Source organism: Struthio camelus, chromosome 1 (assembly GCF_040807025.1).
Source record: "Struthio camelus isolate bStrCam1 chromosome 1, bStrCam1.hap1, whole genome shotgun sequence".
Classification (NCBI taxonomy): Eukaryota; Metazoa; Chordata; class Aves; order Struthioniformes; family Struthionidae; genus Struthio; species Struthio camelus.
Genome location: NC_090942.1, coordinates 9893268 through 9965356, shown reverse-complemented (window position 1 = coordinate 9965356; position 72089 = coordinate 9893268). Strand labels below are relative to the sequence as shown.

At 36.5% G+C, this 72089-nt stretch overlaps 1 long non-coding RNA gene across 6 annotated transcripts; it reads left to right on the top strand.

The window, feature by feature from the left end:
- Positions 1 to 17604: 17604 nt before the first annotated feature.
- On the top strand, positions 17605 to 71378 carry LOC138062471 (uncharacterized). Of its 6 annotated transcripts, XR_011136501.1 has the most exons (12): positions 17605 to 18086; positions 26772 to 26825; positions 27662 to 27746; positions 37119 to 37189; positions 37825 to 37881; positions 42113 to 42278; positions 43041 to 43090; positions 56168 to 57354; positions 57562 to 57627; positions 65102 to 65233; positions 65476 to 65616; positions 68695 to 71378. It is a non-coding gene; the product is annotated as an uncharacterized lncRNA (long non-coding RNA). The 6 variants fall into 6 exon arrangements; XR_011136492.1 differs by having other exon boundaries at positions 26772 to 27746; XR_011136482.1 differs by lacking the exons at positions 17605 to 18086; positions 26772 to 26825; positions 27662 to 27746 and adding an exon at positions 33959 to 36587.
- The last annotated feature ends 711 nt before the right edge of the window (positions 71379 to 72089 follow it).

Below are 72089 nucleotides of genomic sequence, written 5' to 3'. Positions count from 1 at the left end.
CATTCAAAACTTACACACCTTTATATTCAGGCCATATAAGCAGAGGACATTTTGTCTTTAATATAGCAGCAGATAAGGTTACCCCAGCAGGATTACATATATATTATAAGATTTATGTGTTACTTATTTCTGGGTTCTATTTCAGAGTGTATGAAGCATAAAAACAAGAACAACAGTTTCTTGAAGGCTAGCATTTAAATTATAGACTTATTCAATAACCCATTATTGAGCTGACTTGTCAGGTAGGTTCTGCCCATAGGATTACACCTAACTGTGCAATTTCTCATTGGAGTTAAAGGCTGAGCAAAGGCTTGGAAAACAAATGCAGAATCAGAAGAGCATCAACAATACGCTCCGATGTTACCATAAAAGCATCAATCTTTAGTAGGATATAAAGCTCATTCAATAGCTTTGCTGACTATCCTTTGCTATGTATTTCATTTTATGGAGTGGGGCTTTTTTTTTTTTTTTTTTTTTAAATACAATACCATCCAAATGTCTCCATCAAGGTCAGAAATATTTTCTTTCTTTCTTTCAGGTAGCTGAATAGCCACAACTCATTTCCTTTCAAAAACAAAATGATACAAATACTTAACCATTATAATTTATGTGATATGAAACAAGAACAAAGCGTATCAAATTAGTCTAATTCATTGTTTGTAAACAGGGAACAGTGGAAATAAACAGCTCCTTTTTTGGCATTTAATACAATAGCATGGCAAAAACAAGAGCTGACAGATAATCAATGAGCAATAACCAACTAACCTAACCATTCATCTTCTTTATTAAAACAATTTCATAGTGTAGCCACTAAGATTAATGACAGAACTCCAATTCTCAGGTAGTGAGCAACTAAGTAAGATTCTATCATGACATTAAATCAAACCAATTTTGATTGAAAATCTGAAAAACTGCAAACCAAATAAAAATCTTCTGAATAAATAAAAACCTAAAGCCACTGAAGAATCACTTCTTAATTAAAAAAGTCAACTCATGTCTATAACTTTCACAGATTTCCTGGATGTGTGGAAAATGAAGAATTTGCATGTTTCTATCCTCTTCTAATTTGAAGAGAGAGAGAAGAGAGTAATACAGGATTATCTGGAACACTCTATTTGCTCTCCCAACTGGACTCCCCAGTTATTAAATGGAGCAAATGGACACATTATCAGTACATCATCCCAACTTATCATGAAGAAAGCTGAGATAAGTGTTACATGGAGGTCTTTCTCAAGAGTAACGTCTCTCAGATGCTCTTTTGGGTTCAGTATTTACTTAAATGCCAACTCTCCCACAGGTCTATTCATCTCACAGCTTAAAGCCAAGGCTCACAAATGCAAACCAACAAAATATGCACGCTTCAGCATGTTTGAACAACTGAAATTAAAAGCTCTATCAAATCATTGCTTCCCACCTGGGAGATATAAGTATAGCTTGCAAAGGCGATGCAACAGAACAACGGAAAGTCACTAACGTGGCTGTTCTCTAAGATACTCTGCTTTTGACCTTAAAATATGTCTGGCACAAACAAGTGAGTATATGCACTCATGTTGACAGCATCATCACAATAGTACGTAAATGCTCGTTTCTCCTCCTAGGGTCTAGGGCAATAAAAGAAAGAATTTTTTTGCCCAGAAGCTTATCATCATTGAGAAATGGTCAATTTGCTCTTGTATTATTTTTTTTTTTTAGTTAAAGTCTGTTTGTTTTCTTCTTCATCATTCCTGAGAATGACATAAGGATATAAAAGATTTCAAGTATTTATGTTATGTAAGAGATTTTTTTTTAAATCTTTTTGTGGCAATAACAAAGTTCTCCCACTAAGCTCAATAAAGATCCATAGATAGTATTTAAAGATAAAGTAGCTCTTCCAAGTATTGTGACGAAATTTGCATTTGAGAAGCTATGTTTTGTTGCGTAAAATTATCCTACGAGCTTCTGAAGGGTTCTTCAGCCCTTAATCTTTTAGTCTCCGATACTGTAAATCTCCACTGCTTACTGTTTATAGAAAATCTTTGGGGCTAAAAAGTCCACAAGTAATTCTAATGGTTCCAGAATAGAACCTGAGTTGCAATTAAGGGCATATACATTTTCACTGGAGTCTGTACCGAAGTCAGAGTCTTAAACTGATTCATGATTAAAGTTTGAAGTTGTACCCAAACCTAAAAAATACCTGACTCCCTATCTATGTCACCATGACCAAGCATGTTAGAAAGCCTATGACAAAAGCTGTTCTTGAGATAGATCTGATTTTAAAAGTAGATTTTAGGCTGACAAGTCACGAAATAACAATTTCCTAGAAACTAAATCGGTTGTTATGCTTATTTTGACCCAAAGATTTTAAACTCTAGTCTGAATATACAACTAAATATAACCTCTTTGCCCTGGCTAACTATTGAGATTTTTTTCTTCCCTAAGCAAAAGCAAGGACCTGAAGAGGTCCCTATTCTTTTTCCTGTACCTCTGTTTTGCTGAAGGCAAAGCTGTCAAGCAATGATGTAAAATGGTTGCATTTGACAGACTGAATGTCAGTGTCAAAATATGGACCTTGACCTGGACTTGCAATGGGAGGCTCATTACAAGCACACTTAGCTAGCCTTTCAATCTTTAGTATCGTTTGGCATGATTCATAGTTCAAATCAGAATAAGTAAATATACCCCTACCAATTTCCCATGAGTCGTTCCATGGGGCTGAAGCGTTAAACTGTGCAGTTTGGACAGCTCTGTTTTGAGTTTGTTCAGTATTTGTTTAACCTGTACTGCCAGAAACACTATAAATCCATCTCATTCAATTTCATGTGTCCTTTTTCATTTACTAAGCCTTCTAAAGGTCAATACAGACACACTCCTCCCTGAAAAGATTGCCCTTTCTTACACTGCACATCCAGGATGGGAGATGAGATGAGATGTGGGAACAGCAAAAGGCACCAGGAAATCCAGCTTGGAAGAACAGCCAAGACTAACACACCTGCTAAAGTATGTGTTCCGGTTATTTTTCAGTAGCACATTCACTGCAAATACAAAAAATATGTTTCACATCGTCCTTGTTAACGAAGTGGACATGTTACATTGCATCACAGGAAATGATAGCTAAGACAATTAAAATCAAACTGGACAGGAAATCAGTTAAACCTACTCTCTGCAATAATATCATTTCAGTAGATGGTTAGTCCTAAAGGGCAGCCGAGCAATCACTTTGCTGCGAAACCGTGGGCTGTAATTAATTTGCATATAACAAAGCTGACTATGGACACCTGCATTTTGGATTAATAGTGTCAGTCACAGATTCTGTATGATCCAGCTTCACTAACTAGTCTTCTGAACCCCAACCAGACATTGAATATTGTTTCTTAATGAGAACAAGACTCCCCTATGGAAACCTTTTGTGCTAGTGTTTACATCTCAGTAGGATACCTACTGGATGTAAAGGTCAAATACTACCTGTGTTTCAAAATCCTGACAGCAAAGCTGGGCAATGTTTGCAATTGGACCATCTGTGAGCCTAAAGTCCTAGGAGCCCTGAAAAGTCAACCAAGGAAACTGACTGTTTTTCACTGATACCTACTAGCTAAAAAGCTGATGGAAATGTCTTTTATTAGTGAACAATCAACTAGTTTTAGAAATTTTAAACTTCTGAGTCTTTCTTGGATTAAAAATAAAACACCCCCCCCCCACACACACACAAAACAAGCAATCAAAACTTTCCAAGAATGAAAAATCCAGAACTACCACCAAAGGCAATCTTTGACTGTTTCCCTAATTATATTTTAAGTTAGTGTAACTAAAGAGAGAATCAGTCCCTTGGATTATGACATAAACATCACTTTCAAATGTACAGCATTAGCAAATTAGAAGTCATCAGCTGGATTTGCCCAGAAACTGGATTTGCCCAATAGAAGTTCTCCTCCCCCTTCCCCCCCTTTCAGAACAGCTTTAGACAGAAGTCTCATTTGTATAAATGGATGAAGAGTAACGTAACATTATGTTTGGTTAAAAATTACCTTGTCATAGTATTTAGAGATTTGTTCTGAATTACTTTGCAGTAAATCAAGCAATTCCATTTTGGAAACCAAAGCAACCTTCAAATGAGATGAAGTATACGTGCTTACTGCCAAAACTAGCTTGCAGGAATAATTCTTTAGTATTAGTTCATTTTTCACAAGTCACTGCTTACTATACAGCAGTCCTTACTATACTAGATACTAGCGTCTTTTATTCCAAAATGCTGGACTATTTTGACTTCTGATTTCACATGCATTTTTAATGACAAACTTCCCTAAACTACAATTTTTTCTGTTATCCAGCTGAATTGAAATCAGAAATAATAATAATCCCAAAAAACATTGATTTTCACAAAAGGCCTTTATTTGGTGTGGCTCTTCTAGCAGAAAGAATGATATTTGCAGCCCCAGAATTTTTGGTAGGATAGTGTAGCTACAGAGTTGTCAAGCTCAGTACTTACAGAACTTCATGATAACTCACATTTACTCTTTAATAGAAAAAGAAAGAAGAGAAGCAAACCTGAACTGATTTCTAGAAAGTGGAAACTACTAAAGTTTACTTTTCTGACTAATTTTAAACATCCTCTCACCGTTTCTTCACTATGCTTTCACCCAAGTTGTCTTTAATTCTTCAGCAGTGTCAGACAAGTGTCTTAACTCCTTTCTGCCTCAATTATTCCTATCCAAAATAATGATTAATAGCTTTGTCTTTCATATCTACTTAAATGGATCTAATTAAATGTAATCTCTCAGATAGAGAATCCACATCTTTGTGAGCATAAAGAGTAAAAGGATTCTAATCAAAACTGTGTTCCCATAAGAGAAATAAAAAGCAACAGCAACAACATGGATAACATTTTAAGATAAATTATTTTTTAATGAACTACATATGACATATATTTTGGGGGTCCTGAGAAGGCTCTTTTGCCTACTACAGATTATGTAAATGCATAGAATAATGAATAATGTGAAAATATAGATGACACTCACTATTTAATGGGAAACACTGAAGTGGAATGCTCCCCCACTATTCAGATATGTCTATTTAAGAAAAGGGGATATTAAGAAATATTACAGTTTTGATAACTGCTGATGTTTAAACAAATAGCACATAGCTGTACAATGAAACAACAAGATAACATAGAACTTTATAGAAGAAATACCATTATGTCTGAAAATTAACTCACACATAATTTTTCTGACATTTACGTAGCTGAAATCACTTTCTTAATACCACACAAGTAGCATTTGTAACTGTGGAAACATGGAAGGCAGTTGTCAGACAGTTTTGACCTCTGCTTGAGCTCAGAAAGTTTTCTTCCTATTCAGTCCTGTTAAAAACAAAGCCACATCATATCTACAAGGAAAGCAGTGAGCTGGTATGCACGCTCAAAAGAACGATTCTTGGGGTCCTGGAAAGGAGCCTGACCCTCAGCAAATGCCTTCTTTTCCAGTCTGTTCAAACACGCATCCTGAAAACTTGATAACAGGATAATGCTTGATAAGATGCTTGCATGAGTGATCAGTGAAGAGAGTTAGGCATGTAAATAGCTATCATGCTACACAGATTTCCTCAGACTTTCTTTTAGAAATTCCTTTGCTGTGATGAAAAGTTGGATTTAGCTCCAGTAAAGCTGGGGATACCCTGGTCTTTTCCATCCCAAATGGACATTTAACTCACAGGAAGCAACTCCATTTACTACTAGGTAGAAACAAGCTCTCAGCGGGATGAGGGGGAGACGGAATAGGCTCCAAAACCATCTGTCATAATATTGTGTGGGGGAAAAAAAAAAAAAAAAGGCTTTAGTTAATAGAAATGACAAAAGCAATAGAGCAATTCTTGGCATCCTTGTAGGCCAATTTCTATTTTGCCTGATTCTGGGAAACCCCCAAGTCAAAATAAAAGCTGAAACAAATCTCAGTAGGGCCTCAAAATTTGGTGCACTACTATAGGAATGAGTAAGATATTTCCTAACTGGTAGTCTTTATCCATATCATGCCCAGTGGCCTTTTTGTATAAGACAAAAAGCATCAATACATTACAATTAGTCTATTATGTACATTAAATTTATAATTTCAGTCTAGGAAAAAGAGACAGAAGATGAAGAATGAAGCCATCACCATCCTCTCCAGAAGAATGAACAGGGCAGTTTAAAGGAACCCTGGAAGGTGCGACAGTCGCGTCAGACACCTGCTTTAGTCCTGGCACAGAAGAGGTGGGGAAGTTAGGAGGGACATCCAGGAAATGGCTGTGACATGGAAAGCCCAAGCTGGCTGCTAGAACATAAACAGGCCCTCAGTGCTGCTTAAATTGAAGCTGGAGGTTACTGTTTGCTCTGGAAACACTGATGGAACAGAAAGGGACAGAGGGGGCATAGAGCCATGGTCATCTTTGCACTTCCAAGACCTGGAAACTGCTTCACTTGGCATTACAGCGTAAAATCTCACCCAGGCAGATTGGAGGGAGGGAATATAGAAAGGGAACTGCGTAAAAAAAGAAATTCATTCATCCAGTTTATCAAGCAGTACCTGATGAGAAGGCATCATCTAAAGGCAGAGGAGTATTTGTTAACGCAGTTTCGACACTGGAAAGCTTTGCAGGAATCCACACACGCAAAATACCATTTAACCCCCAAGTAAATAAAAAAAAAAATTAAAAAACCTGCCTTAGATAATACTTCAGGTCAAAAATAGCACATAAAAGCTGCTTAGTGGGTTTGTCTTTAATGAACACAATTAAAGTAGTCATTAAAATACATTTAGATATGTTCAGAAATTAATGCCATAAAGTATTCACACACAGACAATAGTGGAACTATAATTATGTCTCTTCCAGTCTGTCTGTGTAACTATTTTTACCATATGACCTTCAAAATTATTTTTCTTAACAATCAGAAGTTTTGCTTTTAATAGTTACATTCCCAACTCATATTATTATGCCAAGACTTTCCAATAGTTGAAAGGCTAAATACCCAGTATTCAATTCAAACGCTTTTAGTTCTTTTTCTAGAATGCTGTACATATGAAGAAAATTAAGTAAGGCACTGCTTTCAGTTTCTACACTGGTTGGTTGGGAAAGTTAAAATAGCCCATCATTTCACAACCGGTCTACTATTTCCTTCCCAGTGTTCTCCCTAATATTGGATGGCTTGCTATGAATATCTTTTTCAGTAAGCAGAATTACCTCAGAAGGCCACATGGACACAGAGACACGCGTGAGAATCCAACACAAAGCTTCCCATACAAGGAATAGATTGAAGATTGTGCAGTATTTGACATGCATGTTCAATACTGCCCATGCTGGACTTCAGAAATTTTTGGCATAATGGAAAGAGCTGCTGAAATTAAGCGTAATGATTACGTTGATAGGATCTCATATTGTTAAATGTTAATTATTTACTACAATAAATCTTATTAAAACCTAGCATTCGTTGATACAGAGTAGTGGTCTTGCAGATGATCTAGGGGCACATATTTTCTACTAGTGCTTAGTTATATACCTCATCACTGGCAAAGAGCTCTCTAACATCAGTTTTTGTCGGTTGCAGCAGACATGTAACATTAAACTGTTTTTCTTTGACAACAAGGCTTTACTACAATCGTAACTGGATTTAGCTAAGATGGAAAGTAATCAAGCTACTGTAACAGATTCAGAACTGTCCACAGAATGTAAGTATTAACATCCACCATACCACTGAAAAAACCTCTTTCGCTTTATCCTTACTTCATCCAATTCCTTTTTGCTTGTCTTGGTGAGAATTTTCCATGTTCTGTACGGATCACTTAAGAGGAAACGTTGAATTCAACTCAAGTCTGGAACCAGAATCTCTGTTCTTGAAATGTAGGAAGGGAAATAAACGCATTGCCGCAGGCGAGCATGAGCCTATCTCTTTGGCATTAAGCACCTTCCCTGTGTCATTAGGGTACAGACTGTGTAACCACCTGACAGTCCGTGAGCATGGGGCATGCTACTGCCTCTATTACGGCAGCACTGCTAAGGTTAATTTATTTGTGACTACAGTATGTCTAAAAAATGAAGAGGCCACTGTAGTTAATACAGAGCAAGAACTGCCAAATGATTTTGCATTGGAAGCCGAGGAGGAAATTTTTGTGTTTTATGGTGGCAGTGGAATTAAATATAAGGTATGAAGTTGACTATTCTGTTGTTTACATGATTGCTAGTGGCATGCTGCTGTAAAAATATATAGTGAACAAAACAATCATACAACGTTACACAGGATTTCAGTGAAATTCTGTGATAAAAGGACGTTTCTTCAGGGACAATACATTTAATAAATACTCTTGGAGATATGGAAAAAATCTAAGATTACCAAATTTCAAGTCTGTGTTTACTATGCTCGCACTTCAACAGTGGTCAAACCAGACCCATAGAGTATGTAAGAATACCTATAATTTGCAGCTAAAATGCCAACTCAAAAATATGTAGCCTTATGGCTAAACAGAAGTGTTTTTTTGAATATCAGAACATATACTGTCCTATTTTATAAAAGGCTGAAAGTACTATAAGAAGTTACATACCAAACAAAGGCCAATTCCAGAGCAGGCATCTTACTTGAGAACCAAAAATACTGCATAGCTCTCAGTATTTCTATCTACCCATTTTTCTTTTGTCATCTTTCCATGTGCATTTGACTTTCCCTGAGGCCTTAAACATCTGGCAAGATTCATAAAAGCTTTAATGAGTCAGAAAAAAGTCAAAAGACATTTGCAACTTGTAAAAGCATCCTCTTGATTCAAATTGATGGCATCTTTGTAGTCAATCTGCTAACTGGCTTGTATTCAACAACAGACTGACTATTTATTTAGACAGAATTCCCACTGTGGATTTTGTTATTCCAGCAATAATAGGAATGTGCCACTGTGTCTAATGTTAAATATATACATCTATATATTACAAATATATAATGCAGACACTTTTTTAACTTTTTTGCTGCACAGACAGACACTAGATTAGATCTTCAGCTGAAGTAAACTGTCATATCTCTGCTGATTTCTATGAGGATCTTCCCTGAAGACTTACTGTAATGAAAACTCATAAAAATGTCACTGATTTAAGTGAAGTTACTCTCAATGGCATACCAGCTTGACTGATCAGAACACATTATGGATTTTCTGTCTTTCTGTGGAAGCTTAAATTGCATTAACTATAAGTAACTTCCACATAATTTGGGGAATTAGGCTATTTATAATTTCTTTGCAAAATAAATGGCATTTTTACTGCTTTTTTGAGAGATGATAGAGCTTGTGAAGAAATAAATATGGAACCAGGGACTTCAAATCACAATACCCACAGCCTTTCACATCGGGGGAGGAATGACGATTGACTGGGCACCCTTCAGTCTGGAACTTCACATTTTCGTGCCCGCAAAACATTAATTTTGAAGCCATTTTGGGGTGCAGTTTCTCACTTTTTTTAAATGTTGTTGGAGTTTGCAGTTAACCTTTACTGGACCCCCACAGACTGCCTAGCCCAGATCACGATTCCCCCCAGTGTCCATTTAAACTCATTGGTGAGGGCAGGACGCGTGTTGCGAGGGTCCCTGGCTGTCCATCCAGGGAACTTTCCAGAAGGGAGGTGGAAACCAGGCTCAGCATGACTACACCCACAATTAGGCCTTGGCTATAAAAGTTGGCTGCTGGCGCTATGGGTGGGGGCTTCTGGAGTTGTTGGTGGTAACAGAAGAGAAGAACCAAGAAGGAGCGGGGCTGCGGGACAGCCATCGTTGAAAGCGAAACCACCGGGTAGGAGGAGCAGTGCTCCTTCAGTGCCTCCCCCCACCACTCCCTCCTGGTACGGGACGCCGGACCAGCACAAGCCCACCAGAGTCCACCGCTCCTGAGCAACTGCACAAGGTGGTGCGAGTTAACCACGACAGGCTTTGTTCCTGGGGATCGGCATACCCCATCGGTGTGGCCGGATCGTGGATACGGGTTGTACCCAAACGTGGCTTTATACCGAGGACCAGCACACCCTGCCCCAGTGTGGCTAGGTCAGGTCTACGGGCTTTGTTCCCGGGGATCGGCACGCCTGCCCAGCGTGGCCTGATCAGGGCAATCCCCACCCTGCCCTGCACAACTTCTCTTTTTTTATAAATGCGTCGATATTATTTATAATTTTATTTACTGTAGAACCGCATTTGCCTTGTTGTTATCTTTCCTGGAAGCTTCCAAATACCATTGCATATAGTTACTGTATGTTTGTCTTGATTGTTAACCACTGTATATAGTTACTGTATATTTGTATTGACTGTTTAACTGAAATTAGTAAAGTTACACTATTTGTAAATCCATTGATCCGAGTATTGTAACCCTATACCGCCTAAATGAAGCCAATTCTTTCATATTTGGCAAGTCCTGAGAGGAATAATCAGTTTTCCAAGATTCGCTTTAATTGGTGTGGGCACTCCTCTGCTATGGACCGGGACAAATGTGATAGAAATATAATTAATTTCTATGATACAAACATCATTTAAAATTCAAGCACATGAAACTATGCGATGGCAGGTCAGGCGTCCGTCCATTTGGATTCTTTAAACTGAACACAAATCCTTCTGCCAGGTGAACTATATTTCTAAAACAGCAGTAAATCATATAATCTTCTGTATTACACCAGAAGCTACTAGAAAGAGAATTTTAAATTGTAAAGGATATACTTTCACAAGTTAATAACAACACCTATTTTTGTATGTATAATTATCATAACTTTTTCAAATGTAATTATAGCTAGTGACACTCTTCACTGATTAAATCTATGTAACTAAAGTCACTTCCACATAACTAACATTATTTTGTTTATCAGTTTTCCTCTGTGTTATGATAAATAGATTTCTGTTAGGTAATATCTTAGGTAGCTGTGATCATATTACACTTCCAAAGAGTTCACAAGATCTGAAGATTTATAGGAACAGAAGATAAATATGAATATAGGCCTACAGTGAGAAGAATTTTTTTTTTAAAAAAAAAAATGATGCCAGAAAGAAAGTATTGAATGATAAATAGACTACCAGCATTTATAAAGAAATACAAAAATAAAACATAGGTAGCTTAGAACTCCCTGTAGTAATTTTGTCAAACCCACACCAAAGCCACCATCTACTAAAATATTTATACTTAAAGAGGAGGCATAGAAAGCAGACTGATGGACTAAATTCAATAAATCATAACTCAATTCCTATATAAAATAACAATTTGGAGTTTAATTTTTGTCCTGAGAATAACTCTGTTCAGTGTGGAAGGGTGAAGTCAGGTACATGAAAAACTTACGCAAAGCAAGAAACACAGAACAGTACTTTTTTACTTTCTTCTTCACTTATGTGAAATCAAGAACTGAAAATGCTATTTATATAATTATCATTTATCTTTAATGCCTTTAATTGTAGGTGTTATTTATTCATACTTTATTAGTCTAAGAACTGGGTGGAGACAAATGGGGAATAAGGCCGTTTTTAAAGGGGAAAGTACTTGATTATTTCTGAAAACCGTGAGGCTGACGGTGAACTAGGTGTGCATTCCTACAGCTCAAAGGGTGGTGGACAGGACTCCTCCTCCAAGCCAGCAGAATATTTCAGTTTCTTGCCCAGTCTTTTTTATGTAGGGCCAAAAGCTGCATCTAAAAATCTATATTGATGGTACTCTTTTCTTAAGAACTGGTACAAGGTAAGAGGCAGAAAAGAACGGAAGAGAAAAACTGAATAAATAATGTGACTCTGAAGCACTACTGGTTTGGAGGGAGCAGGGAGAGGGCATGTGCATAAGATTTTACGATACATGGAAATAGCTTTCCATTATCCTCATCAGCTCTCCCTAGAGAACAATTTTCTTATTTCTAAAGCACTTTTAATGGATTTTTAAAAAATCATTTATTAAATTTCAATGTAGCTTTTTTTCCTCTCCAATAAAATATTTTATAAGTTTAGTAAGTCCGTGGACTGTATTTATCATCCAATATATGCACACCATGGTTGCATTAAGGCGCTATACTGTACCCAAATTTTACAGATACTGGTGAGCTGATGTACATGCTGTCACGTGCTATTACTAATTCATTTGGAGGAAACTGGAGCCTGTGGGCTTTGATTCAGAATTCCCTTTTCAATACTTAGCAAATTCTCTTTCCAGTCATGCAGCGCACATTTTTTTGATTTAAAAAGATGTTTTCAGAGGTAGGTCACTGTGTTCGTGTCCCATTTGCACAAGTTAAAATGTTCAGCTGGGACCTAAACACTGAAAATTGTTAAGCATCTAAAGCAAAATGTTGAGAACTCTTAAATTCCTACTCTATCAAGTTAGATTAAATGGCAAACAGCACTCAAGTAATCAAACCTCTGATTTCAAATTACCTATTAAAGAATAAAAAGTCCCCAGAAACCATTTCTGCATTCCTTTTCATCCAATTTTCACTTGAAATTCAAAAGTAAATGACTTATTTGTTATAACAAACTGAGGCGGAGGCTGAACCAGAAGATCCACTCTTAAATGTCAATCATCGTCTATATAGACATGAATTATGCAGTGAACTTAACCTGATCCCATGCAAGGAGGGGACCTAAAACATTGCAATATTAATATCATGTTGCCCCTTGTGCTGCAATATACTAGAACTGACATAAAACAGCTTGGAACAAACTCGTATTAGACGTTAACAATTTGCCATGCAGGTTAGATTCTTTTCAGATAAACTCAGAGTTAAAACATCCCATTTACTTGGTACCTTGTTTCCCAGAAAAGGAAGTTAGGAAAAAAAACACAGAAATCCAATCTGTATAACATTAGGGGAGCCTGAAGAAATTCCTCTTTCCCCCAAGTGTGTTCTCCAGTTTTATATGTCTGAAAAAGGGATGCATACATTTGTGGTGAAAGGGTTCAAGATCCCTCAGTGAAAAATAGGAGTGGGGAGCAAGGATACACAGCACAATCCTCTGTGAAGGTTTGCCTGTTCTTGAAAATGAATATATTTAAAACCTAATGTCTCACGTATTTTAATGTTATGAAGACATTTCCATCCATGTTACGAATTCAAACTCAGACACTAGATGTAATAACTCTATTTTTAACTCCTCCCCACAGAACTACTATTCTTCACAGCTTTATCCACTGTAAAAGTCCCCTGTCTTCATAAACCATAGATAATTTATTGCTTAGCTCCCCTTGTCCCTCATTCTGCCCTTGACTAAGATGTATTCTCTTTTCTCTGCAGAGGAAACAAGGAGGGAATATTTTGATTTTGAAAGAAGAAGTGAGCATTGTTGTTCCATTGCTTCAGATAACTACTTCAAACTCTTTGAAAGACAACTCTTCAGTCATTTATAAAACTCTATGGTTCCAGTGAGAAATGATAAAGTAGAGAGGATCTCTGTATATACATTGTCCTGACACTCATTTAATTTAATTTCCATTATTGCTCTTCTCTGTACTCTGAACAACTGCCATTTTAATGACCAAAAATCTTGAGCCATGATTCCAACAGCCTTGTTGGGAGCTGGATCAGATATGCAATGTGTTAATGTATGGGACCAGCACATGGTCTATAATTAAGTAGGGATACTTAACAGAGTCTAGTTGGAGGCCTGTAGCTAGTGGTGCCCTCCAGGGGTCAGTACTGGGTCCAGTCTTGTTTGATGTATTCATCAATGACCTGGAGGAAGGCACAGAGGGCACCCTCAGCAAGTTTGCTGATGATACAAAACTGGGGGGAGTGGCTGACACACCAGAAGACTGTGCTGCCATTCAGAGGGACCTGGACAGGCTGGAGAGGTGGGCGGAGAGGAACCTCCTGAAGTTCAACACAGGCAAGTGCAGGGTCCTGCACCTAGGGAGAAATAACCTCATGCAGCAGTACAGGCTGGCGGTTGACCTGCTGGAAAGCAGCTCTGCTGAGAAGGACCTGGCAGTCCTGGTGGACAACAAATTAAGCATGAGCCAGCAATGTGCCCCTGTGGCCAAGAAGGCCAATGGGATGCTGGGGTGCATGAGGCAGAGTGTTGCCAGCAGGTGGAGGGAGGTGATCCTGCCCCTCTCCTCAGCCCTGGGGAGGCCTCACCTGGAGTACTGTGTCCAGTGCTGGGCTCCCCAGAACAAGAGAGACATGGCACTCCTGGAGAGAGTCCAGCAGAGGGCTACGAAGATGATGAGGGGACTGGAGCATCTCTCCTCTGAAGAGAGGCTGAGGGAGCTGGGCCTGTTCAGTCTGGAGAAGAGAAGACTGAGAGGCGATCTCATTCATGTGTACAAGTATGTGAAGGGAGGGTGTCGAGAGGATGGGGCCAGTCTCTTCTCAGTGGTGCCCGGCAACAGGACAAGAGGCAACGGGCACAAACTGAACCACAGGAAGTTCCATCTGAACCTGAGGACAAACTTCTTTCCTGTGAGGGTGACAGAGCACTGGAAGGGGTTGCCCAGAGAGGTCGTGGAGTCTCCTTCGCTGAAGATATTCAAAACCCATCTGGATGTGACCCTGGGCAATATGCTCTAGAGGACCCTGTTGGAGCAGGGGTGTTGGACTAGATGATCTCCAGAGGTCCCTTCCAACCTTGGCCGTTCTATGATTCTGTGATCAGTGTAAAAGCAACTTTTAATAGCTATTTGTTCTTGCATTGAACACAAATGACACTTGAGTCTACAGTTGACTATTTGCAGTCATGGTGTACAAGTAAGGAGAGGATGGGAGAAAATACAGGTCCTTCCAAAAAGAGAAAAAATGGAGATAATCCCCTAACTGATTATATTAGTTTTTGAGTAAACTATTTTAAGATTTATCATCTAGTCTTCTCAAATAAAAGCAAAGATCATGAGAACCTTTCCATCAGTTCCAAAGGGATTTTCACCAAAATTCTGGGGCTGTTTCCCCTGGGATCAGGGCCACTTCTTATATAGTAAATATTTTTAGCTCTGTTTTCAGTGATAATCGACCATTTCGCAGAACCAAGTCTTCTTGTCCCTTTCTGTTTCAAATTACATTACAAAGGAAACTAGCCACCACTGAGATGGAGTTACTTCTACGAGAGATAGCAAAAACAGTCTTCTCTAGTACAAATTTGTTGAAAAACACAAGAAAAAACCTGCATACAGTCCAAAGAAAGGGCTGAAATGCAAGATGAAATTCCTCTAATGCAACTCAACCTCTCTTCTTACATTCTTTTATTCAGCCTTTTCTTCCTCTCTCATTACTTTTTCTCACTTTTTCACCTCAAACTTTCTCTATTTTCTCGCAGCAAGGAGTAGTTAAAATATTCTACCATTTATTAGACTTTTGTGTTATTTGTGATTAAGATGACTACAGAGGCCACTGGAAGAAACAATGATATCTATTAGAGTGTTGGTGATACTTTTAAGACACTAGGCTTACCTACTAGAACTATCGAGTTTGTTTTTAAGTCACCATTTCCAGCAGGCTAAACCAGAGTGAACTGACTCAAAAGAGGAAACTATTTGGTTCGCCTGAATTCCACTTCATTTGAGCTAACTGCTCAGGCAATAATCTAATAGTTTGTCAAAACGTAGTGCTCTAAGTCTAAGAATAGCACTGTATGTTTTATATCAGTGATAAAACAATGAATTATTAGAATGACATTAGAAATAGACTACTTCATGACAGAACACATAAATACAAAAATTAAGAGAAATTAAGATTTTTTTTTCTGTATATATGCTGGCCAGACTGCTATGTTAAATATCAGCAAAATCACTCCAAGTTATTAAAGAAACAGGCCAAAATCAGAACTGAATTGGCTTGCAAGTGTTAATGAAAAATCCAAATGAAGCCCCCAGTTTGCGTTACCATATCTTCTTATCCATTGCTCATGCATAACGGTATATTCCTATTATCACTCAGATGAGGTGATTTAGCTTCTTTATTTCTTTTAGGGTGTTTTTTATATTTGTTATATTTCAATTTTATGTTCCATATCATCTCTCACCAGCATCTTATCCCCCACATCACCAAAAACAATTTGGAAAAGCTTTTGTTTCCTTTAACTGTCTAGACCATTGCTGAAGGAAAACCTGATAAAACACCTGGCTTTCCATGTTCAGTGCTAGCTTGGACTAAACCCTATTTGGAAAACACAATGTGAAAATCCACGGATGACAAAGCATGCTACAAGTTAGCAGACATTTACTGGAACTATTTAAAAATGGAGCAGAGCTCTTGTTTAAAAAAAACAACCAAACAAAAGGAAACAGAGACCATACTGCCAGGTCACTTTCTTTCCCCCTGAATTAGAAAAGTGAAAGTATTATTATTCAGAAGAAAAAAACCCACAAGGACTAATTACAATGATTCTTCGTACATCAAAAAAAAAAATCTGGAGGAACTGTGAGAAAATGAAGAAGATGCAAGAACTGCTACAGGACCAATGCTCTACCAGTGTTTTCTATTCTCACAAATATAGGTAACCATGTTATAGGGTAAATATAGTTAATCATGTTGTAGAATAAGCTGCCTTTTCTTTTATTCCAAAATCAGAACCTTGGTCCTCAAACAGCTCAGGAACTGAGCACTATTTCTCTAAGCCCACTTCCAATAAATTTTAAGAGAAGGGTTATCAAGAAGGATAAGAAAAGAAGGGAAGGTAGTAAAATAACTAATATCAAGAAGGAATTAATCACTATGTTGTATATTTATACAATGGCACTAGATGAAAGGAACTAGATTCAATGTGGCTGACAAATTTATCTGTCTTGGTAGCATTGACTCCAAACCAGCAGCAAAAGATGATGAAATATTTCTCTGTGTTTCTAAAGAAAGTTCATCATTTGGTCATTTCCAAACGTTTGTAGTTTGCGGGGTACGACACTGCTCTAACTAGATCCTGCTCTTCTGTAGTTATCCCAGTCTCACAGTTTTATCAGTATTATCAATGCAAGACCCTTGCTATAAGCTTGTGCGACTCTGTAAAAAGCACAGATGCTCTTTGCAGAAATCACCTCTGTATTACCCTGAAAAATGTTTTGCTTGCAGTGGGGTAGATAAAAAGCCAGGATGGAAAACTTCAGGGTTCCTGTGCAGCTCTTTATGGCCAGCTTGTGTATAGCAAACAAGCACCTTTAGGCCAATAAAAGCAGTTTTAGAGTACTCTGAGATCCTTCTGTAAAGTTTTGCAGAACACTATCAGTAATGAGAGAAAATGACTTTCGACTGGAAAAACAAAACCAAAACTAAAAAAAGCTAGAGGCAAATTGGTTACAGCATATTTTAAAGAGTGTAACCAAACCAGAAATAGAAGAGAAGTGAAAAATTATAAATTGCTATTTTCCAGTCAGCCGAAATTCATAAGGCTATCTTCTAACAATGTATGTTTCTCACAAATTTAGTGACAATAAGAGTACATAGATATATTAACATGAAAAATAATGATTATTGCCTATAACAGACAAGCTAGCAATTGCATTCTGATGACACCATTAACTTCTTTTTTTTAGAATATAGAAAAGGTAATCATAATATGACTACAAATGCTATTTTTGTTATGTTACTACACAACAGAAGTGGGAGGATGGCATAACAGTTAGGTGTAAAGGGAACTAATTAACTCACATCTCACATATTGCTGTTAATTAGTGTACTTTTTTTCTCTGTCTCTCTCTGTCCGGTTTACCCATCTACTGCATTGCTACAAAACCACACCTTTAGAATTAGGCTTATTGGAGGTTCTAAGTTCACTGCTGCATTTTTTTGTGTACCCTTATGGTATGAACAGAGCTTAAGTGCTATAATCTTTTTATCACTCTTCTGGCAGGCCATATCTAGTTTATCCCCTTTACCCAGGAATCACTGTCCAGCTGGTGGAATATATGGACCGTGCCAGCTGCCTGCAATTTTAATGCGATTTGTCAGAAATGAGGAACTTAGTCATTAATTATTTTGTGAGGAGTTTCACTGTTGCTCCACAAGAAGACTGAGTATTTGTGAGTTTAGTATCTCCAGGGAGCACACACAGACCACTTTCCCAGGACAGCTGTGTGCAAGGCAGCTCCAAGCACATGCATTTCAAAATCACCTGCTGTACCACTTTCACCCATTAAGAATCCTGCATCCACTTGGTCTTGCAACCTCTGGGATTCAAGGTAAGAACAGTACGGGATTTCACATGGAGCACGGATAGTACGTTTTGACACGTTTTAGGGTTTTCCCCCCCCCCCCTCCTCCTGAGAAGGTATTTAGGTCTGCATTGTTCCAAGGTTCAGATGTGTAATTGGTTTTGAGTGTGGCTTGTTTGAATTAGTAATGACTCTGGTAGAAAGGCTTTGGGGTCTGCTGAACAAACAGCTGCAACAAGCTACTTGGTTCCATTACAAGTAAGAACATGAACTGTCAGAATACTTAAAAAACCACAGAGGATATAGAGAACTATTTGTTCATATACCAGACTAGTCTAGCAAGATACAACACAAAAATAATGAAAATAATGTTTTTAGAGGCTAGCAGGAAAATAGTGGTTATTTTCATTTGTTTGCCTGCAACCCTTAATTGCATCTTAAAATATAAGGAAAAATGGATTTGTACTTACTCTCTACTCCATTTTACAGAATGAATTCCTTGGCTCAGGCTTCTGGTTTTGTTTATTTGTTTGTTTTTCATCTTTAGTTATAATATTTATCTCTACTACAAAAAAAAAAAAAAGAGAAAGGGGTCATAGGGCTTGGAAACCTTATTTAAAAGTCTCCTATTTAGGATCCCATTAAAATAAACAAAAATAAAACCTCCTCCCCTCTGAGAGCTTTAAACAAGGAGCCAGATACCAAGCAACAGGTGAGCAGATGGCCAAACAGAGGAAGGAAGTGGGAGGACAGCTAGTTATGGAGACAGGTGTTGCTTCATAAATTGTAAAAGAGAGCTCACTAGTAAGAAGATAGGATCAAGTGAGGACTATCCTTTGTTCTATATTTCAGCTGAATAATTAAAAAAAAAAAAAACTTCCCCAGGACATTCAAAGATAATATGCCTTAAATGTTGGACCATAGAATTAGCATATGTGGTCCTGTCATTCCTGTTGAGGGAATCTCATTTGCCTAGATTCATTTACATTTCAGCTGTGTCAGCTCTTTCCAATGAAGCCATATATTATCAAAAAGTCCCAACTGTTTCTCTTATCCCCTAAACAATTAACAAATATATTTTAAACATCCACTAGCTGGCTTTAGCAAATATATAAGTGTCAAATACTGGCTTTTTTGATAGTAAAAAGTGCTCTCTTAGTACTATCTAACTGATTGACAAGCCTATCTTTTATATTTCACTGAATACTCGGTTGTGGTAGCTATTTGGATGGTCTATTTTCAGAAGTGGAAAATGTTCTTGATATGCCTTAATCTTCGAAAGACTGTTTTATCCTACTGCATAATTTGGGTTCAAGGGAAGTTACATGTTGTGTTTAACCTTTATTTGTATATTTTGTTGAAAGCTAGTTCAGATTAATTCTAAATGGAGAGCCTGTAAAATAACAATTAAGTTAAAAAATTATGTAGCACTCGAGTCAGGAACTTTCCCTAGCTGTTGCTCTTAAAAGATAAAAATCTCATGACCCAAGTTCCCTCTTACTTTTTTGTTGCATAGCGTGGAATCAGTTACTCAAGTCTAAATTGTTAATCCCCCAAATTAATAAACAGAATAAACTGTACTGCAATTAAAATGTTTACAAGGTCTCCCACTTTGCAAGCAGAAATGTTATTTTTGGCTGGGGTATTCTCTGTGCGTAAGTAGATATGTTTACAGAAACAATGTAGAGAATGAAAACAGAAGTGTTAATTCAATTCTTTTTGAAAGGCTGTAGGGAAGCATGCCCTGCAAACGACCGCGTGATATATTCCTGTTCCTGCCAGTCCTATTTGTTTCAGCCCCGTGCTGTAGGTTTACAGAAACGCTAACAGGCCTGCCTGATCAATAACCTCTGTGGATTTCTGGGCAGCAGCATCAATTATTGAGCTGTTCCCCAGTGCAAAACAGCTGCTGATATGATGATTTATTAAGCAGCATGGCTGCCCTGCTTGAAGACAAAAGGCCTTATTCTTCTCTCATTTTCCCATACGTGAAACCCGAAGAATTTCATTGACTTCAAAGGAGCGACTCCTGTTTTCCTGAAGCATGAGGCAGATCTGAATCAAGCTGGAGTTCTGTATGTTGACAGGTTAAAGAAAAGTGTATCCATTACACAGTTAGTGTTCAGAACAGAGCAGATTTGACCACTCGTGAGCTTCTTGCTGGGATAAGTTGTTTATTAAAGGAAGAGAGATGTCAAAAAGTGAGCAGATGAGAATATCAATAATATTTCTTCATTAATCATCTGGAAGGTCAGTCCTTAACAACAGACACTATTGTCTCTTTTTTTTCTTTTCCTTTTTTTTTTTTTTTTCAATCTACTGCAACCAGCTAAACTGGAATACTCTTGAGGAGACGGTAACTTAATCAGGAGTAACAAGAGTCCCTATGAGGCAGGTGTTTCCTCCTGCTTCTGTTTTTAAATTGTGACAGATGATTTATGCAAATCAAATGACAAAACTAAAACTGACATGTGAGAAAGAAGTTTTAATTTAAGAGTTAAAAACTGTCTCAGTTTTCCATTCATGGCAAAGCTGGGAAAGGAATTCCTTAAGTCTGGTCCAGCCATTTTTTCCACTAAACCATATTGTCTCTCATATAATACATTTAATGCAGTTCCAAAAAGGGAGGATGAATTACAGCCTTATCCGAAACGCAGCAATAGAAAGGTGATTAAGATTAGAATTTCAGAGTTTCCACATTTTAACAGACTTGAACAAAATTGAATCGATCTACATTAATGAAGAATACTGTCCACTGGGAAAGCGCGGATGAAATACTTTGAAGTTTTGGACTACACTTTTCTTTAGTTTCTTGAATAGTATTCAACAAGAAAAGTAAAAGTAATTTGATTTCCAGATAAGATCAATTTCTTGCGCTACGTATTGATGGGAAATTTGTGTATGTAATTTCCTAGTATAAAATTAGTAAGTATTATCACTCTCAAAGCTGGAAGAAAACATTTGCCCCTGCAAACTAGCAGTGAAAAATATTTTAGGGTTATAAATAGAATCTTATCCTTTAAAAAGTACTTTTGTACTTCAGTGTGTTACACTGGGTACAAACACCCTCTTTACATCTTTTGCAAAGATGATATTGATTTAGCTGCTGCAAGACTTCGTTAATTCCCTGTGATAAAATACAGTGCTGAGTAATATAATCAGGCTATTACCGATGGCAATGGTAATCATGACAAAACAGGAAAAAAAAATCTCTGAACAGTAACACTACTACTGAATATTGCAGAGCAAAAAAAGCCAAATGACACTGCTATATGAATGAGTTCAGAACAGAGGGTTAAACCCAAATACGGGGAACAGGGGATGTGAAGAACAAAGTCTTCAGCAAAAAAAGTTTTTGCAGGACCAAGAGAAGCAGGTGGAGACTCTAACAGGTGGAAAACTGGTGGTTAGTGAAAAACTGAATTTTACTACAAAATATCTAGGGACTAAGAAATCTGTCAGGCCATATGTGGTGAGAACCAATTTTATTCAGATCTAGGATAAGCAGGGTTAAACGGAGACAGGTCAGGTAAACTGATTTTCCAGAGGCTTTATCTACTCTGGGATAAAAATTCTGTATGTACTTGTTTTATCCAGTGCATAACTTGCTATTCTAAAACAGGTTCTGTGTGGTCTCTGTGTCTGTGCTGTAAGACTCCCATACTCTGGAACACCAAAGCAGAAGAACAACTATATTCCCTAAAGTTGCATCATTTCACATTAATAAGGAAGAGAAGCAGGCAGTCACAGTCATCCAGGCACAGAATAAATCGCAATTGTATGAATATAGTTACTATTAATTGATGAATGTCAAAGAAGTGTACATATGAAGGTTGCAGTCTCATATCTGCTTAGAAAGAGCAGTAGAGAACGAGATATCCAGAATACACTGTCCTAGCACAGACAAGTCTCATCTTCTGTCTGCCTGATTTGAAGCATACATCTAAACTCTGTTCTCACACATTACAAATGCATATGCTGAATCATGAATGCTCTTCTACTTCTATTTTCAAAATCAGACAAATTGATATCCCTTGTTTAATTAAGGATGATCTAATTATGCAAAGTAGTTGTATGAGTAGTTATCACAGGATTCTACCCTAAAGGAGCTTATAATTTGCACAGAGAAGGGAGAAACAGAGTCAAGGAATAAATGCCAGTATAAGAGGGCAACTTCTGGTAGTTCTTTACTTCTCATCTGATATTTTGTTGTCGGGCCTTGGCAGTTGAAGGAAAGATTTGACAAAGATGGTGCTAACTCAAAGAAAATGCATGTGCAAATTTCCAGCCAGCTATTGAGCTTATTTGATGTGAGTCACAGTCCAATGTATCAATACTAGATGTACTAGCACACAGGTGGAAGTAGAAGCTAAAAGGCCAAACAACACTCTGAACTTTCCCAGCATATCACAATTACAAAACCACATGTGTTAAACACTGTGGCTGGGTGCAAAACCACAAAAAAACACAAAGCAAAATAAACCAGTGCACTTAAATGATTTTTAATTGGTGTTCTGTAATTTCCCTTGGATTCCATGGCAAGCAGGTCAAGAGAGTGTTTCAGAATTGGTTTGAACACAAAAAATCCTTTGCTGACTACTGAAATTAGCAGTGTAAGTGTTGAGTAAAACCTGTTAACCAGGCAATATTTTTAATGACAATGTTCCACTGCAGACAATTTCAATTATTATCATGTCTCTGTATAGATTTGGGTCATTATTGGAGAATTCTGTATACCGTTCAATGGAAAAAAGGTTATAATAATAATATAAAAACTACAGATATTCAAAGAATGATGATGAAGCAATAAAAAAACAATAATTTTGTGCCAGTAGTAGAGATACTGGAAGAAACTCATCTGCTCTAACTTAGGTGCCTAAAAATTAAATGCTGAAGTGTGTGTGAGGTAGCCCTCCCAGGTTCCTATTATAGTCAGTGGTGATAAATGAGAACCTGCAAAGGGCAGCTCATCTAATCCTAAGAGAAATGTCTAGAATAGGCCAGAGAAACCCTATTCTGTCTGTTGCATATCTCTTCTTTGACTTTAATGGGACTGTAGGAGGACTATCTCAAATTTACCCAAATTTGTGCTGTAGAAAGTGCCAGATAACACTGTGTGTTATAGCCTATTTTTTGCCTGATCTTTACTCACAAATTGGATCTATTTGATAAATATATGTGAAAAATGGGATGTCTCCTTCTTCTTCCTTTGGAAATAAAGACTAAGGTGTTCCTTCATTCTTCTAAGGGAAAGGTCTACAAGTCCATTAAGACTGAATGCTGATAAAGGCTATATGGAATAGTGAGACATTAGTATCTTCTTTCACTGCTGTTACATATCAGCATAAAGGCCCGAGGTCACATGGAAAGTCTGAAATAACATTGGAAAAGGACTTGACCTTGTCTTGACCATCCTCCCAACACCAAACCTCTGTGAGAAGAGAACAAAGCTAATCTACTGAAGCTATGGGAGCTGCATCTGGATGACTGTACATCAAAACTGTTCTAAAATCTGCATAGGCTTTCTCTTACTAGCAATAAAAACACAAAGAAGTCGTATACAGAAGCTGGATAAGATTAAACAATTTAGCAGCGACAGTCATCCCCTCCCCGTAGGCACAGAGCAGGAATCACTATCTCATTGGCCTTCTGCAATTTCCCTTTCTCTGGCAGCAATGATCTTACATTAGATTTTTCAGAATAGCTTGTATAATTTTAAATCATAAACCCAGTATGAGCATAAGATCCCTCCTTTTTAGTATCATTTGTCTTATTTGATAATACCTCTGAAGGTGTGTTTTCAGCAATAAAACCCTGGGGCTCTTTTCATCCATGTTTTGTACTGACATATTTCCTCTGATTTGACTAGAACTGCCCCTGACTTGTGTCTCGGTTTAAATGAGATCACAGTCAGTCTCACTGTTCTACAAAAATGCAATGTTAAACACACAAGTCACTGAACTAAAAACAACTAATGACAAGATCTGTGTGGAAGAGGAAATTACAGTCTTCATGATTAAAGATTTATACAGGCAGCAAGAACACAGCCTCTGCTGTAAAAGATAAATGCAAAATGTGGTTTAGGGTCTTACATTGCTTTTGGAATCTAACCCGAGAATGAACTTTTATCTCTTGCCACCCCCAAAACATTTTTTTTCAACCACTTTCTGGGAATGTTAGGAGATGTCTCCTTTTTAATCCATGAGTGATCACATTTCCTTCTGAGAGTGTAAATGCTTTATTTCACTAAGGATGTATGCTATTTATAACGAGGAAAGGACCGATGCCATACAGATATTCTCTGACACATTTCCCTCCTCCAGTTTTTCTCTGGTTAAAAGTTAGCCTCTGCTTTTTTATTAAGCACCCAAAAAAGGAAATAAAAGCATGAACTGCTAGATCAAAGAAACTGCAGGGAGTATAGACCCAGAAACTGAGCCTGCACAGCATAGTTATAAACAGATCAAGTAAATAGTAATGGGAGAGAGGTAGGAGAAAAGTAGAGTCCAGTGGGGATTCACTCTCTTATGCTGTGTAGCGGGGACCGTGCAAGACCTTCTTGGGTTCCTGAAGCCCTGGCACCCACGCAGAGCGCTCCCCACTTCCAGCCATGGATGTAACAGCGAAGAGCTGCCGGAGGTTCATCTCGGCACAGCACTGGCAGAAGTTCAAGAAAAGACTTTTGGACACCAGCTTGCTTCCTGCACAGTATATTTCTTTGCCTGATCATGTAACTAAACTTGTCCTAACATTCCTATTGTAATAATCACATTAAAAAAAAAAAAAAAAGCTGTATTTATAACCACTATTCCATTCACATGTATTACTGTTTTCCACTATTCTTGTCTTTTAGATGGTAAAATCTTTGAGGCGAGGACTGTCTCTTATATGTTTGAGAAATACCTCTTTGGACCTCACTGTGAAAAATAAGCAGCACAGTAAAAGCAACTGATTTCCAAAATTTGAATCTCAATGTGTAAGGAAGAAAAAGTGTAACAAGTGACAGTGGCTGCGGCTAAAGGTGTGAAGTTTGCGAAGAGAGAGCAAGAAGCACGTGTTTGATGTGGCTTTGACCTGTCTTAGACAGCTCTTATTTCAGACCCTCAGTTCTGAAGCACGCAGGGTAGGAAAGAAGATGTATGTTTACTCAATGTTTTAACTCTACGGGCAGGACCAGCCTTTAGGAGGAATTTGGCTTCATCATTTGTATCTGTGCAGCAGGCTTATTCCCCAAGCATGGTAGGGCTACGCTTCTGTCTCTCGTGCTACAAAATACTTCCTTTCCAGGGGTAACATTTCTCTTACCCAAGTACAAGTCTATCTAAGAAGGATCATCTACACATTATTATTCTTTTTCCCCTCAGAAAGTGAGAGACTGTAAAATTGCTTGTGTGACTTTCAAAACTTATTGTGTTCTTCTGAGCAATGGATTAAGCACTGGCACTATCAATAGCAAGAGATCAGAAGGTGCAGTCTCATTTATATGAAACTTTACACCAATAGATGTGACTCTTGGCACTTTTCTCTAGCAGTAAATTTCATCTCAGCTAAGAGTGCAGCTGTTCTGCAAAGGATGGAACTGCTAGTGTAAACAGTTAAATTCTGTTTAACTGCTTAGTTTTTTAGCTGTATACGATACTTTCTTGCAGATATAAACATAAAAGGAGATATACTTGCCTGATGTTTGCAAAAAAAAAAAAAAGAAAAAGAAAAATTTTATATGATATCTGTTGCCAAAGCATGCAGAAATCTCATGTATCACTATGGAAGGGTAAGAAACAGACTGTTTCTAGAGCAATAAAAGTTTATTTTATGTTCCATTCTCTTTAACAATGACTGCTATTACTTCAAATCTCTGTTGGAAATAAAAAGGGGCACAAAATAATTTCCTTCAAATGTGCACATCCAGCACACAGCTTTTTACATCAAACATGCATAAACGTTGCTTAGAAGTATTTTCAGCTACCTTCCAATGATGGCAAAAAATTACAGGCAGACTGGATGTGGATCAGAGCTGAGAGTAAGGAAATACTATAGTCTTGTAAAAATCAGTATCTGCACACAGAAACTGTTCTCTACAAAGAGCAGCCTGGGGGAAAAAATATCCCTATGAACCTTTTTTTGTGCTAAGCGGCACCTTTGAGAATCGAATTTATAGCAGGATCTGCTATGTCAACATTAGAGTATCAGAAACTGGGAGGGTCCTGTTTGTAATACAGAGTCCACGAAATAATGGGTGCAAGCTGTCTACAAGCAAACTTTGTTTCAGAAAAAGGTAGAAACATGCAAGTCCTGTTCTATGCTTTGCTGAGTGCATTTACCTTGTGGGAAGCATTAGAGACATTTAAATAAATGGTGAGCAATTTTTGTCAGCAGAGTTAATTCTACGCAAGCTGCTACCTCACTCTTTATGAATCTTCATCTTTAGAGAACCAAGAATATCAAATCAAATGTAAATAAATATAAATATAATATATTTATAGATAGATGTATTATTAGGGGCATGTTAACATGGAAAGGCTCTGATCCTATATGATTTTATGTCCCAAATTAACCCCCTTGAAAGGGAAGGACAGGAAACATAAGATCATCCCTTCGAAACAACAGCTTTTTCTTTTTTTATATAAACAATATGGGATTGTATTCCGATAATTTAATTGTATGTTAATGTTTTAATTAAGTACACTTCTTTATATATACCTCTATTTTTAGGACACTCAGCATGACGGTGGGTCTGCACAGAATATATAAGCACATGCTAAAAAGGTAAGTATGCCAGGCAGGCCCATTCCCAGAATAAATCCTGATTTTATTCATGTCTATTTTGGACAGTTATCCTCCTCATTTCTAGAATTAGGAGTGTTAAGTAACCTATGTGTATCTTCAGGAAATATATTTCGAATAGTAGCTTGAAAGACAACCCTTATTTAACTCTGTGATTATTCTCCACTCATTTCTCTAATTTGCACATCTGCCAAGATTATGTTTGTTAAGTAATCTGTGAGTAGCAGGTTCACTGAGACCAGGTGTCTCCACACATACATGTTTTTCAGTCCATGATAAGGTCACTCATGTCTCGGATTTTGAAACTTCCTCATTCCCTCAAGGCTGATTTTCTCAGTCTAGGAATTTAGAATACGTCTAAGTTACCATTAAGACTTGAAGGCTTAAACATACTTACAATAATCTGAAGTTACCAAGTTGGTTCTTGATCTAGCAACATGTAAATCGAATTGAGTTCTGCCTAACCAAAGGATAGGTTATTAATGGAAGAGCAGAAAATATTTATCCTGTACGTTCCCTTCACTTGTCTCATGAAAACCCTTTGGTATCTTTACATATTTTATAATGACAAAGTGATCTTCTGTAATTACCTATGGTTGAGTTCTAGCTATAACCATCTCACTCATTTTTCTTTGCAACATATTTTAGAGTAACTTTATCCGAAAAAATGCTTTACCTGTAGCAGACAAACTACTTAGTAGACTACACCGCACCTTTGGAAGAACATATTACAGCATATTTACATGTTTATCTTCTGACATCTCTTTAAATTTACTGGGTATGTTGTTTGAATGTAATCACTGAACTGTTACTGGTAGAAATCAGCACTGAATTTGATCCTCCTCACAAGAGCTACAAGGCAGTCATGTTGTGTTCTTATGAAGTTCTTCTGCACTCTCCAAGGTACGTTAACATTGAGGGGGCACCATTATGTTCGCTTGAATTTATTCCATAGATAAGGCAATGATTTCTTCCTTATGTTTTGTTTATCTTAGCCTCCAATCTTGCCTCTAATGTTGAACGATCTTTTCCAGAGGGCAACTGGTAGGGTCTTTTCTTAGACTCCATGCATCTTTATGTATGTAAGTTATAAAGTGCATACTCGCATTCGGTAATGCATAAAAGTAGCATAAACTAATCAGTTTTACACTTTTATAAATATGTACAGCAATAAAAAGCAACTTTACAACTGATGCAAAATAGTGCAACCCAATTTAGTTTTCTTTACAGAGAGAAAAGGTGACAATTATCTTCCATTATTCCCATATTCCTTGACAGGGTGAAGCATTCATATATTATGCATGTTTTCTGAACAGGGTTAGTAACACAAGACTGAAATTGGTCTTGGCCATTAAGTTCATTCTGCTAGTGCAAGCAAAAATCATATACAATTCCTTTCATGCATACATCATGGTCATTTGCTCTTTAGCTAGTTAAAGAATAGGACGTAGCTCAAGATACTGAGAGTTATCAGTAAGCACAAATCAGTGCACCACAACTGGATTTAAATTCCTGGTAACAAGCACATTCATTACACAGAGACAGACTATACTAAAACACAAGATATCACTGAGTTTTTATTTGAAAATTTGAATTTAAAGAATTTCCGTCAAAATCTGGAGTAGCTATGGACTTGAACCACTATGTTATTAGTAAAGAATTTAAATTCTGTGAAAAATTAAAAATATAGTATTTTTTTCGGAAAATCTGAAGTTGAAATCTCAATATCAGAATGATTTTAAAAGAAGATTATTCAATATCAGTGCAAACAATACCGATGGTTTAATAACGTAGGATAGTACTAAATAAAAATACTTTTGGCAGATGAAAAGAAGAAAAAGGCTGCCTGAGTTCCTGTCAACCATTTGCTCTGGCAATTAAATCTGAGGTTCTGGCAGAATTTCTGGCATGGTAAAAGCTACAATACTTTCCTAGGAACAGCCAAAATGTCTGAATTCAACTAAAAAGCCAGTCTGATTTCACTGGTTGGGGAAATGCAAAGATTTCTTCATGAATCTGTTCATTGTTTGTATTTGATCACAAATTAGCGCCGATTAGCTTTTCCATTATGATCAATGCTAGTTGTTATTCTCATCCTACTTTTAAAAGGAAACAAAACCAAAAAAGCATTTTTGTTCTCCTTGTATGTCATGTTTAAAATGAATTCATTAGCAGCTGTCAGCCCCCAAGGAAGAGTGTCAGCACTGATGAAGACAACATCTAAAGGTTCGTCTTACCTTCATTTATCTCTTGTCCCCCGAAGGTATGAATGCATTAAAAAAAGAAGCTCCAAGGTATTGACTGCTTTTGTCTTTTGTTTAAACGTTTGTAGAAAGTAGCTGTTCAGGCACGAATATTGGCTGCAAGTGTCAATGACACCTGTTTTGTTATATAAAAAGGAACAATGAGGGAAAGAGTTACAAGTCTATACTTTACGCTACTGTTTCTATGAAATATTACTTCCCAACAATAACAGTGATCTGATTTATTATGTCTGCAGCATAATGTTCATTTCTTTGTTATGTAATATTGCAGAAAAATGCTCTTTCTTCAAATGGTGTTTCAGCACAAAATGAGGCTAAACAGATCTCTTATGGGAGATGAGTGTTTATGCAAGACTTCTGAAATCATGAAACAGTTATTGTGGATACAGATTACTTTGTACCACAGTTCTCAGCCATTAGTGCCTGAATATACCGTATATACTTGACCAACCTGCTCGATTACCTCTGTACCCACTATGTACTGAAAGTTAAGACATATTAAAATGACATTTTAGATTCAAAAGCAAGCTATGCTGATATTAAAGCAGAAACAACTTGCAGTAAAACTGGAGCCATTTAAAGGCCAGTACTAGAGCTTGGCACATATTCCTGGATTCACGGAGCAATTAGGTATTAAGCCTTTGAACACAAAAGTGGCTTAAACTCAGACTGCTGGTTCGTGGCTCATCATGTGGATGCCTAAGTTTTATATTCAGTAAATGTAGAAAATTACATGCTTTTAGGATACAGCTCACAATAGTTAGCAGCCTGAATGGGAGGTGGCGCTTAAGAATGACTAGACAAGCAGCAAGCAGCACATTAAATTCCTTCATGTTAAGGAAAGTGCCATCCTTCCAGCAAACATCTAAGCATTCGTAGCTAAGCAACTTGGCAGAGGTTTCTGGAAATCACTTTGTTACAGTTAGATATCAAAATTTTACTTACGTATAAATTCTACCCAAGGGAAATTTAGGCTCTTAAGCCTTCTCGGTAAGCCCAGGGCTCAGGATCAAATGCTTTGCTTGCTATCTTATACTACTTCCATTAATATTAATTTAACATTTAACCCAAGTAGCATTCATTTGAAGATTGAGGCAACAGTTTCCCACTCTTTCAGTGCAGTTGCTAGTGTTCTTACAGAGATTTTTGCTATCAAATTACTATTTCCAGTACAATAAAGAGAATAGCTTCCAGTAGCTTCAGTGGAGTCAGAGTTTCATGCACCGCAAATTTTGCTTAGGTAAGAATTGAGAAGTTAATGGAGGATTCTGTCCTCACAGGTGAAGCCAAGGGCTCCGTAAATTCAGGTAAAACCTATTTTGCCATCCACCTGCATTTTAGCTGAAAAGTAGGGTTTGGGCATAATATGTCACATTTTAAATCGTATTCATATTATATAGGTATGCACAACATACTTGCTAAGCACATTTCAATAAAGTGTAGTGTTTAAGATCTCTGTCTATGTTTTTTTTTTTGCTGCAATGGGATTTAGTGTTCCCCCTACTGGAGCTGCTGCTTTTGCAGGCACCTAAACGAGAGCACTGATGACTGAAGCTCTTTGAAAAAGCAGGGGAAAATTAACAAATTAGTAATTGCAATATTTTTTAAACTTGTTGAAAAAGTAATTTTGTTTAGGAGATAATTTTTTTTTGAAAATATCTTTTGCCACTTTTATTTTCAAAATATTTCAATATAAAACTTTACAAATCTTAATTTAATGATTTACATTTTGGTACAATGAACACTATTGCAGTCAAGCTACATTTGCATGTATAAATATCACATTTTCCACTAAAAATAGTAATCCTATTGTATTATTTATTTGTTATTTCTCTAATGGTATAGCTTTGCCTTTGTTTTATTAGAGGGATTTTAGATGAGGAAGTCATTTAAACATGCTACTGTTCTTTACTTTTGGAACCAAATTATTATGTTTATTATTAAATTTGCATTGAAAGTATTAGGAAAATTCTTACAACTTCAAAGGATGTGACTTCTGCAAATTATAGTAATACAATTTGTATTTTTGTCTATTTTATATATGTTAAACTGAATGTGATAATAGCAAAATAAAAATGGAGCAGGAAGAATCATTCAAGCATTATGACAATGAAGGTCATTGGGAAGGGAAAGCTCCTTATGCCAATTTATTTTATATCAGCTGAAATTTGCTGCTTATTCATGGCTATATTCTGGAGTATTCATTAAGTCTGAGTAGATGCTTTTATCAAATGTAACCTAATTGGCCTCAAAAGATTAGTAGCTTCCCTTGTACTATCATGGAAGATAGTATTACTCAGTATGAATACAGATGAAAGAACGAGGCATCCTATAGTCAGATCTAAAATTGCCAGGAAGGAAAAGAAAAGAAAAAGCACACGTATATGGATGCTATTTAGCTCGTTGCTATGAAAAGTTTGCAAAGAGTTGCAGGTCAAGGTGGTTTTTTGACATAGCAATTTCCACCTCTGCTTAAAACAATGGAAATCACTGTAACTGGTTAGTAAGAAATACAGACAAATGCACCTTGTAACGTAAAAGAACCCTTCATCGGCCTTTTATAATCCTGGACATGCATCTGTATGTAATTACAAAAATGATACCTAACTTTGAACTTCAAATCCCGTGAGAAGCACTGGCTCTTCTAGGTGCCAAAACAAAAAAAAAGGATGTCAAACATATGTTGGCACAAATACACCCTTTCCTCTCTTTGTGAATCTAACTCTCCATTTTGTCAGGGCATCTGGAGACAAGGGGGGAAAAAAGCGCATGCCGAAGCCAAAGTTAAAACGCTACAGCTCCGGTTTCATCAGCACCACGTAATTTTACTTACACCCTCTCCTCTTTTTTTTTTTTTTAAGATCTGCTGATTGCATACCTAAATTTAAATGTGTCCAAACAACCTTATCCTACATTTTTGCTAATTTACGACACTTTGTCCTAGACAGATATGTTTTATAAGTATTTATTTGATACTCTGCAAAACAGGTGAATCTTGTAGGGGGAGAAAAGGGGAAATAAGAGTGCTTTTCCCCCTTTGTTTTGATCCCAGTTTGTGTTTCACACATTTTACTTAATTCTGTAAATGGAAATCTGTCTGTCCTGTCTGTTCATTTGAAGACATCTCTATCAGCAGGGTAGGATCACTTTCAAGGGGATTTGGAAGCTGTCCATTCTGTTTGGCTGACCCTGTTGTATGCCCAGTGTACCAGAAAAGACACTCTCCGTATTCCTGAGCAGATTAATCTTAATCTGTCCCTTTTTATGTTATCCAAAACTCTCCGGAGGAAGGGAAACATTAAATAAATCTTCTCTCCAGATAGGAGCGTGTAACTTGCACACAAAATTGCACATTTGCAATTAAGTTTCTAGAAATCTCCCTATTCTTCTCCCTCTCACCCAATACTTTCAAGGGGATTATGGCTGCCTTTGAAATAACATTTGTGAGGGTGGAGTACAATGTATGTTGAAGTTAATGCTGTTCCAGCCTGAAGGATCTCTGTCTTTTTTATCACCTTCCCTAGAAAATGTCCTGACATAACGGGCTTTCTTTCGGTATCATTAGTTTGGGTATCATTAACAGGTGGCCAGTATTCAGCACATATTTTTAAAATATAACCCCTCTGCAAAGGTTGAGGATCACAAGAAAAGTGCTACAGAGGGCTACATTTAAAATGACGCTTGTAAGTGAAACCCTGCTCTGGGGAACATTTAAGGAAAACCGACAGTCCTAGGCAACAGTCATTAAGATGCTGCTTTAGAAATTGAACAAAAAAAAAAAAAGCACAGTCACAGAGCTGATTGTAATGCACACAAAAAAGCACCTCAAAAAAGCAGAACTGGCTACAGAGATATAGAAAACTGCAATGATTTTGCTTTTATCCTACAAGATTTAAATTCTGAAACTTATTTTTCTTGCTATCTTGCAAGATAGACATCATCTTTTGTTTTTCCTTTGCTCCGTATCCATACAAGAGGACTTAATTAATATTGCACCGTTTTTTACTGTTTTTTTTTAAATATGTTCTGTTTTCATATTACATATACTTACTGCTCACATGCTAATACCTGTGGCTTAAATAACAATTATTACCAGATGACATAATGACTTCTATTTAAACTGATATCTCGTTAACTTGACATACGCATTGCATCTCCATTGCACCGGAACCTAGATGGTGCTTTATAAAGCACACCTTTTATATATGCATCAGCTATTGAGCTAAACAGAGAGACTGCCTGCTTGTTTGGTTACAATGGATAGTTGCACAGCGCTTAAAAATAACATGTTAATTGTTTGACAGACTTTCTTAATGACACATATAGAAATCTTAGTAAACTTCATTAAACTCACACAGTCTCTGTGCGCATTTCTATGGAGAAGACTGGGACGGCATTGATCCCGACCCTCTTTCCCCCCAAATAGAATTAAAGAGTTTTAGCCTTCTTGATAGAAACAGTAAAACCTTTACAGTTTTGAGGCTTTTCCGACTACCGTATGCAACCAGAAAAAAAGCAGGATAGTATGCTCATTGAACTAGACTTTTTAATGTACTGTATTGGGAAGATCTGGATAGGCTGATGAAGCTGGTGTCTATCATATAGAAGATGAAGTATAAGGTTCTCTTGTATAATTGACCATGCCTTGCAAAAATATCTGGAAAAAAAATGTTTTCTTCTAATTACTATGATTACAACTCATTCTTTTTTGATTTTCAGCTGCAATTAAATATGTCTGAGAGTTTCACTGGCTGTGTGTTCTCTAGCGTGGGCGTTTTAGAGACTTCCTGTGACACAGTGTGCTGGCGTTACGGTATCGGGAGGGGTGGGAGGGAATGCCTTTGAACTTCCTTCTCTCTTGTTTGACCTGAACACCTGCATCCTGGATGGTATCTCTCCAAGTTCGTCATGACAGTTCAATAGGAAATGGCAATCATAACAGATTCACTGAAGTCCTGCACACCAAAAGGAAATAAGGGCAGGTCTCACATGAGCAATATCTCTTCATGCAGTGGTCTTCACAAGAGAAAATTGTAATACTGTGAGCAAGAGAATGTATACTATTAGCGCAATTTTAACAAAAAGCAATGCGCCATCTCTGTGAGTTGTGTTTTGCAAATGCTTATAATTTACTTTAAGAATATAGCTATGTATAACCATTTTTATATATGCTATTTATAGCTATATACTTTTTGACTTAAGCCCTATATAACTCTAAAACTATAGTGCCTTATGCATGTGGGACATGCCGTTAACTGCAGAATAAGTTATCTTTCAGTATGTCTGATTCCTGGTTTCTTACTTTTCTGAAGTTGGAAAGTACGCATAAGATTGCTAAGATTGATAAAAAAATTGCACAGGTAGTTAAACTACTCTATAGCATCAGGAAGTGAGCATGAAGAGGTCAAGGAGAAAATACAGGACAGATGGATAATAATACTGACTTTCGCCCAAGGGGGCAAATATAAATTTGGATGTATGTGCTGAGTGAACTGTAGAGACAGAACATTTGTCTGTCCTGGCAGTCTGAAATTTGCTGGAAATATAACCACATGTCTAGCCAGGGAAACTTCAAGGTGAATGGCACAGTAAATGACACCTGCCAAGATCTTCAATCATTCCCTGCAGATTCAAAGTTCCACCGCACTGGTTTGATGTTGTATTTGCTTTCACGGACTTGGTTTTACTGATCGTATACTGCCCTTATACATTATAACTGTCCACTGCTTTTTGAAGACTGTAGAGCGCTTCTAGTTTATTAAGCAATAATTCACTGTTCAAATGTTACAAAATTATCAGATCATTAAAACAAGATGAATGTGTTTTTAGGATGATATCTGAGAAAGGAAGATAGAGAAACAAAGGATGAGTATTTATTTCATGCTAAATTAAGCAAGAAGCAATATCCCTAATATTTCTAAGGTTAGGTAGCTGATACTCAGTCTGGTAAAACTTAAACATCACCAAAAGGACAAACATTAGCAATCCCCTAAAAGGAAAAAAGAAAGCCAATGACATTTAGAACTTGTTGTTTTACTTAATAAAATCTCTACATTGTAAAAAACCATACATAGTATGTTTAAACAAAAAGCTAGCAAAGAACAGTAGCAGTTTTATTATTTATTTATATATTCGTTCTGCCCCAAATCCTTAATTATGTGTGATGCTTGAGATAAAAATGCTTGAAGCTCCTCAGTTATACCGCTCTGACTCCATTTAATCTTTAGTCCAACCTTAGTCCCCCAAGAAAAGACTTTTTGCAGACCTCCTTGTGCTAATTATAACCCTTCAGAAGTATTGCCATATGTCCAGGCTAGCCCAAGCAAAGCAAAAAAACCAACAGAACAGTGAATGTTAAAGTTCAGTAGGATGATATGGCTGAATTAATCCTGTGTCTTCTTGCTGCCAGATAGGCACAATTCTACTTTCCCCATTTTGCCCATGTTTCCATGCCTAAACTGCTCATATTTTTAAACACTTTTCTGTGCATGTTTTGCATACACAAAATTGAAATCTGCCTTAGAAATTTGTACTTTAGTTTGTGATTATTGTATTCAATTGATTTATGATCTACTGAGTCAAGTTCACTTTTCCAAAGATGCCGTAAAAGTGCCGTGTGGCTGAAGTCCCACGCACGCGCTGATAATAGATAATAAAAAGGCTGTATATAACGTGAGGTGATTCTCTCCATACAGGCAAGCCTTAATGACAAAGGGGTAGATTCGTACTTTTAAGATATGTTTTCACTGAAAAGTTTGCGTAAAGTAAGAGGAGGTGTGACTGAAGAGTAAACTGGCTACTCTGCACTCATTCCTGATGGGACCACTTTTGATGAATATGAATAAGAATTAAGATATTCTACCCTGAATGCATATTCTGTGCAAATGAAGGCCTTCCACACAAAATGACCAGAAATAATCCCTTCTGAAAGTCGAGGCTGATGTCAGGTGTTTTCTTAATTATTTTAGTTACTGTTCTTTTTGAAAATATTTAGATTTAGAGTTATTTTAGAAAAAAAAAAGTTCATTGGGAAAAAAAGAACTTTTATACACTCTCTGCTTCTCTGCTCTTCACAGGGTTCAAATTCAGCTCTGCTCAGATCTCCTCCTCAGCAGCTTATGGCCTTCTAAATAACAAGTTCTGAAGAAGTTCTGAAGGCACAAAACCCAATGGAGGAGAGAAAACGTACTTCCCAGTCTTTGTTTCAGGGAACTTATGAAGCTGCGTTTGATGTGTTAAACACTAAAAAGTTTAAAAAGCAGTGATAGTATTAGACAATATTTATTGGAGGTTTTTTTTAAGAAACTACTTTTACAGTCAAAGCAGATAAAAACAAATAGCTCATGTAATAAACATGTTAAAATACAGTAAGTTTTTATCTTACATCAAAAACAAGAAAAAAGAAAGCCTGATCAAAAGCAAAGGGCAAACTTAAATGGAGAAGAAAGCTACAGAATGAACTACAGAACTGCATCAGGATGTAAGCAGCTACTCACTTTATAGCTTTTAAACACATTTTCTTTGTTCACCTAAAATCATTTTAGCTTTATAGGTTATGGTATGCCACGTTTGCTTATCCTCAAATTATTTACTAACAAAGGTACATGCAGGCACAAAACTAATCATATTTACAGGTAAGAGCTCAATGGAAAGCCTTGGAAGTTGCTTCCGAAACCCTCTTAAAGCTCTTCCCTGTTTACATCTTTCCATTCAACTACTGGGAAAATGCAAACTATGCCCCTCTTAAGCTTTTGCTAATGAATTAGACAAGCTGTCTGCAATTCACTCTATGTGCTTCTGGAGTTTTATCTAAAGTATTGAAATCCAAAAATGTGCTTTTCTGCTGCCTCCCAGTTCTTATGATGCTTTGTAGGTGAGCAAACCAGCAATGTCTGATCAAGGCACTTGACTCTGTCTTGCCACTCATGGTTATACTGTACATTTGCTTACCCCACTGGGAGTTTTGTGACTACCTTCCCAGTATCAGTTCTTTATCTGTCTTTTCCTGCAGACTGTAATTTCTAGAAGCTTCTCAGAGATGCACGATTCTACAGACTCTCTACAAACTTGTTCAAATCTCAGGTCAGTTCTTGAAATCTTATACATTTTCTGTATATCTGGCAATGTATTTCATTCAGAATGAATTATTTTCATCACAAGAATTAAAGATGACAATACAAAAGCTCAAAGTATACTCCTGAATAATACAGAGTTGGACATTTTAAGTAACTGAAATAAACAGGCTTTATGAATATACTCCACAGAAAACATATATGCATTTGATAACAAACTCAAGTGTAAATAGCCACTGAGAATTTTTATTAACAAATCTACTTCACAGAATAGATCGACAATCTCTAGCACACTCCCACTGTACTACAGCACTTAAAATAGTAATGGAACACTGATTAAATTTACAAAAAAAAAAAAAAATTGTCGTAACAGCAAATGAAGCGAAAGACTAGTCCTAAAGAGTGTAAAGCTAGCAGTGGTTATATTACTATTACAAGTAAAAAATATATTCCGAAGATATTATTAGTGTGATTTACATCTAATTGCAGCTGCTGAGGTCATCTTGTAGTTTGAAAAGCTGCACTGAACTGGTGAGATAAAAGGCAGCATGCTGTCACACTAAGGGAGTTAAAACAAGTAAAATGTTTTTTTTTAAAAAAAGTGAAAGTAAAAATTTTTTTTAAGTAAAAAATTTTTCATTTTAGGACTTCCAAACAAGGCAAGTATTTCCTGGAAGAGATCACAACCAGCAGTCACTAGAGGTAGGAGAAAAAACATAAAAGTATAATGTGTTCAAAGTTTCATTGTTCGTAAACACAAAGAAGCTACTACTAGGGTGTTCCTGTTTTCTTGACATTTTAGAGTCAGACATGGACTGTCAAGTGTTAGTTGTGCATTAAACGTTTTAAGTATTAAGAATGTGTAAAAAGCATCTGGAATCAATAACTTCACCTCTTGCACTAAAGAGATGTTTTTTGTGTTATCAACGGTTGATGTATTGTTAAGCACTGAAATTACTACTTATTCTTGAACAGTTTTTATAGTTTAAAGAAAATTCTACCCAACGTGAATACCAAGTGTGCACATTTTATATCTCTCTCTATATAAATTAGTATCAATCAATCAATCTATCCACATGCTTTCAGGCAGTGGGAGGGAAAAAATACCATAAAAAGACAAGTTTTTTCCTTAATATGTTACACCACAGAGCCATAAACCACAACATAAACTAGGGCTGAAGGGACCTCTAGATGCGCTCTAATCCAAACACCCCAAATAGGGCTAACATCACAGGTAGATCAGGTTAGTCCAGCCCTTGTCTACTTGACTTTTGAATATCTCCAAAGACAGAGATTCCACAGCCTCTCTGGGCAACCTGTTCCCATGTTTGACTGTCCTCCTTGTTTATTTTTTCCCTCTATATCCCACTGGAATTTCAGTTGAAGTCAGCAAGCAGATCCTTGCTTTTGCCTTCTCTTTACCATGCGGAACAAATGCATCTCCTTCACTCTCTGCTGCGTTAAGTGCTGCAGCCCTCTACCCGCACCGTCTTGGGGCTATCTGCTGGTTCCACTGGGAAAGGGAGCATTTTACCCAGCCGCACGTCGGGGTAACTCGAAATCCAGTAAAACTGAAACACAGGTATTCCAGGGCAAGTGAATGACAGGCAGTTCTTTTACCATGGTCCCATCAGCATGTTTGCTAGGAGTATTGCAAGACAGCATCACTGCACATACATTTTAATCTTTATGTGTGTGTAAATATAAATGCATGTATGTATATTTATGTGCACACACACATTAAAGTTCATATTCCTGTGTTATACACATACACATGTACGAAACGAGGGCTTTATTTTCATCCTAAACTGCAGAGGTAGTCTTTCCATGGGAGGAGATGGGAATAGTATGATGTTTAATAAAGAAAGAAAAGTTCAGGAAGAATCACCCTTTAACTGACAAAGCTTTCCACATGTCTTCACTGGTGATGCTCCTGAACCTGAATTTTAATTCAATGTCAAAACACTGCTGTGCCCCTGTATGACAGGTATTTTTTTCTTCATTAAAATTGTCAGCCTTTTGTAAGCCATCTATCCACCTGTCGTCATGGCTGTCCATGTCCTGTAAGGGCACAGTATACTTTAATTCATTGACAGCTCAAAAGTTTTTGTTACTCTTGACAAAGAATGATCATGGACATCATATCACTTTATACTAAGACAGCAGCATATCTGTAATTGAGTGAAGACAAACTTAGCATTGACTACTCGTTTTTTTCTATGTACTCCAAAGTTCTCACGCCTCCTCAAATTGTCTTGATATGCATGTTTTAAAGGATTACAATTCAAATCCAAGCAAGAAGTTTCTCCTATGCAACCCTCTACATGTTTCAGTAAATCACCATGAAACATTTTTCCTTATTTTACTGCTGTGACTCAGTTACAGCTTTGTTATTCCCTTAAAATTTATCCCCTAGGAATTCACCCTACCTAGTTAATAACAGTGGTAATACGCTTGTACGGGCAATATTAAGAAAGTTAAGCATTGTGAACTTTTGAAGGATGTAAATTTGGCTCAAGGCAGAATGATAAACTGGAAGTATTATCGTGTTTGCACGTATGTGGCAGGGCAGGCCTTCTGAGAGCAGAAATAATGGTAACTGAGTGGTTGAAGGTGATCATGCAAGCATTTAATCAGAATGCATATGTGTATTGTAAATTGTGGTCATACCTTTAGATATTTTCCAAGAATATGAATTGTACATGTTAATTACTCCTTAATTTTTTTCAGTAGAAATTCTCTCTTTGTTGCAAAACTTCTTATTTAAAAGCTAATAATACAGTGTGCTCAACAATACACGACCACTGAAGTTGTTTTCAAAACTGTGATGCCATAATTAGCTAAATAGTTTTGACATCTTGACTAAAAAAAATGTAGTTCCTTTATTCCTAGTTATCTTCAAGCATTATCCTCCTCAAAGAAGGAATTCATTTGGAAATGTAAACTGTAACAGAACCATTGGTGTAAGAAAGTTACACTGGAAAATTTATGAGGTCATGCCATAGAAATTATGGCACCAATCTAAGGTGATTTTATTAAAGTAATCCTCTTACAACCACCCCTGAATAGAATTGCTCATGAGATTTTTTATTCAGTTTTAATTAATTGTTTGAGGAGTGCTCATCTATGATTGTAAGGTAGCCATAGCTACCTTTTACATAAAAGGGTTGATCTAAGATACTGAAAATATTTTAGAAGTTATCATAGTCTAAAAGCTTTGTACTTCCTTTTCCATGTAGTCCCTTACGGATTAATATACCTTTTTTATCTTTTTCATGACTAGTAGGATTGTATTTTACCAAAGAAAATGAATTATCTACTACCCTAGTCAGTGTCGTCCCGACCAGAGGATCTAACAAGCATCAGGAAACAGATGTGTAAGAAAGCTCCCCTCTATTAGACGAAGCCCAAAGTACTGTTGTCAGTTGAAACAGTAACCTTACATTTTCCGTGAAAAATAAACACGGATATTTTCTTTTCTTTAGATGTCTACGAAAAGTTAAGCAATTTATCAATACTACCTCTCAGAGCTTCTGTGAGAAATAGTTCCAAAGGAAATACCAGGCACAAGAAAATGTCCTTGAGGGGGCCAAAAAAATCCTAACACTGACATGGGGGTTATCCAAATCATAAATTCTGTAGGAAAAATCTTCCTTCTGTATCTACAGCATGAACTGTGGCAAGTGAGACTTCCATACCTATGTCATGAGCATGGCTTTGAATCTCCAAAGGCTCGGTCAAATTGTGTGCATACCTCTCTGAAGCTTATTTGTGCATAAACAGCTGCCCTCTTTAACATACAAATTCACATTATGTCCCTCACTTTTCAGCATAAGCACCCTAACTATCACATATTGGTCATTGGCCAATCTGTACATGCTGGAAGAGCAAAATATAAGAATTAGGTTCTGTGTAACACCAATAAAAGAACGTATTCTCATTTTTACTACCATAGGTCTGATAGAGTGAATGCACTACGATGCATACATCAAAATATTTTAAGGTATTTTGAGCATTTAACTTACTCTGAATTCTAATTGAGTAAGACAACAGATAGATGTGAATATCAAAATACCTTATGTTAGAAGACGTAAAGAACTTTTACTTTAAATAAACAAACAACACAAAGAATACAAAGGAAACGGATAACAAAAGAGGTGACTTAACATCCCACACTATGATTAATAGCAAAACTTGGAACAAAAAACAAAGAACTCCACCCAAAAGATCACATTTCCAGTTTTACTGTCTCACCTCTTCATTTTCACTGCTTCTCTATAAATATTCACTACTTTGCTGTAGATATGCGTTGTGATCTATTTCATTGATAGCTATATGCCAATTTTAAGTATAAAAATCTAATATATTTTCTTGAATTTCTTTTTTCTTGAACAAAAGTATTTCACATGTACATACATTTCATGAAATATTCATACTGCCTTTTCTACATCCATGAGAAGAGCAGAATCCTGCCATATGTTTAAAATACATTAAAATACAAAAGGTCATGAAAAGTTGTCAGTTTTGTAATACTGTCACTTTTTTAAATGTGTGCAGTACATTTCACCAGACATATAACATATGTGGTATATGGAAAACTCACATTGTTTCCTTATGGGTATCTCTGCACTCAGCAGTCTTCAAAAAGATGACTCAAATGACTTAAATGTAATAGATTAGGATCGTTTTACAGACTGGCTGGTAGCATTAGGAACTAGAGCAGACACAAATGGACTGTTCCACAAAGTGGCTGAAATTACAGCTGCTATAACTTACAATGGTAGTCCAGGAATCTCAGTGAACCATGTCTCTTGTGAAGGCCAAATGATGCAAGTCTTCTTATATCAAGTCTTTTTAGACATTACAAGGAGAAATGAGATAAGCGCTAATGTGATACGGAAGCTCAATGCTTCTTGTTTTCTGTATTTCAAAGCAAGTCCCACCCTAAACACGTACACACCCCAATAAAAGACATGTTGGAGGACAGAAAGCTGAAACATTTTCATCCGTGTGCCAGAGAAGCACATTTATCTGAGAACCCTGAGAACCGATGTTCAGATACAACCCTGCAGCGTCTTGATACCAACCTTCCGTCAGGGGTGAGTAGTTATTTACGAAGGTTACCAGACCAAAGACGTTAAAACCTTTGGACCCCACCATTGTAGGGCTCTATGGAGCACCACTGCCCTCTTCTGGGCCTCACCCATCGTCAGGCTGTGCAACGTTAAGTGTATAGGCTCCATGTAGTGACTTCATCCCACATTCTCCTTAAAAGACTTACCTGGTAAGTGTATTACTCCATTTGTATTCCAGTTTAGGTAAATGTCCACACAGGCCCAGCTGTTTCATAGGTTTTTAATCCTGATTTTCCTAAATTACTTCCTTGTTTTATCAGCTGTCTGGTTAATTGTCCAATTAATTTCCTGAACATGTTTAATTACCTTACTCCTTGCATAGCTGATTGCCCTCCCAGTAAATCCTTTATTCGCTAATAAATTTACTAGTTTCTTATTTATTTTCTTTAATCCATTTTTCTTAGTCTTCTAATGCCAAGTCCCTGTCTTTCATCTCTAGACTATTTAACAACATTCCTACCCTTCTATCTTCCCTCATTTATAAAAATTTCTTGGCATTAGCTTGATTCTTTTGTCTGCTTACTGCTCTGAAAACATTTTTTCCAGCCCACAAATAGATATTTTCACTGCCTGTGAATCACTTGCTACGACCTCCTCTTTCGCTGCTGACTATGATCACCTTTCCCAAACCTCTCTAACCCTCATGATAAACTCTTCAAAAAGTTAAGTTCCTGGCAGTTTCTTTTTTTGTCTATGCTGACTTAAGTGTTTCTTTGTCTTTTCCAGGATCTAGTTGTCAGCTGATTTCTGCAAGCCAGACTCCTCTAAATACTTTGGCAAGTAAATCATTTGATATACAAATTCTTTGATCAACTGATTTTTCTTGGTCTATTTTTTCGTTTCCTTGGTAATTACCAATTGCTAAAAAATAAAAAAAAATTAAAAAATCACAGAACATACTTGCTGTCTGTTCTGCGTAGATTTCTGAAAGCTTCTTCAAAAATGTGCTTCAAAATATGTTAAACAATGCTAAAATAGTATAAAAAGGAAAGTTTTTACGTAGCTAAATAATTGGTTAAGAGATAGGAAACAAAGTACGCGATCAGTTCTCATGGTGGAAGAAAATTACAGGTGCATTTCTGCGTGAAAGTCTATTCCTTTCCATGTTGTTTGACATTTATTCATAAACAATGTGTAAAAAGAAGTGAATGGTGAGTTGATAACATGCAGATGGTGCTAAATTATTCAAGGTATTAAAGGCAAAGGGCTGTAGGGTAGAAATGCAAAAGAACCTTCCTAGAGAAAGTGACTGAACATTAAAATGGCAGGCAAAATTCATTGCGGATGGATGCACTAATTCATTAGTGATGCACATGGAAAAAGAAAATTCTAACCTTGTTAATAAAGTAATGGCCTCTTGTCCCCCAGGAGCAAGATCTTGGAGCTATGATAGGTATTGCCATGAAAACCTTGGCTCAGTGATCAGAAGTAGACAGAAACACATAGAAATTATTAGTAAAGAGAGAGAGAGAGAGTAGAACAGAGATGTTCATAAATCCTTTATATGAATCCATCTTCTCCTCCTTCTGGAAGTATAGCAAAACAGGAAAGATTATGGGCCAGCTTCTGTAGAAGGGAGAATTAGAGTGCAGCACTAGAAAAAAAGATAATAGGATGTTAGAAGCCTATAAAAGGAGGAGTGAAATGGGGAAGGTGATTAAGGAATCACGGTTCGTTATGTTGGAACAAATAAAATTAGGTGACTTTACACTAAGAAAGACATAATTGCTGGCTAAAGAAGTCCATGATACTGTTGAAACTGTTGAATTGTTTGTTGAAAGCTGTGTAGCCATTCAGGAAAAATATTACTATATATTTTCTCTTTTTCAATATTCTTCTACATGCATCTGTAAGTTAACCATTATTGAAGATAGGTACTGGCCTAGATGGACTTTTGTTCCAACTTATTTACTCTTACTTGCATTGAGATATTGCTTCCTTATACTATCTTATATATAAAGTAGAAATTTTTGCATTTAAATATCATTTGCTCATTAGAAATATATTACAAAGTTCTCTGCTCTTTCTGTTTGGGTTAGGAACAGGATCTACAGGAAAAAAAGTTCTTCGTATTTGTATGCTTCACTTGCTTCTGTGATCACAGAGTGAGGCTAATCAAGGACGGGACTCTATGAGTACAACACAAAAATAGCATCACTGAATGCCAGTGATTTCTTTTCCTTGGAGGAAAAAAGAAAGAAAAAAAACCTTTTCCTTTTCCTGGGTTCAGTGCAACTCCAGGTCTGAGAGCCTGTGGTCTTGATTTTGCAAGAGTGTTGAGCCTCCACAGTCATTACTTAATCACCACTGTTGGAGCTCAGCACTTCTCAAAATAGATCATTGGATATTATCAATTTAACTTGGAGAAGTTAGTCTAAACTAACAATTCTGTTCATCTTCTCTAAAGCGAATCATTACTCCTTTCACTTTTTCACTGAACCTTCACTTTTCATCACGTCCTTGCAAAAGATATACTAAATATTTCATTCTGTTCAGCTATTCTTTAGCACTCCCTTTGATCGTGAATAACACCTTCAAAGAAATCTGAACTCCAGCTAAATTGTGCAAATAGTTGTCAAAATGCACAAGTAATTTTCCAGATTTCTTTCATCATTATGTGGTGATGCCAATTGCACTTTGAAAAAGAGAAAAAGAAAAAACTTTGCCCTCAATAATACTATGACAAGTCTGGAGTCTTTTTGCTGATTTCAACTTGGATATAAAACAGAGCAAAATTTTTGACCAATTAATATAATGAAAATATTATAGGAATGGGTTCAGGAAAGCTTCACATTTCAACATAGTTCAATATAAATGGATGGATAAGGATTACGTTGATTATCAAACACATTAGTTTAAAAACTTTACCTCAGACCACATTTCTAAGTACATGGAAATTCCCCCCAAAATCAGTTACACGTTTCTGTGTTACAGCTTCATTTCCACTGAAGCCTGCTGTGAATATTCCTCACTTGGTCTGTAAATGATTGTATTTATTCAGAATCAGTTATCAAACAATGTTTTTCCAAGCTTTTGATGCTGTACTAACCAAAATGATTTATTTATAATTTTATTATCTACTATGTCCCAAAAAGGTGACTGAGCTTGTATTAACAAAAATAATAAACAATAAAAAAATCAGAAGATATTTTCAGAAGTCATTGAACAGGAGCTTGCTTTAAGCTATGATAAAAATTTAAGACCAGTCAGCTGGCATTCAAATCCTGTTGAATTAACTTTTCTATGGCCTCGTGCATTCTGATATATAATTCTAGTCCTAGATTCCTGAGAAACTTGGTAAAAATGAATAAGACTCTTCCTTTTGTGGATCTGGGACTCCCATGAAAACGATCCTGTAGCCCTTAGGAAAGAAAAGGTGCTAACCTGCCTCATGCTATTGCTCTCATAGCCCTCTAACTTAGGAGGGCTAAGAAAGGCTGTTAGAAATAGGACATTAGAAAGACTGTTTACCTGTTTAAAATTTGTAATTATTGATGCATTCGCTAGAACTAGGATAAGAAATGTAAATAGTTACTTAGGAAAAAACGACTAATTTTAAGTTCCTTGTCCAAGCAACCTGAGGGTATACATACCCTTTTTTTGTACTTATTTACTCAGTTGACAGCCAGAAGAAGCACGGCCCTGTGCGACATTGATATCCCTAGCAGTATACTCAGAAAATCTGCTATAATTTCTTTGTCTTTATAAAATGCATGCTTGAAGCCAACTAAGAGATCACAGCAGTCTTTGTATCTGAGCTGTAATGAGAGTTATGGCTCAAAATTTGCCTCTCAGATGACTTTCCTACATTGTTCTGGAGGGAAAGTTGAACACAAATACCATTTGCAGGTTTGTCTTCCAAAAGATCTCATGGAGCCCATGTTACCCAGGAAGAAGTGAGTGTGTCTCCAAGCCAATCCTAAACAGAAAAGCTCCAAAGTACTAAGGACCCTAAACATGTTCTCACCTGTCGAAATGTTTTCTGAAACAGCTTTTGAAATTGAGATAATCAGAATCCTCCTATTTCAGATCCTCTTGTACTTTTGCGTGAGAGAGGAAGGGAACTCCAGAACAAACTGTGCGCAAAGCTTGAGCGATGACACGTATGAAAATCCAGAACCAATCTAATATTGGCCGAATAGTTTTAAGTGATCTAACTTTTTATGCTCAAAAATTAAATATCTCCACCCAATTGCTATCTGGATTCCTTAGGAAAAATAATGTACCAATAGAAGGCTTTGTTTACTTAAAATATATCTGTGATCCCAGACTGAAATTAGGAACAAAACAATACTTTCCACTTAGTGTATGCACAAAGTAGCATGCAAACAATATTTTGCACTTTCAACAGCTTTGCAATTTCAACAATGTGCACACACATTGAAAGAGGCTCTGAATTTAGGACCTCTTTGAACTGTACGTGTAGGTTACGTGTCTTTTTTTTCCTCAAAATCCATTCTATCTTTATAGGAGTGAAAAGATGGAAACAGATACAGTAATATACTCAAGTATGCAAAGTATATCTTCTTCCTTTCCTCTGAATGACATCGATCAGGAATCATGAGAATAATTTTAGTCCCTATTTGATATACTTGGCCGCATCTCAGAAACTTTGAGATGGCTACCAGCACTGCCCCAGGATCCCAGCAGAGTCAGTGGAGACAATCACTCCCCTCCTCATGGATGACTAATATGCTACTTTATGACACCACTAGGTGCTTACACAGGATTAAATCAGGCCATAGTTCTCCTAAATATATTGGAATATTTTGCTTCCATATAGGAAGTGAGAATTTTCTCACAAGTTCCCCTGTTTCACACATGTAGCTAGGAATTTCATTGTAATGATAATAATAAACCGTGGTTTAGATATTCCAGTGGGAAGGATCCTCAGCTAGTATACAGTTTAACTGCCCCACATATTTTAAAGGGTCTTTACTTTAGTTAAAGATCTACCCCAGGCTGCCTTCATTCTACACATTCTAGAAAATTAAACTGGATTTTTGAAAGTGCTCACCAGCATTGTCCAACTCAATGTCTGAAAACTCAAAAATCACAATAAGGAAAAAATTTCTGTTTCTTACTCTCCTTCCTAAGTGACTATGCTTTCTTTTCACTTCATGACTTTCCAAGCAAAGCCATCTCAAAACAATTGTTTAGGAACAAAGCTGAGAATGCAGGTGATAAAGAACTGAAAAGTAACTTCTCACAAGTAGACAAATGCCTTAGTGTCTGCTGAATCATCCGAAAAGTTTGCTGAAGTTTGAAACTCATTGTCAAAGTATGACTAAATATACGAAACTTAGAAAACCATCTTTTTGGTTACTTTGAAAAGTAAATCAATTAAATCTACAAAATACAAAGAGTAGTAATCTACATCAAAGAGATGCTATTTACAATGGCATTTTTCAAGTATTTCAGGCATTTTTTGTTTAAAAAGTGGGAATTAAAAAAAAATAAAGTTATGTAAATGTTTTTATTGCCTCTGCCAGAATCTCTGTAGTGGAATGAGAACCATGAATTCATTGGAATTACTCATGCACAAAATGACATTTCGCAAAATCAGGACTTACTAGTGAATGTTCCTAGCATTCTTTAATCTGCGTGGATTTAATAAGTCATTTAGAAAAATTCTTTCCTATTATGGCCAGACAGTGTCTTTTTTTTTTTGTAAAGATCCCCGAGGCTTTGTTTTGAGAAGAAATAGGAAAGTAACATGGTTACTTCACATGAGAATTCAACTTTCCTGAAAGCCATTGGGAAGCAGGTAAAAAACACTTTTAGGGGAGAGAGCTGGGGAGAGATCTGAGGAAGAGATTATTCCAGCTTAATATAAAGTAATTGGTCTGCTCTTGGCATTAAAAATAAAGACTCTATTTGTCCTTAATATAGCAAAATTTTACTTACTGTATTGTCTTTTGGAAAATGGAAAGTTATGTACTTGGATTTTTGTAATGTTATTTCTCTCTAATAGGCAAATGTTTGTGTGTATTTCAGGAAATCCTTTGGATCTTGCACTCATTATATATATAATCTAAAATACTTAATGTGTGGTACCAGTTTTTTTTCATTATTCTTCCAGATCCTTACTCTCTTCCAGTAGACTTTACGCTTTTCCTATTGCGTATTATATTTTTTAACTTTTTCTCTCATTTTCCTATTTTTCATGCCCTATCTCTTTTTATTCATTTTAAATTATGCATTTTTCATTTTTTATTTTTATTCACTATTTCCTTATTGCTTACCAGGCCACTGAAGTTTTACACCTGATATTTTCTACCCACAGTTCAAATCTTTCTCCTTTCTCTTCAGATTCTTTCTCCATTTCTTCTACTTCCGCATTTCTGTCTCCTTCCACAGGACTCGCAATGTCTCTGTCTCCTCCTTCATTCACTCTATGCTTTGTCCTCTTGCTCATCTTAAGCCCTTCTAACAGTTCTGATTCAATGGACGGCTTCACATGAAGGCACAGAGACAATTTTTTGCTTCTCTTCCACACTCTTCCTCAGCAACCTAAGGATTGTTTCAGAAGTTCATTAGTTCCTCTTTTCATCACCATTAATTTCATTTTCTCTCTGCTTGACTCAGAGAGCTAGTCACCCTTTCATACAGGGTGTAGATAAATCTCTCTATTTGTATTGATCTTTTTTTCTAGCAGAAGCTCAGATGGCTTTGAAGAAAGTAGTTTGATAGGACACTTTAATGATTAGTGTTTTTTGAGAGTATTTCTGGAACAGTCTTATTTGGTAGCTCCTAGGCAGGTGTGTCATCACAGGCTACATGAACATAAAGAAGAGGGAGAAAAAAAATCTATTTTTTGGCATATTTTGTACGTTTCTTTAGAATGATATCCTTCTATCACTTACAAAGGCTTCACACTTTTCTCCTTTCCCACCATAACACCTTATTTAGCTGTGAAAAGGCCTGAGAGGAGGGAAAGGGAGGGGCTTGGTATGTCTAAGAAGAGAAGTATCATGGAGCTCATGAGCCCGAAAGAGAAAGTTGGGAGAAGCAGATGGATTGGCTCTCTCTGTCACTCAGTTGACAAATTTATACATGAGCACCACAGTGCTTTTCTCCCATGCTGCCCCTTAGGCCTATGAACAGCCCTGGGAAATATCCAGAAGGCTCCTGCGTTGCTCTCCATATTACTCTCCTTTAAAAAGATAAGTGATTTTTTAACACTATTAGACTCCTAGTGAGCTTCTAGCCTTGCTGATGGATTTTGTCTCACTGTTTTTTTATGTTTCCCTGTCTGTTCACTCCCATCTATCATTTTTGCTTTATACTTCATTTAGAAGATCTTTGTTTTATGTCTGCACGGTGCCCACTGGAGTTTGAAATATGACTAACAGCAATGCCTAGAATAGCAAAACTTGCTCCTTCTATACCAATAGAAATGGCCGCAGGACTATGTAGAGTGCTAAGAAAACAAACAAACAAACAAACAAGACTCAGGGGTTAAAAGTAGTAGTACCACATGAAAAGAATATGTAAAAGTAAAAAGTAGTAATGAACTTTAGGGACATGCAGTTTTGCATATAGAAATAATATAGTTATGCCACTGTTTAGATGGAAACCAGCTGGAGCTTCCTGCATAGCAGCTCAGCACATTTCAAGGTACACTGTTATTTCACAAAGCTCTTGGTATTCCTCAGAATGTGTCAGTAACTCCAGAAACACAATAAAATGGAGTACACTCAGAAGTAATATGCACAGTGCAAAACTATGTTCCCAAACTTCAAGTAGTTCTGTACATACGTAAAGTGACTTACAAGTGAAACATAGGTTCGGCTTTCTAAGGGTACATTAAAAAAAAAATTGTTACTTAAAAGGAAAAACGGTCAAGAAAGCTTTACTGCCAGCATAATTTATTATAGAATTAATCTATTATGTGTTTGCACCAGGTCAGGCCACTAAAGGAAACCTGTGTCTTATCGAAATCAGATTGAGAAGTACAAGTCGAGAATCCCTAATGGAGTACTAAGCGCACTTCAAACAGCTAGCCATATGGACTGTGTTACAGCCTGGGGATGGTTTCTTTTGAGCCATAAAGTTAGGCAACAGAGTATGGAAGACTCTTTATTTGATATAGGGTCTTCAAAAACAACAATGAATAAAAAAAAAAAATTTATGCTTGGCTGCAGACCTCTCAAAGCCATCTCCTTTCTATTTCGTTCCTAACCTACACTTTCAAAATAGGTTTACTTTTAAAATAGATTTAGTCAAGAATGCACTAAGCTTCTGAATCCACAGTATTTTAAGAGGAAAGCCTGTCTAATCGTATCATGTAAGACCAGAGATATCATATTATCAGTCAATACCCAGCAGAAATTCATATGGGGTCAGGTTCAATCCTTGTATGCGTATAAGTAGCATTATTTGAAGGGCTGATTCCGTGATTGATAGACCTATGGACTGTTTTGACTTTTTATTCAGCTACCAAAATATAGCCTTCATTTATAGCAAAGAAATCAAAGTTTTCTGTGGACCCACGTGAATTCAGTGTGCACTTGTGCTAGTAAGAAGCAAATACAGCATTCAGAACATCTGAGCAAGTTCCCTAGCTCTGCAACAGGTTGCTGGGGGAAGTCAAGCTAATCACTTTTGACTTCATTTGTAGATCCACTATGTCATCAATGTGTTCTTACGGGATCAGGTGGGATTTTTCAATCTATCCTAACAAATGTGGTCCCCTACGGATTTCCTTTCTGTGTTAGGTATGCGCTTTTGGAAGTCTAGCACTTAATTTTTGTTTTCCTCTGTGCTATATCAGTAAATTGAAGATAATATTTCTTTTCTTCAGCCTCTTATCTAGCTATTCATTTTATAGCTAGATAATAACTGTCTCTAAGTATAGAAAAATAGAAGATCATATTATCAAAAAATCATGTATTTTTGCCTAGTGGATTTTTCCAGAAATAAATTTTTATATAATTTTAATTTTTGGCCCATAACTAAATTTTCCTTTTGAAAGTTTGTGTATTTTATTCAAACAATACATTTTAACCTCTTTTGTTTTTGTACTAAGAACTGACTGGCTAAAATAGTTATTGATATAATATTGCAATAATATGGCAATTAGAATTGAAGATATTGTTTATTTTATCTAGTCTGTATTTATATTATAAAGTAAATAAAAAAGTGTGTAAAATTAGATCCTGTTATAAAGTTGAAGCTAATTAACTGTGTAGCTTTGTCTACAGCTATTATAGCAGCGTGGTGCTTTCTAACGGCTCGGCTAAAATCTACCAATACAAATGCATAAGTTAGAGAAAGATCAAAATAAAACCCTTATACCTTGGAGAAAGTGACAAAAAAATAAACTTGATTTTATTTGCTAAAGGTCACTCTGCACAGGGCTGTATAGGGGACTGATCTCATTTTCTGTCTCTATCCAGAAGAGAAGAATGAGCATCTCATATTTTAAGAACGGTTCATACGTTATACTAAATTCATATGTATGTTACTATCAAACTATTTGGAGAAAACTATGCTCAGACATAGGCCTCAAGCAACTTAAAGCAGTGATTTGGAAAACTAGAGTCTGCACTGCCCCTTAATGTAGATACAAGAACTTCAATGATTCCATATCTCAGAGGAGCTATTATCCAAAAGTTTACTCTAAAAGATTACTCTCAGACTTGATCCTCACCCCCAAGTGTCCATTTTATGAAGTTTTGAGTATTCTCTATCTCCCTTGGAAAGCAGCCATCATTTCATAGGCCCATATTTTATAGCGGAGAGCTGAAAATACAGAAATGGCACAGTACAAGTAAAGATTGAAGGCTGATATTACTCCCATATTTACCAAGGAGGCAAGTTCACAGGTGTTCATGCTGCCTGGCTGCTCATAAGAACAATATTAATTTTAATTAGATATTCACTGAGATAATCTAAACTCTTCATGAATGTACGTTCATTTAAAAATTCCAAGCAAGAAATCTTCTTCAAAATAAATTAGCATGAATTTATCAATCTCATACTTTCACTGTACCATATTATTGCCTTACTTTCAGTTTTAAGAGAAATATGGACAACAGTATTAATCTTGCTTTGCATTGGCAGAGCAGATTTCTCTACAGATTTTCAAAGCATACCATGTACATTAGCTAAACAGTTCTCTGGTAGGGTAGAGCACAAGTATATCTGATACATATGTACACAATACAAAGATCAAAAGGTAAAACTGTTCACTTAAGATCACATCAATAGCAGAGCTGGGGACAGAACCCACTGCCGCTTTTAACTCCCAGGCCAGTGCCTTACTGTAGAGAACAGGAACCAAGTAATACCTCTTAAGCAGTGATAAAAACTATAGGGATGCTCAGTCTTTAGAAGGCCTAGAGTAATAGCCCATACTTAACAACACGTTACTTACAGCAGGGGAATCGCTGTGCTTATAAGGCTTCTCCATCTTATGCTTGTTTTGAAAAGATCAAAAGTCAGCATCTATCAGTAAAATGATATTGGCTTCCTGCATTTGCTTACAGACTAAATCAAAATATAATGAAATAAAAAAGGACTCTCACTGTGTGAAATTGTCGTTAATCTTAGCCTAGCATCTTTTAACCAATGTGCTTCAGTTGACTTTTAAACTCATTTGCTGCTTTTTAAAATATTGACCTTTCCAGTAAAGAAGACAATTTTTTTGGCGGGGGGGAGCGGAACAAAGACGAGAACAAAGGGAAACCTCAAGTGAAATATTCAGGTGGTAGAGAAAATGGAATGATACTTCCAGCTGCTTTCAATTCTTGAACCATATTTAAGCACTGATCAATTAAGAAGAGGAAAGCAGAAAAAATATTAAAAGAAGTTTATTCTTAGTATGGCCAATCTTTTCTTTGTGATCATACTCTGAAAACAAATGCAGTTCTACTCACTGTTGGCAATATTATTTTATAAAGAGGTTACCTCATGTTTGTAGTGTTTATTCTATAAATATGCACACACATACACAAACATACATACAGACATATATTTAGACTTTACTGTAAGAGTAATCTGTATAAAAAGGCTGGGTCGTGGTATTTTAGTAAGGAAGGAACACAACTTTAGACAATGTCTATATTGAGACAAAGTACATGCCAAGCAGTTGAAAAAAGATTTATGTTGAAATAGGGACTACACTAATACGAACCTGCTGTGTCATTTTATTAGTTCCTTAACATCTGACCTTCATCAAAGAAGCTATCATCGCAGGCTATCATAGACTCAGTAGACCATATTCAGTGGTTGTGTAAAGAGTCAAAAGTTACACTGACATTGCACTTGAACATCTAAGGTTCAGAGTTTTAAAATAAGCAAGTTGCCTGTTTTTCAGAGGTGTTGAAAACAAATGCCTGCCATTGAGTGCAGAGACTGTTTCACTACCTAGACTTTTAATTTAGACCATCTACAATCAAATGCGATAGAATACATTTCATGGGCAGTCTACCTCTGAATTTTGTCTATCTACAAAATTATCTCACTCCTTGATCTTTTTGACTTTCTTTTTTAGGTTACTCTGACTTGATTTGAAATCTTATGTGTCATTTTTGTTACCGTAATGGAAGAAATTACTGCCAAATTTCTTGAACTTGATTAGCTTGAAGTCAAATATGGTTAGCCATGAAGTGAAGTTAAAATTTCATTTTGGCATAATGAAGTCATGAGAAGTGACTAATCTATAGCATTACAAGGCATTTAAATTCCAAACACCATTAACAAGTTGATGCAAATTGCGATTACCAAATTGTTAACCCAATGTTTATGAATTTTGATTGCATTCTCTAATTTGCTGCTCTAATTTTACTGAAGTTTTAGGAACACACTGGACTAAAATTGCTGATTTGTCTTTTTAAGGCACATATATTGAGAAAATATTTTATCTGATTGCCTACAGTGGGAGTTACTGTGCCAATGAAATGATGTACTGTTAAGACAAGTATGATTAGACTAACAGTAACATTCAAGCAATTGAATGTGTCCAGAGTAGAACACGTATTTTTCTAGAAACCGTAACTTTCTCAGTATAAGCGGTGTGAACATACACACACCCCAGTGAAAATGCTGAACGTTCTTTGTTGCTAGTCTGCACCCTACAGATTAGAGTATGAATGCTACCTGTATTTTATTCATCCTGTTAAACACTTTTGGTAATTCTAGTTATTAAAATATGTATATGTATGTTTGTTGATTTGCACATGTTTTGAAGCCTTAAACTCCAGAAACACACATCCTTGCTGTATAGACCTTCCCAGAGAAAACTATACTTATAAGCGAGAGCATTAAATTTTATTTTTGGAAGTAAAAGCCCTAAGTAGTGGGTTTACTTTCTGCCCACCCTTTCACCTAGTGAGACAGGCAATGTATTTTCCAAAGACACTCGTGCCTCAGGAATGCTATGTTTTTTCATTTCAGTGGGGATCAGGGGTTTCTACCTTTATTTATGGTTGTCATTTTTATGCTTTAAACCTCACAAGCTTTCTCTGACTATGGAGTCATTCAGATATCCTGAAAGAATTTCAGATAATTTACTATTACTGGACAGCATTTTCTTCACAATGGCGTGAAGAATTACATGCTCAGCTCCTCTTTTATTGCTTATGGGCCATATCCTGCCCTCATTCACTGCAATAACAAGTAGTCTCCTCTGAAAGCATTAATGTGTGCTTATTTGAAAGAGAATAAAGCAGAAGTTATTGAGCAGCAGTCCAAAAATCCTTTTAGAGTTACCACTCTGCTCATCTGCGAGGGCAGATCATCCAGTGGTTTTAACAAAAAGAATAAAAATGTCTACTGAGGATGCAGTGAGAGACTCAATGCGTCACAGTCAACTTAGTGGTACTTCTCTTTCTGTCTTTCAATTTTGGAGAAAATTGGACTATAAAAAGATATCATTGGAGAAAACAGAGTTGTTCAGAGCGAGTTAGTGGTGCACACTGCAGCATCCCTCTGCTGCCCTCTGCATCCACATGGGGAGGCAGGCAGCGGTGGGAGGGCTGGAGAAGTCCAGAGCCTGGACTTGAGCCTCAGAGCAGCGGGATGCTCCCAGGACTCGTCTTGCAGCCAGAACTGAAGTAATGTCCTGACGGGAAGGTAAAAGGCACCCTGACTTAAGAAAAAAAAAAGAAGGAAAATGAAAAGTTTAAGTAGAGGATGGGGAACAGAGATTGCAAAGCACCCTTGAAAGAACAAGAGATTTGAGACTGGCATGTAGGCAGAAAGGGAAAGGGACTGGAGGTGAAATGATACAAGGAGCCTCTGATTTATGCTGCGAACCGAAGCCACAGTCCTAGAATAGATGACACCTTAATAGAAAAATTGTTCTGCGGACCATAGGACTGTTTTCCCCCAGTCATAGCTACAGGAATCAATTCCCTGTTCCATTCATCATCCTGTAACATTGCGCTGGCAATGACAGCAGTGTTCACGCTGAAAAATAGTATTTCAGGAGCTTCCACTTTATTTTTACATAAAATGTGATTTAACAGGTGGAAAGAGCAAGAGAATTACTGAACTTCACGCAGTCTTCATTTTAAAATAAAACTTTGGTAGTCTGGGAAATTCTCATTTCAGCTGTCAACCAAGCAAAAGTCACTTTCATGGCAAGGTAGTTAAACTCTCTAGTTCAGCTGGTATAAGCAGTTATAAGCCTTATTGACAGGTGGGTATCGCTTATCCCCATAGGTCACAGATGTCATTAATCCTTAAAGTAAAGTTCTTTTTCATAGTTCTTTTAACTTTTAAAGCACAAAGTATGTAGCAAGTCATAATGACTGCCTAATGCCTTATTTGAAAGAAAAAAAATGTATAGGAATGGTCTGTAAATAAAAAATAGAAGATATTAATGCACAAGTATCTCTTGTCAGATATGAAGGCAAACAGAAGTCATTTTATGATCCAAAGAAGAAACAGAACTGTACAAGATGGACAACTATGGGAATGAAGCTGCCAAGTTAAGTGTTTTAACAAGATTTTGGGGATATCTTCTCGGGAAATGTGATGTATGCCTGTCTTATAAAAGCACATGTTGAAATTACAAAATTGTTTCAATGACTTATGACTTTCACAACTGCTTTCTCTAATCAGGGAAATATCTAGCTTTCCAATTAAAAATTATATCCTTCAGTATTTTTAAAAAAAAAAAAAGAATAACAACTTTCAGACCTATTGTGTTAGACCTTCAAATCTGATGCACCAATGAATGGGTCTGCATACAGGGTGAAAATGAAATAAAGCATCTGGGTAACATTCCTTCATAGCGCCAGCCTCTGCTCAAACTTAATCCTTTAAATACCATAGCTCACTGTGTTGGGGTTTAAAAACATTCACCACACTTTCATTCGAGGCTGCACTAGCAGCTTAATGCAAAGAGAGTTGGGATTTTTTTCTTTATGTTTTTTCATAGCATGAAATGGACAGTCACCCTTTCTTTTTCTGCAAAAAAAGAGGAAATAAGCTATTATGTACTCATTTGTTGACACTGTAAATAATTGAGTATATTTAATCTGATAGTGAGATCAGTTTATGTAAAAAAAGGGATCCTAAAAAAGGCATCCTAAAAAAGGTTAATCTTCCAACTCAGCTTGAAAGACTGCATTTGGATTCAGTGTAGTGATGCCCTTCTTTCAATACCTGGCACATCCCACCAGGCAACGTAGATGGGTTTTTCTGAGAGAATTGGTCTAACTCAAGAAGTTACTTGACCAATATGGTTTTGTGGTCTGTGCCTGGTGAAAAATCTGTGGATTGTATCTGGTGAAGAACAGACTATTTGATCATGGTGTCGGCACAGTTTTGAGTGCCCTACTACAGGGGAGAGACTGGCAAACTGAGGAGCCCAGCAGAGAGCCAATGAGGTGGTTAAAGGAGTAGGGTGCATGATGCAATGTGTTTGTTCAGCCTGGCAAAGCGAAGCTAAGGGAGGATTTATTTGCTGAATTCAGCTAATTTTAGGGCAGAAGATGGAGCCAGACCCCTCTCAGAGGTGCACGATGAAAGGATAAGAGGTGACAATCACAAGTTACAGAAAACGAAAATCCAGTTGGGTGTCAAGGTAAAGACAAAAAACAATAAGGATAGTCACATATAGGAATAAGTTGCCCAGAGAGGGCTATCTTTGGAGATATTCAAAACTCAACTGAATGAGTCTTGTAATAACCTGACCTAAGTGGGCATTAGCGCTGCTTTGAGTAGGGGCTCAGACTAGGTGACTTCCAGCCTAACTTAGTCTATTATTCTAAAAGATTCTCTTCTGCTGCAGGAGCCCACATATGACAGGGGCAAAAGAAAAAAAATCTCAATGCCAAAGGGGAGATCCTTAGAAAAGGTAAGTTAATAGGATAGGTTAATGTTAATATACAGTTGGATCAACTAAACTTGCATTCCGAATAGTCACTAAAACAAACAAACAAAAAAAGTGGGAAAGAAGTCAGCAAGGACAAAACCTTTTACTCTTTCTCTCTGTTCAAAGAAGAGAGCACCCACAACGTGAAGTTACAAAAATCTGTGTGAGCTAGAGTCACACCCTCCTTACTTCATGGAATTAATATGTAGGTGTCATATAAATAGATTGTTGTGATGTACAGTGGAATGAAGCTGGATGCAAAACTGGGCTTGCAAGTAAGCAAAGTGGCTTACTATTTAGTGAAAAACTAAAAACTATGCTAATGCGGAGCTATATTGCAGCTACCTAATGCGGAAAAGCAGACAGCAGTTATATCTGTCTGGAAAAGGCTGTGTGAAGCTAAGAAATCCACCATATCATCAGAAAAGTGGTACCAAATGTTTGCAGAATTGACCCCTGCTTTAAGCTCCCATCATGCAGAAGAGAAGATATTTTTAGAGGCCATTTCAGACTGTGGTATGAACTCTGACAGCAGATGAGGGTTTTATCAAACCAGCATTCTCCCTGCCTTCCTTCTCCTGGCTGTATATCCACCTTTCACTCTGGTGAGAAAATAATATTTCTCTAATCTGCCTCTACTAGTATAACTACATAACAGCATATACATAAAAACAAAATAATGCACTGAATTCATAAGCCAGGAAAGCATCTAAGAAAGAATATATGTAACAAAGTAGATGATAGCATTTAATGCATTTACTCTTGAAAAGAGCTTTGTATGTGTGTGGTGAATTATGCATGCACTCACACATCCAAAGAGAAGAGCAGTCGGAGAAGTAAGAGAGGTGGGAGTCACCCTATGAAATCATGCCCCTGCTTCTGCCAGAGCCGTCCGTGGAAGTAGCTCCTCACTTCAAACATATAGCTGGTGATCACTAACACCATCTTCTCCTTTTGCTGAAAGCTCTATTTAAGACCAGGGAGTAGGATTAGCAGAAGTGCTAAGCTTCAAAATTGCAATGTAAATTGCTGAGATTTAAAACTTTTAATTCCATACGATATTATATGTCCGGAAAAATTAGGCCATGTGTGTCCTAAATTGTTCATCTTATGTTAGCAAATTTTATTGACCTTTAATCTCTCCATCCTTGGCCTTCTGATCTGAAATTTATGGAAAATACCATTCTTTTAGCTCACAGGTTCTCAGAGAAAATGAAACAGCTATAAGTGACAGAAATAAGTGTCATATATGAATCCCTGCAAAAAAACTGTAATCAAAGTGAGAAGTGAACAACCTCTGGAAGATAATGCCTGAGGCACACTTCAAATAACGAAGAAAAAAATGTATGCAGTATAGCCCTTAATCAGGGAGCACTGCTCAGTGATATGAAAAAATGCTATGCATCTGTGTAATGAAAGACTGCATATGCACAAAGGGGCCAAATTAATGTTGCACAGACATCCAGCTACACTTCCCAACTGCTTGCCTTTACACAGTACTCTTTAAATAAAGTTTGCATGTGTACAACTGAACATACTCAGAAGAGAAAATGCCAGCATCCTAAGTTTCAAGAGAAGTGAAGTACACAAGGACTTCTCATGTGAAGAATATTGCAGCAGAGCACATTTCTCAAAATATAGACTTCTTCAGTAAGCTGAAAACCATACTCTGTCTCTTCTCTGCAAGATCTGAATGGCAAAAACATTGCTGAATTGAAGCTTTGTAAAAAGAAGAGGGACTGGTTCAAAATGTAACCTCATCACTACTCTATTTTGAATAGTAACTTATTTAACTTCCTTTGAATATCAATGACAAATAAAATATCCAAGCTGTACAGTAATGAGAGATAATTAATTAATTTCAAAGTAAATTGGAGTAATTAAAATGTGGATACCTCATTCCTGTTCCTAAGATTACGATGAGAAAAGGAAAGGACAAGAATAGTTTCTTATGTTAAGGGGAGAAGAGTTAATGCTGTAAAAGTAACTCATTCTTATCCAGTCCAAGGACTTTGTTCTTGTGCACTTGGATAGGTGACAGTCTCAGAGGTGTGCATAGTGATCAAAAACGCTATCAAAGTTTTAGCACTGTGGTATTTATGTGACACATACGTGATGGAAATTATGTAAAGACACATCAGAAAACAAGTAGATGTTAACTGTTTTTATGAGTTTTATTTTTATATCTTATTTAGTGGAATGAATCCCTGAAAAATACATCTTTTTAAACTTTACTTCATGTAAAGCTTTTAATAAGCTAGAACCAGTTTTGCCTATTTAAAACTGGGCATCTAATGCAAAATGTTAGGCTACACAATGTAAGAAGGTAAGCTAGACCACTCATCGGTAGTGACAACGCACATTTGTTAAACAAGGAAAAAGGGTTCAGGAATTTTTTGAGTCACCTCTGTCAGTGGAAAAGTATCTGAGTGCAATCTTCAAAATTAAGGATTTTGAGGACTGGTGAGGAAAGGAATCTGCAGTTCTCCAGATGCCAGAGTATTGGCTTGGAAGACTTTTCTTGTTCCCAAAGAGCAAGGCTTCTATTAAAGCCTCATCTCTACCTGCAGACACCCCAAGATTAGTACAGGCTTCAGGAGTCTATTGTTGCTGTTTTTCTGATAACATGATCTTTGGTAAGGTTATCCATCGTACTCACAAGGCTGTAGAGCATCACATGGCTGATTCCTAGCTTGTACCCTCTGTCTCTGCATCCAGCACACAGAAATCAAATGCACATCACTAGCAATATGCTTCTAAAACACCTCATAATCCTAATCCAGGTCCTATCTTTTAACATCTTTAGAAAGCAGAAAAAAGCAATTAATAGGATCTGTTTGTTTTTTTTCTCTATTTCTATGTTTTCTTTTCTCTCTTTTTTTGGGGGAGGCAGGGAGGAGGGAAGAGGAATGTTTCCTGGGGCCTATAGTGTGTGTCTTTTCTTTTCAAATATCATCAGTTGTTTAAGGAGAACTAAAGAATAGAAAAGGTACTTTTAATCAGAGCAATAACAACACTAAAGGTTTCTACTATGAAGGTAGATTTGTAAAAGTACTTCACTAGTGCAAGAAAACAGCTTTCAGACAGAAATAAAATAAGAACAGTAACAGCAGAAAGGTGGGTGAGAAAACAAAGGCTTTGCTCTTACTCCATTTTTTTGATTCTATGAAATATGATTTATGGTGGCTTATAATGTATTTCATCTCCAAAAAAAAATCATTTATTTTAATAGAAAAGGATTTATCCAGTCAAAAAGTCTGCCTACGCTAGCTCCCACAGAAACTTTTGATTACAATGTACTGCTTTACCAATAATGCATACCATATAATACATTGCATGAAACTGTCAGATTTCATCCCCCAACTTTTAGTTAGAAAACCACAAATGTTTAGACTCAAAATGTGCATACTGATGTGAGGATTCAGTCCTGAGAAACAGATGAAGGTCAAGAGGAAGTCTGACTTACACTAGTCAATCTCGTAACAGAAACATATTCAAACAGAAGGATGTAACAAGATGGGAAACATGAATCCATTTGAACAATCTCGTCAGCTCCAAATAACCCAGTTCTACTCGTCTTAATAGTTTTCCAATTTTTAACCAGTAGGCTGTTCTCAATTGCTACTTGGCAACTGCCAGGAAAACATCACCTGAAAGAGTGGAAGTGGCATTTAAAAAAATAATTTAAATGTCTAGTCCCATAAAGTATGAAATGGATATTTCAATAACAGAGCAAACTTCAAGCTCCTAAATCCTGAAATTTCAGAACTGCTGACCTTTACTCTCTGAAATAATTATCAAATGCTGACCATCTTTGAACATCAGAAAGGACTTAGATTCAGATCCACACTCTGAAAATATTTTTATAAAAATGAAACATCTAGATAACCACATAACTGAAAATATGATTAAACTATCACGCAGACATCTTGAACATATTTTTATTTTATTAAAAAGGCAATTCATCAAACTGCGGAACAATATATCTTACACAATGAAATCGCTATTGGAAATTTGCCAAGTTAGAAAGTAAATACTTTAGAAAAAAGGGTAACATTTTCAAACGTGACTTTGAAGCTCGAATCACGTAAATCACTCCAATGACTTTTAGGCATCTAAATATTTGGTAGCTTTTGAAATTGTGTCAGTAAAGGTCAGATTTATAAACACCACTAGAAGGACTATTCATATCACCAGCTTTAAACTAGCAAGATACAGACATCTAGTGTTGAGCTAATCATCCTGATTTCCCTTAAAATCAGTGGAGAGAGCAAAAGACAATGCTGGGACATCACTCTTCTCATCATTGTATCAACATCAAAATAGATCAGATGAATTCCACCTTTTGATGGAATTTGCCTATTTGCCTTCACTGATTATGTCAAAGCCAATGTCTTCAAGTCTGAAGTCAAATGTTCTGAAATGTATTCTAGATTACTAAAGAAGAAAATAAGGTTCTTATAGGCATTTACAAAAGGATCTAGGTACCTAATTCCCATTGATACCTCTTATAAAACATACAGGGAACTAGAAAAGACTGTCCTATCAACTTGTCCAGTCAACGGAATTTTAGTCACCTCATACCTTTCAGAATCTTACTAAACTCGGAGACTGAAAACCTAGCCTTACTCCTAAGGGCACATTGCCTTAGGTATGTTTCAGGTTATTATCCTCTTTATGCTTGGCTTTAAACTTTCTAAAAACCTTTTGATATAATAGTAATGTTAATATTTCTTCTTCAACATATTTGAGTCATCACGATAAGAGTCAATTACCCAAAGTTTGTTTTCTTTAAGCATATCAATTTTAAGTGAGTTACTCACTGTAATATCTAAATTCCTTTAGCCAAGCAAAAGTGTAAAGCATTTCTGAAAGCTTTTAGTGCTACATCATGTTCACCCAATTTATTGACCTAAGCCTAGATGGACAAGATCTTTTTTGTGAAGATAGTCAAATACCTTCTAGTATGTTCTTAACAAATAATGCTGATACCTACTATAGAAGAGCAGTTCATTAGGTGCCTAAAATGCAGGTGCTGTTTAGTTTTGTAACTTACAGAGACTTGATCAGCCCCAGATAGCTTTGTTTTCCTTTAACTCAAATTCTATAAAAGCATTTTTAAGGAGATACGAAAGATGATTCATTGAAACAGAATATACTCTAAGGATAAAAAAATAGTCTTAGGAAGTGAATCCCAATATCAAGGATATATATAAACAATGCTAAATAATTCAATGGGAGCAGAAGTTGGGAAAGACTAGGCGCTTTTGAAAACTCCATCTCGGACTCCCAGGTGCTTGGTTTTCTGTTTTGACTTGATAACCTTGGGAAAACTGCTAATTAAAAGCTATGTGGATGTTAGAAGAGTTCCATATTTGATTAGGATTTTTTTAAAGTTGACTCACCTGAACATGTATTTTGAGATTCTCAGACAAATGTACTACATGAACGAAGAGTATTTTTATATCAACTGTGATGTCAAGCAGCAATATCACAGCTAACTGTCATTGCCAAGCAATTTAATATTTTCTAAGGCAGCTGTTATGTCCAAATCCACCCCCCCCACCCAAACTAGCCCTTTGACATAGGGAAGTATGCCTTTCACCATAGCAATAATTCCAGCAGGACTTTAAAAGGTAATGAAAATTAAGAATAATTTAAAAAGAAATAGTCTTTAAAAATACTATTCCTTATAGAAATTTTGTAACAAATGCCTTCTCTTCCAGTATGAAAAGGGTCATTTTCCCCTCTTTGCTGGAACTAGTGCATCACAGCAGGAATAGCAAATGCCAATGGTGCTGCAACAATATTCTTCTGCACATATGGAACCAACAAATTAGGCCAAGTTTTGTAATTGTAAAAAATGATTGAACCCCTTCCACTTCAATCTAATAGTCATTTTCCCTAACAGCAAGTATTAATGACTTCCCTGACTAATGAAAATTAATTGCTAGCCCGCCTTGACAATTACATTGTGATCGATCAAGTTTAAAGGAGCTGTAAGGGTCATTTGCTGTAATTCTAATGCAATCCATTAAAACTGCAGCAGATGATAACCTTTAGCTTAGTTGCATATTTGGGAATACTAATGGCAACTCTAGATGTCACTGTTTATACAAGAGGAGATACATCATATTGTCTATTTCTCCTAGGGCTCTTAAGGTGTTGCTGTTTCTTAGCTGGTACAGAATTTCCCCTTGACATCAAACTATGGCATGTCTATAGTCTTACTGAGATGCTATAAAGGCATATTTATACAAACCCAAACAACCAGCTGAAAGGACGCAGCACATTTCAGGATAAGGCTCCTGGGTGTTACATGAAACTAAGTTGTAAAATGAGGGTCAAATTTGTTAAGTCTTGATGGAAAGTACGTCAGAGAAATATATCTAAAGCACACGTTATATTTTATTGGTCCTGCAAAAGCCATCAGCTGTGCTACACACTCTTGAATGCCATTCACTGACTCTGTAGCAAAATGGAGTTGTAAAACAAGGCTCAAATTTGTTAAGAGTTATTGAAGGGATTCATAGTGAACACCAAACGCAATTGGTCCTAGAAAACCAGAATTACACAGTATATTCCTGAATGCCTTCTACAGGCCCATTAACCACATTTTTACAGCACGTGCATGTTGAATCGAGCCTTTTCAAATCACATTAACAAAGAAAAGAAAAGAAAAGAAAAGAAAAGAAAAGAAAAGAAAAGAAAAGAAAAGAAAAGAAAAAAGAAAAGAAAAGAAAAGAAAAGAAAAGAAAAGAAAAGAAAAGAAAAGAAAAGAAAAGAAAAGAAAAGAAAAGAGAAGGGGAAGAGAAGAGAAGAGAAGAGAAGAGAAGAGAAGAGAAGAGAAGAGAAGAGAAGAGAAGAGAAGAGAAGAGAAGAGAAGAGAAGAGAAGAAAAAAGAGAAAAGAAAAAAAGAACCCTTAATATCGAAGCCTCATGGGTTCCTCAGCTGATTTGGGCTATCCTACACAGCTGAAGGCAGACTTCTGGTTATAGGGAAAATTGTATATGGAATTTTTCATCAAATGACAAAATGTTACTTGAAGAAGTGAGTGAAAAAAATAATTCAATATTCTACTTTGCATCTCTTACTTTCAAAATGAAGGGAAGCAGACACTGAGTTTAGAACTGTATCTAGTACTAAGTGTGTTTTATATATATACCCACAGACACTTACACACGTGTGATGCTGTCTTAACAACATTTTGAGGGTTGTGGAAGTGTTCTCTAATAAAATATTTTTGTAGCTTGGTCCAATATATGTTCTTGCAGAAGTGGAGATGCATATTTTGTAGCTGTGAAGAACTTACTAAAAGAAATTGTGATCTTAACCTTTAGACCTTTAAATGAAGATAGCCCAGGGTTATTTTATCTCTTAAGGAAGTTAATTCCACTAAGCTGCTATGCTAAGGAAGACGACTAGATTCTACTATACCTATTATGCTTTCTTTAGGAAGATCGGTTACAGTTATTTATGGCTAGACAAGACCCTACAGTGATGTCTGCTCACAAGACAATTCCAGCGCAATTCCTTAAAACCTGAGGAAGTTTTCACATGGACATGCTGGGCTTCTCTCACTTGCAGGTAAGGCAATGAAACTATAGTGATCATTGTAGAGATATTCTAAAGAAGGGTTTTGCCTAATTCTACCAAAAACGGGCCTAGAAATAGGCCAAGGATTGCACAAATTGAATCTAAAAAGTTTCATCCAGAATAGCTATGTCCTAAATTTTTCCATTTTAAATGATAAATTAAGTACTCAAATATGCATTCCATTTAATATTATCTCTCAGAGAGACTTAGGTATTTTTTCTAATTCATTCTAGAAATCTACATCTACTAGAACCTACATGAAAAGCTGGACTTTGAAGAAGAAAGAAATCTGTGACTACCCTAAAGAAATATTAATATTTTGGTCATTTTTTTAAGAAGAATATTTCTTTTTATTGAAAGATGCTCAGTGGAAGGTAACAACATTTCTTACAGATTTTTTATCAATGAAAAAAAGATACTACGACGCAGATTCTCGGCCTAAATAACAGCTCTTCTGCTGTAAATGGAAATAAGTTTAATTGCCCAAGCTGCATATATGATGACAGAACTTTTATGATGCAGTGAGCATCACACTAAGAGTTAGTAGTCAGTAAGGAATTGAATTTTTGAAGTGTAGCTAAAAAACTGTATTTCAAGTTTTTCCTATACTGCAAAAGAAGAATGGTTACCTACTTTTAGATTTGCTGCAAGTGTGGCCAATGTGCTGTCAGACCAGTATAAACCTGCAAAAACTTCACAAAAATTAATTAAATTATTTTAAATTTATATAGGTAAAACTAAGAAGAGCACTTCTCCATGGAAATGTATCTGAAACCAATAGCAGAATACATGAACTCCTTCAAACTATAGCAGCTTCAGTTTTTGGAATACGAACTGTGAGCACTAGATTGGCTTTAGGTGGAATAAACTGAAGTGAATTTACCAATGGTCTACAAAAGCTTCCCATAAACACCATCGGGGAAAAACACTCTTAGGCTGTGGCAAGGCTATATTAAGCACTGATAAGATATAGTACAGCCTTTCTGGATATTTCTGCTCCACCATAACTCTTTTCGAGTGCCAAATTTTTCAAAAATGTTCATACCTTCTTCTGCATTTTGCCAAACCAACCGTTAGCTATGATCTGCACTGTAGCTCACTGAAGGTTCGTCTGAGATATTTCTGATTCTAGCCAAAACTACTACAGTGGAAACTGTCCTAGAAACTATGTTGAATGTACATTTTTTCATAATTCCAATCATAGTGTAAGAGTCAAAGTCTGTTGAAATCAATGAGATAGATAGGTCTATTGGATGGTATTTTATCACACACTTTGCTTACGTGTGCATGTGTTTCCAAAGATGTCATTGGCATTATCCATATTCTTAAGATTGAGCATGTGTTTATCTATTCTACTAAATCAAGACTTTCATGTCTGCTCCTCAGACAAAACTTTTGCCTTTTAATCAGATCTCAGCTCAAGCATACATATGGGTTCTGACATTTTCAACTAGCCAACACTTAAAAATGAAAATTCTGACTTGTTGCGGTTCTGAGGCACTTCAGAAACCATGGCATGTAAAGTAAATAGTCTCGTCTCATTCAGTAAAGGTAAAACTCATACCATTATCAAGTGTGACACTGCTGATGTGGAAAAAAAATGAGTATTGCAACAGGTTATTAGATTGTTAATGGCCACGTTCTGGTCTCAGATTTGCGGTTTGATGCAGTCTGGGCAAAATGTCAAACTATATCAACAGTAACTGCTTCTGACAAGCTCACAAAAAAAAAATGGCTAAATAAATAAGCTGCTCTGTAAATAAAGAGACGCTGTAACCTTTTAAAGTGAGATAGGATTTAATCAAGAAAATTAACACAGATTTTTGAGATTTTTTACTAGTTTTCTGAAACTTATTCTGTTTGTCAAGGAAGAAAACTATATTTCTTAATAATGAGAAATAGTAGAATATCCACTCCCTGATCAAGGGTTAGTGATATCATCTTGATAAAGAGGGAGAAGAACGAAGATCAAAAAAAAAGCAATTATTTTTCTTTTTTTATTTATGTATTTTTAGTTGATATCGTATAAGTGTCAGATGAAAGAAAAATAAGAAAAAAGAAAATGTTCCAGTATATTGGAATCTCAGAATTACTGATACTAAACATTTTAAATATTTCCTCATTCAATAATTTTAAATTAGCTTCCATAAGGTGAGAGGTTTTATTAACCCTATTTCATAGACGAGGAACATGAAGCACAATCAAGAGTGAATATGTGGCCTGACCAGGAAGAAAATCAATAATTTTGGTTTCATAACTACTGCTAGTGATGTAGCTGAGTATCCCCTTCGCTTCTCATTTTAGCTCATAGAGTTTTTCAGCTTTTTATTGGTCAGCTTAGAACATCAACAGGTAAATTTATGCAATTCTAAACATTTAGTATTAAGCCATTATTTTCTTAGAAAGTTTTTCTTCTCAGTTGTTTCCTATTGCCTTATATCCTGTGTAATAGCTCCTGGACAAAGAAAGTCATCAGCACCTCAAATCAGTTAATGATAATTTACCATTTTTTTAATGTTTATAACCTGATATTTTAATCAGACATAGCTAATTACAACTAAGGGTCAAATTTGTTCTGCACAAGCATTACCAGACTATTAAAAACTTTCTTCTGGATAAGCATGTTGTTTATTTTTTGCAAAAGATGGAATGAAAGAATGAATTATGGAGGAAAGGAAGGAAGGAAGGAAAGAAGCAGGGAAGAAGGAAGGGAAAGAAGGAAAGGAAGAAAAGAACAAAAAGAAAGGAAAGGAAGGAATGAGTTTTTTTGTTTCAATCACAAATCAACAAACTGATGCATTTCTCCAGATATTATCATGATTTTCCTGATTAGAGCATACAGAAAAAGACAAACATACTCGGATTCAGAGGGCTGTGGTCAGTGGTGCAGAGTCTAGCTGGGATCCTATGTGCTATGTTCCTGACTGCAAGAGGCATCGGGGGTGGGATCTGCAGCTTGCATAATTCAGCTCTGGCCTCTTGCGTGGACGGAGCTGGCCCAGTGCACGCCTGCTAGAGTGGAGTCTCCTTTGCTGGAGATATTCAAAACCCACCTGGACGCGATCCTGTCCGATGTGCTCTAGAGGACCCTGCTTGAGCAGGGGGATAGGACTGGATGATCTCCAGAGGTCCCTTCCAACCTCAACCATTCTATGATTCTGTGATTCTGATATTGATAAGAAATAGGGGAGAAGTGTTGAATGCAAGAGTGGACACTTTCAATTTGGACAGCTTCATTCTTTAGACTTCTTTAATTATATTGACTAGGTCTCCATTGACTATACAGAGAGTATAGACACCTTGGTCACATATGGAGACCTATATGTATATGTCTAAAAAGTTAGATGGCTAAATCTGGAGCAGAAATCTACCTCTGCTTAGATGAAAAGTTTATATTTTTGTCCCAGTACGATATACAAAGTTAAGAAAAGTTAATCTTTTATGCCTTACAGGAAGGAGTTCTAAGTCTTACAGATGTGGAAATCTCATCCTGAGAACAACATTTCATCTCTTTCTGTCTTGGGAAGCTGAGACTATTTTCTGCTTCAGATCAATCTCATTCTATCAGCTCTTTCCAACAGCTGGAAAGGGTTTTCTTTCTGAAGACTGAAGCAGCAATGGTTTGTTAATCCAACCGTATCGGATCTTTGCAGCTGGCAGATCATGAGGGAGGACTCTACACACATGTGCCACCTACACTTTAGCACATTAAGAGACCTTATCATGGAAGTGTTGCCCTCTTTCCTTAAAACCCCTAAGGAGGAAGCCTGTATGTCACATTTTGAAGACTGCTTCACACCACAGAGCAGAAAAGGGACTTGGACCTGTATACTTATTTTATTCCTTCTAAGTTAATCTGCCATTTGTTTCAGCTTCTCGTGACCATCTTCTCACTGCACTGCAACAAAAGCATTAAGGAACAGTAGGGACTTCAGCTCTGCAGCTGCATTTCTGCATAAAGGCACTAGCTAAGGCTTTTATTTTCAACATTGAATTCTTTACTTCATAATATCTTAAAATGTTATTGATTCTGATGCTTTAACGTACAACATTTGTTAGCTTTATGCTCTGCAATTCACTCTGCTGTTTAGAGATACGTAACAGCTATGGATGTTTCCTATTATAGCAAGTTTATCACAGTTATTTATTTGGGACCCGATGCTTCAAGAATGTGAGCAAGTCCTGTAGAGTACTAATCATCCTTCATTTGCTCTGATTGTTGACTGCCCTTATCGTATTGCTGGATCAGATCACAAATATGCAGCTGTTCTTTGAACTTTTGTATGTTTTGCACCATCATATTTATGACAGCTGTAAAGTGCTGTGAATCAACTGAAGCCTGTGCCAGCATACTCTCTAAGGAAGTAGTCTTTTTCAATAGCCCCAACATAATTTTCCATGAGTGCAGCAATGATTTTTTTTTCTTTCTTGATGATTGTTGTGATAACTTAGAAATTACATTTGTTTCATATAAAGCAAAAATATAAATGGTTGTTATCATTTATGAGAATCTAAACTTTAACCCCTGTGTTCTTTCCAATGTTTCACTCGATCTGTAATATCAAAACAGTCAGAAATACTGCGATGCCTATAGACATTAAAAAAAAAAGTAAGGAGAGAAGCAATATCATTTATTCTCATCTCTCAAGCTATGAAAAAATTCATAGAATTGGTGTAAGCATGAAACATAATTGTCATTCATATAATTTTATCATATTTTTTCAAGATACGTGTATACAAAAATGCTGTATACAGACTACATATAACTACAAACTTTCTCTAGCATGTTGGCAATTATATGATTAAAATTTACTGGAGAGAAACAGGACATTAAGAAAACCTACTGCATGAGCAAAATCTGGGCAAAAGTTCTAGATTTTAAGGAAAGTACAGTAATACATCATTTAATTTAAAGGAAGTGGTTTCTAGGTTTGCTTAAAAGAGGCAGAAGACTTAGGCACGTTGTTATTGAACATAGATCCTCTAACGAGCTGATTTTTGAACCAATCACTTTCATGTGAAAAGGTAGAAGAGGAGTCCCTTCCTTCTAATCTCTGGCCAAAAGTAGAGAGAAAAAAGAAAAAAAATGCACTGCAATTTTCCCTCCAGGACAGAGAAATCTTTCTTAGCAACATTCAGCTCCACCTCTAACTCTTTTGTGAAAAGTAGCAACAGTCAGATTGGTATCAAAGGGTGGGATTTATCTAACCAAAAGAGCTACACCTGGGCTAATGAGCTACGTTTTGCAGACAATTGAGGGAAGCAGGCATTTCTTCAGCACAATTCCTCTGGCCCTAATGGAGACACGTACACCTAATCAGATGAAATGTTCCCTGTTTGTACCCATCTTTCTCCACTGACTGCAAAGAAATATAAATGTAGATGTCCACAAAGGAGATATTCTTCAGGTTACACTCCAAAAATTCTTTTTTTTTTTTTTAGATAATGTATTCAACTTATGCAATAGTTGACCATCTCTGGTAACAAAAGACACAGAGACAATCCCCTTTTCTAGAGTTTTCAGCCACTAATATCCAACTACCAATGACTCCCAAGGTTTACTTTGTGATTAAAATAAGGGGCTAACTTTCTCAACCAAAGGTATTAAGGTAAAAAAAAAATCCCTCTGGCTATGTACATAACATATACTGAAGAAGTATTATCTCACACACATCCGCACAAAACCAGAAAGCCTCTCAAGTCCCCACATTTATTCTTAGGTTTCAATAGAAGTAAAAAAAAAAAAAAATCTGGGCAGAACCTAAGGCTTGATTTCACCTATGATGATTAGTTTACTGTTATACTTCTTATTTCTCCCTATGACTGTACAATTTATTTAGACAAGATAGGATATGTAGAGTGAGACTTTTGCTTAACCTGAATACCAACAGGCAACTCAAAATTAACGTTATCTTTAAATCAATATATCACATGGACGCCTGTAAAGGGACACTTTTCGGAATCTGAGTTATCTAAGCCTATCTTTTCACATCTTTAACCCTACCGGAACTCAAGAGACTGTAAGTAAGCTGTGAGACTACCATATATGTTCCATAATCTCTGTACCATCATCTCTTTTGTCTTTTCGTACAAATTAAATGGACTGTCTGCAATAATTTTGGAATATTTTTATTAAACTCTGTTCTCCAAATCCTTAAAATTACTACCAGTCCAAAATATTTTTGTGCCTTCAAATGGAGTTTCATTGCATGCCTTTTTTCTCATTAGTTCAGTATTTTTTTCCAATATTGACTTTGTTAATTTGTTTATCAACCTATAATTTCTTACACTTCTATGAATTGCTATAAGCAATTTGATACGATCTATTAACAATCGAGATTAATGACAGCCAGATTCTGTTCATCTTTATTATGTTGTGAATAATTAGAAATTCAAATGAAGTTGGGAAATATGCAAATAAATTAGAACAAACCTCAAGGAATGTAAAAGAATTTTGAACTTCAATGGACCATTGTGCCTCTGTGTCCATCTGTTAGAACAATCTTCACTTTATGGTCTAAAGCAAGATATTCATGTCCATGAAAGCCAAAGAGCTTGTCATACATTCAGAGGTCAGCAGTCTACTGAGAGAGAAAAGCAGGATGTCAAACTCTTCAGTAATGATCTTGAAAATCATAGCATATTTGAAATGTGCTTTGCCAAATGACTTTCTAAAATGGTAGCAACTACCAACAGCAGAGTTCACTGTTTAAGAAATCCACTGAAGCATGAATCTTCATTGATGCAAGCTAGACATAGAAAGGGAAGAGTGGAATAACTGGCCCATCTCACAGATTTTTCCAAGTGGTTTATTTGCCATTAATGCAACTACTGAACAGCCATGAAA